We start from the raw sequence: 72089 nt of genomic DNA on the forward strand, positions 1-72089 counted from the left end.
AATGGAGAGAAAATAATTATTTTCTGGTCCCAGTCTTTATATGCCCTGGATTACACATATGTTGTTTGTGGATTTAAATGATAATCTTTCATGCAAAGAAAACTAAACATTTTCGTGAAGAAGTTTGATAATTTTAGGTTTTATGTGAGGCCGCTTTGTGAACTACAGCTCTTCGCTGCTCTCGACGCATATGATATACGTCACCACACCCGCACTTGGAACTCGGCACAGAGATGGCACATAGAGATGGCACATAACTAAAACTCTCCACATGCCCCGACTTATAGTGGTTTTCACCTCTTTCTATGCTTTTATCCTCGCCCCTGAAAAAAAGTGGTGAAGTGGAGCAGAGAGATCGCCATCTCATTCACCCAGGGGAACCTCCGCTCAGCCTGGCAGGGCCTCAAAACCATGGCTGCTGTTAACACCGTTGCTACCAACCACAAAACCATCCAGGTGGCGGGTAGTGACTCTACATCTCTCCCTAACGACCTCAACTCCTTTTTCACCAGGTTTGAGACTGACAACTCCACCCAACTGGCAGATACATTAACAACACTGAAACCTGGTGACTCCACACTCACCTTTAAAACAGAGGAGATGGTCAGAGCCCTCAGGAAGACCAGGGAGAACAGCTCTCCTGGCCCAGACAACATCAGTGGCCGCATCCAGAGGTTCTGTGCTGAGCAGCTGGGGGGAGTGTTCCAAACCCTGTTTCAGAGATCCATGGACACCAGCACAGTCCCCCAGCTGTGGAAACACTCTATAGTCATCCCCATCCCAAAGAAAAGCACCATCAACACTCGACCTCAGGCCTGTGGCCCTCACATCCCTGGTGATGAAGGCCATGGAGAGGGTCGTTAAAAAACACATCCTCACTGTAACCGACACCCTGATGGACTCACTACAGTATGCTTACCGCGCAGGCAGAGGTGTGGACGACGCAAAAGCATTCATCATTGACACTGTACACAAACATCTAGAGCGGCCCAACACATCAGCCAGACACTTGTTTATAGACTTCTCCGCTGCATTCAATACACTACAGCCCCACATCCTGGCGAACAAACTCACCTCCTACTTCCATCTAGACGACCAGCTCATCCGGTGGATACTGGACTTTCTAACCGACAGGTCACAGAGAGTCCGGGTCAACAACACCTTCTCCGACCTCCGACACACCTCGACGGGCTCCCCTCAGGGCTGTGTGCTCTCACCTCTGCTCTTCATCCTCTATAGATGACTGCAGATCCACACAGCCTCAGTGTCACCTGGTGAAGTACGCAGACGACACAGTTCTCCTGTCCCTGCTCTCAGGTCCTTCACAGCATCATGGATCAGCTCTCCAGGAGTTTGTGGAGTGGTGCGACAGCTCATGCCTTGAGATGAAAGTGAGTAAGACCAAAGAGATGGTGGTGACCTTTTCTAAGAGGCAGAGAGAGCTGGCCGCAGCATCCATCATCTCAATCCACGGGAGGCCGGTGGAGCTGGTGGAGGAGTATAAATACCTGGGCACCATCTTCGACAGTTGAAATTCTCCTCCAACACTGAAGAGATCCTTAGGAAGGGTCATCAGCGGAAGTATCTCTTAAGGAAACTAAATTCCTTTGGAGTCAGCAAAAACATACTGCTTACTTTCTATTACTCCTTCATTGAAAGCATCTGTACATTTTCTATAACTTGCTGGTTCCACTCCATCACCCTCCAAAACAGAAACCGCCTGGAGAGTACGGCCAGAGTTTGCTCTAAAATAATTGGACTTTCAACAAGAACTCTCTCCTCCATCCATGACCAGCAAACACTCCGGTTAGCCAACAGAATTATGCAGGACCCCTCACACGCTCTACACCCCGCCTTTGAGTGGCTCCCCTCAGGGCGCCGACTACGCTGCCTCGGCTGCAGGACACAGAGGAGAAAAGCAACCTTTGTTCCCAAGGCTGTTCACCTCCTCAACTCCTCCTAAACCCCCCACCCGGGCTTGTGCCCTCCCCACATGGACTGGTGAAGCCGTGAACTCTGTTTTGCCCTCTCACTCCCATTAACTGTTACAACATAAATACCTCGCCTCAATTCATCACAAATGTATTATAACCGGCATGGTATTTATTAACTGATTGCACTTTATATTTATGTCATATTTGACACATTTTACACTTTTAAGAGTCAGTTCTCCATTTATAAACATGCACTTTGCATATTTTATACATATTTATATAAATGTGTGTATTTGTAGACACCTGTGCTTGTGCGTATTGTCTGCCAGGTAGCAATGCTGTGTTTTCGTTTGTTTTTTGTTTGGACATGGCCCTGTCCTTTGTAATGCTGCTGCTATGTGCCCTCAATTGCCCCCTGGAGACAAATAAAGTTTTTTTGAATTTGAATTTAAAAAAATCTCTGTGCCGAGTTCCAAGTGCGGGTGTGGTGACGTATATCATATGCGTCGAGAGCAGCGAAGAGCTGTAGTTCACAAAGCGGCCTCACATAAAACCTAAAATGATCAAACTTCTTCACGAAAATTTTTAGTTTTCTTTGCATGAAAAATTATCATTTAAATCCACAAACAACATATGTGTAATCCAGGGCATATAAAGACTGGGACCAGAAAATAATTATTTTCTCTCCATTGACACCCATTCATATTTTTCGATCTCATAGGTCCCATGAGCTCTACCGGAAGGGGCGTGACTTCGCCACTCTATTGAGCAGTTTACATGGGAATCGATCTCATAGGTCCATGGGCTCTACCGGAAGGGGCGTGACTTTATAGAAGTGGAAGACGTTGCTGGAACCTCACATCCCTTTACCATGGACATATTATAGAATGGACAGCGGATTCCAAAATGGCGCCCATTCATTCCTATGAAAACTGCTCAATGTCGCGGGGCAATGACCCGCTGCAACTTGGCCTTGTCCTTGGCCGCTGCAGCGGGGAACCAGGTGATGATGGCGGAGGTGACGATGGACTCGATGATGGCCGTATAGAAATTCACCAGCATGGATGTTGGCAGCTTGAATTTCCTGAGCTGCCTCAGGAAAAACAGCCGTTTCTGGGCTTTTTTCGTGAGGGCATCGATGTTTGGCCCCCACTTCAGGTCCCGAGAGAGCGTCACCCCGAGGAATCTGCAAGACTCCACGGTGACGACTGGAGTGCCCCCCAGTATGATTGGTGGGGTGGGGGTCGGGTTTCTCCTGAAGTCCACTATCAACTCCACTGTTTTAAGCGCATTTAGCTCCAAGTTGTTATTGTTGCTCCAAGAAACCACCAAGTCGATCTGGCTCCTGTAGGCAGCTTCATCCCCTCTGGAGATAAGCCCTACCAGTGTGGTGTCGTCCGCGAATTTAAGGAGCTTGACCGACTGGTGGCTGGAGGTGCAACAGTTGGTGTACAGGGAAAACAGAAGGGGAGACAGGACGCAGCCCTGCGGGGAACCGGTGCTGATCGACCTCGGCTCAGAGGTGTACTTCCCGAGCTTCACCCGCTGAGTCCTGTTGGACAAGAAATGTGTAATCCACCTGCAGGTGTAGTCAGGCACCTGCAGCGCAGAGAGCCCACTCTCCAGAATAGGTGGCAAGATGGTGTTGAACGCCGAGCTGAAGTCCAGGAATAGGATTCTGGCGTAGGTCCCTGCAGTGTCCAGATGTTCCAGGACGTAGTGTAGAGCCATGTTGACCGCGTCTTCCACGGACCTGTTGGCCCTATACGCAAACTGCAGGGGGTCTAGGAGAGGGCCTTTGATGGACTTCAGGTGGGCGAGGACGAGGCGTTCAAAGACCTTCATGACCACAGAGGTCAGGGCAACGGGTCTGTAATCATTTAGGCCTGTGATCCTCGGCTTTTTGGGGATGGGAATAATGATGGAGGCCTTGAAGCAGGCTGGTACCTGACAGTGCTCCAGGGAGGAGTTGAAGATGTCACTGAACACCGGGGCCAGCTGGTCAGCACAAAACTTCAGGATGGAGGGTGAGACAGCGTCCGGTCCGGCCGCCTTCCGGGGGTTCTGCCTCTTGAACAGGTGATTCACCTCCCTCACAGAGACAGAGAGGTGTGGGCGGGCAGAAGGGGTAGGGCACGGGGGTGGAGAGGGGGGGGGGGGGGAGGGGGAAAGGATGGGGAAAGGGAAAGGGAGAGGGAGCGAGGGGGGGCAGGAGCAGAGGGAGCAGACTGTTGCTCGAATCGGCAGTAAAACTTATTCAGCTCGTTAGCAAGGAGAATATTATCCGTGGTCCGAGGGGGTTTTGGTTTATAGTTGGTAATTTGTTTTAGACCCTTCCAGACAGAGGCGGCGTTACCATCTGAGAATTGATATTGCAGTTTCTCAGAGTAGTGATGTTTTGCCCTCCTGACAGCTGCCTCAAACTTATACCTGGCGTCTCTAAACCTGCTCTTATCTCCCCTCCGCCAGGCATCCTCCTTCTCCGACCTCAGTCTTCTGAGTTGGGCAGTGAACCAGGGTTTGTCATTATTATAACTAACCCTGGTTCGAGTTGGAACACACGCTTCCTCACAGTAGCTGACGAATGACGTCACAGTATCGGTGTATGCATCCAAGTTGTTACCAGCCTCAGCCCCCGCCCACTCCACATAGCCCATATCGCAGTCAGCTCGCTCTAACCATGCGCTGGTTCTTTCCTTAGCCTCGCTATTCCATATACTGTACGTCTTGACTACAGGTTTTGACATTTTTAGCCTCTGCCTGTAGGATGGGATCAGGTGGACCATGTCGTGGTCAGATTTACCCAACGCAGCACGGGAAACCGCGTGGTATGCGTTCCTGATGGTATAATAGCAGTGGTCAAGCGTCCTCTCCCCCCGAGTGGGGCCAGATGCCCGAACCACCTCAGCTGACTCCTTTCTAAGTAAAGGAGCAGCGGCTCTAATCCGAGTTCCTCACGGATGGCTGAGCTTCTCACCCTATCCCTAAGGGAGACGCCAGCCACCCTTCTGAGAAAACTCATCTCGGCCGCTTGTACCCGCGATCTCGTCCTTTCGGTCATCACCCAACCCTCATGACCATAGTTGAGGACCATAGTTGAGGACCGCCCCCGCTGCTCCGATTCTCCGGCCAATCTCACGCTCCATAGTACCCTCACTCGCGAACAAGACCCCGAGGTACTTGAACTCCTTCACTTGGGCTAAGGACTCATTTCCTACCCGGAGTAAGCAATCTGAGTCATGGCCTCAGATTTAGCGGTGCTGATCCTCATCCCAGCCGCTTCACACTCGGCCGCCAGCCGATCCAGTGAGTGCTGAAGGTCACAGGCCGATGATCCAATGAGGACCACATCATCTGCAAAAAGCAGTGACGAGATCCACAGACCACCGAACTGCAACCCCTCCCCACCACGACTACGCCTCGATATCCTGTCCATGTATATCACAAACAGGATTGGTGACAAGGCGGAGACCAGCACCCACTGAGAACGAAACTGACTGGCTGCCGAGGACGCAAACACAGCTCTCGCTTTGGGAGTACAGAGATTGGATGGCCCTGAGGAGAGACCCCCTTACCCCATACTCCCGCAGCACCTCCCAAAGTTTCTCCCGGGGGACCCGGTCATACGCCTTCTCCAGATCCACAAAACACATGTAGACCGGATGGGCATACTCACAGGCCCCCTCCAGGATCCTTGTGAGAGTGAAGAGCTGGTCCGTAGGGCAAAAAACGCATTGTTCCTCTTCAATCTGAGGTTCGACGATCGGCCGAACCCTCCTTTCCAGCACCTTGGAGTAGACTTTACCAGGGAGGCTGAGAAGTGTGATACCCCGGTAATTGGCACACACTCTCTGGTCCCCCTTTTTGAACAGGGGAACCACCACCCCGGTTTGTCACTCCTTTGGCACTGTACCCGACTCCCACGCGATGTTGAATAGGCGTGTCAACCATGACAGCCCCTCAACACCCAGAGCCTTTAGCATTTCTGGCTGGATCTCATCAATCCCTGGGGCTTTGCCACTGCGGAGATGTTTGACTACCTCAGTGACCTCCACCAGGGAAATTGACGACAAAACACCATCAACCTCGAGCTCTGCCTCCAACATAGAGGCGTGTTATTCGGATTCAGGAGTTCCTCAAAGTGTTCCTTCCAACGTCCGACGACCTCCTCAGTTGAGGTCAACAGAGTCCCATCCTTACTGTACACAGCTTGGATGGTTCCCCGTTTCCCCCTCCTGAGGTGCCGGATAGTCTTCCAGAAACACTTTGGTGCCGACCGAAAGTCCTTCTCCATGGCCTCTCCGAACTTCTCCCACACCCGCTGCTTAGCCTCCGACACGGCAGCCGCTGCAGCCCTTCGAGCCTGTCGGTACCCTGCAACCGAGTCAGGAGTCCTCCAGGATATCATATCCCGGAAGGCCTCCTTCTTCAGTCGGACGGCTTCCCTGACCACCGTAGTCCACCACGGTGTCCGAGGGTTACCGCCCCTTGAGGAGCCTAAGACCCTGAGGCCACAGCTAGCCACCGCAGCTTCAGCAATGGAGGCTTTGAACACCGCCCACTCCGGCTCAATGCCCCCAACCTCCACAGGAATGCCAGAAAAGCTCCGCCGGAGGTGTGAGTTGGCACACGACTTTATATATATTTATTTATATATTATCTTATATTATTATTATTATTATTATATTATATAAATATATATATAAGTTAAGAGTAACTTAAGCTACAGTTGTGCGTCTTCTCCATATTGTCCGCCATCGTACTGCTGCGAGTGCGAAATGCATCCTGGGATTTATAGCGATTGCAAGCACACAGTGGCTGTTTCCCAAAGTGAAGGCTACAGCCTTGCTAGGACGCGACCTTGCTAGTCGCGTCCTATGGAGATGAGACTAGAGTGCTAGCTCGAGTGCTTCTTAGCGTAACGTTCAGACTTTGGAACGACTTGGTAGTGTGGAAGCGCTTCCGCTTCCGCTTTTTAATACTGCGTGTCCGCTTGTAAACACGTGCGCTTATGAATAAAACATGGCAGCAATCAAGCTGATCGATATTTATTTGACTTTTGTCTGTTATGAATGCGGTCATGTCTCCTTCGCATGGAGCCTCTTTGGGGAAGTCACAAAAGCTTTGTTGCCGTTGATAGAATCGTCTTTATTAAAAGGAATATCCATTCAATTTTTATAAAACTAAGTGAAATTGTCTGAGAACTTAATTCATGCATCACATTTACAGTACGTTTGATTACTATTATGCAGGGGGGGAAAGACAAAGAAAGAGATGATAAACATGTATTTATTTGGATATATTATTTAACTGATCTGATTCATTCACTCATATGTGCCTACAATCTACCAGTGGTTTGAACACATAAGTATATCCTATAAAATACAATTATATACGTTCATTAAAAATTACAAACATTGCAAATGATCGGTTGTGCATTAATTTTACAACATTGGATAGTGGCACTATCCCTTCCACCGGTGAACAAATGTTTGCGCGCCACCCGGCGCACAAAAGCCTCCGTTTGCTGGGCTGACCCTAAAAAAACGATTCAACACAAACATAAATAGGTATACATAAATAATGTAATCTTGTGAGCGAGTAAATTGACATTGGTGACAGTGGTGTTTAACACCAGCTACGTCCATGCAAAATATAGCAACGTATCATTAAGTTGCAAAAACGTTTGAAAAGTGGCACAGGTCTTTAGGCTTGATTATTTGCATTAACATGATGAATCTATAAAAAGCAATACGGCACAAAATATTTCTGAAAACTAATATAACTTCACTTCATTTGAACGTGTACTTCGCTGCCATTTTCAAGAACCCGCCCAGTGAACGCAGAGGATTGTGGGTATTTTTGGCTCGTCTAGGATGCAGCGATGCATCCTTGAAAAATCTCGGAATTCTCAAAAGCAAAGGACGCAAAAATGGCGCGGCTTTCGAGTGTCCTCAACATTGGAACAGTGCTTGTCGGCGTTCTATGACGTAGCGTCCTTAAAAGGGCGGCCGTTGAGCACAATAGGGTCCGACTGCGTCCTGCGTCCTCCTGCCAAGACACGCCCCGTGTACAAAGACACGCCCCTCGTGTGAAATACACGCCTATACTACGACTGACCAATCTCAGTGTGATGACGTAATACGTAGGATTGTGACTGACCAATCTCAGCGTGATGACGTAATACGTAGGATTGTGATTTCCTACTGAAATCGGGGAGTAATTTTCCAACGTAGCACAGAGACGGGTAAAAAATAGCGAAATATTTTTCCTTGTACTGTCGAGTACGGTGTCACAATGACAATGGGATTTCCACTGAAGTTTCCCCCGTCCTTCCTTACTCTGATGTTGGAGTTTATTTGTAAGCAACTTTATTGGAGCACCAGCAGTTGTCTTGTTGAGCAACAACATCGTTAACTCTTCTGTTACGAAGCTGTTCCGTTTTTGTCAAAACCTACAAAACGTAGTTATCTTTGCCATACAGCTACACAGCCTGCCACACCATAGGTACACAAAATGGGGTTTCAATATTTCAGTTAACTTCTGTAAGTCCAGATATTGCCTGGTGTTTGTAGGCTATGGGAGGGAGTCAATTTACTGTAACAGTGGAGTTGAAAAGTTAGTGTAATATTTTGCTCATGGGCGGTGTCATTTAAATTCTGGCTCTTAATATTCACAAAAATATTGATTGGAATTTACTCTGAAAATGTCAGGCTGACCAAAGAGTAATGAAGAGAAACCGAATTTGAATTTACTGATAACTGTGATGTCAAATGCATATACTTGGCTTTACAGAGGTACAAAGTAAAGTTACTTAAAGGATACAAGCCTTAGAATTGTACATTTTCGCCCCTATAGAGTGGCGAAGTCACGCCCCTTCCGGTAGGGCTCATGGGACCTATGAGATCGAAAAATATGAATGGGTGTCAATGGAGAGAAAATAATTATTTTCTGGTCCCAGTCTTTATATGCCCTGGATTACACATATGTTGTTTGTGGATTTAAAGGATAATTTTTCATGCAAAGAAAACTAAAAATGTTCGTGAAGAAGTTTGATAATTTTAGGTTTTATGTGAGGCCGCTTTGTGAACTACAGCTCTTCGCTGCTCTCGACGCATATGATATACGTCACCACACCCGCCCTTGGAACTCGGCACAGAGATGGCGATCTCTCTGCCCCACTTCACCGTTTTTTCCAAGGGGAGGATAAAAGCATCGAAAGAGGTGAAAACCATTATAAATCGGGGCACGTGCAGAGTTTCAGTTATGCCGATGGGAAGATTGTCGGTCTTCTCCACGCCAGTCGCAGGGAGCGTGACGTCACATACGAGCCGTGTAGTCTTTCTCGTTGTGTTTTCTCTACAGCCTTTATCTGAACAATTGCACAATAAACGGTCGAACTCTTTGCATGAAAAATTATCCTTTAAATCCACAAACAACATATGTGTAATCCAGGGCATATAAAGACCGGGACCAGAAAATAATTATTTTCTCTCCATTGACACCCATTCATATTTTTCGATCTCATAGGTCCCATGAGCCCTACCGGAAGGGGCGTGACTTCGCCACTCTATTCCACTTGTATTGTTTACAGACAATACTTATGCATACGATAGGGAAGGCTATGTGTGACGCCAGACGCCGTCGTGACCAATCAGGGCCGACTAAATACACGCCCTCCTTACAAGACACGCCTCCTCAAAATACACGCCCCCGTCTTGCAGGACACAGTCGGACCCTACTCGTTGAGCATGCTTCCTTGACATTGGGAAACAGCCCTGAGCCACCTCCGATGCATGCTCGGTGAAACGGCGAGATCGAGCACGCATCAAGAACACTTCCGGGTTTTACGACAGTACTCGCTTGATGCGTGCTTCGAATTGGAACAGTGCTCGGGCAACGACTGATGACGTTTCACGAGTCCACGAGCACACGAGCACGCACAAGTACGCGAATTGAGAAACGGCCAATATAAATATTAGGAACACCCAACAAGGCCGCCGGGTGAGCCCACATTCAGTATTTAGGTAGGAACACCCAACATGGCCGCCGGGTGAACCCACGTCCTGCCGGAGGAATGCGGTGGGCGGGGCGGTCGGCGTGTGTCAGACTTGGGGATGACAGGAGTGCTGCTGCTGCAGGATCGTGAGGAAGGGAAGTGTCGCCCTCTAACCGGCTGGAATTACTTTGAACTATCTTCCCATCCAGTTTTTGGACCGAGCATCTTTCCTTCCCAACCAACGCGGCTCAGAAGACCTTGAGTCATGTCGGAGGACCTGAGCTCCCAGCCCTGGTCCATCAACAAAGACGACTATGAGCTCCAGGAGGTTATCGGTAGGTGAGCCTAGCCGGTAGCTTCACTAGATGTTATCAAATGTGTGTCATAAGCATTGCGGTAGTTGTGTTCTTCAGTGAGCTGTGTGGATTTCCCACAGAAAGGCGGGGTGAGACAGGGTTCATAGTGAGAGGCATACCCCTTCACCTAGGCTGAGTCTGGGGACGGTCCTGGGGAGAGGCAGACCCCCTCACCCGATGTGACTCTGGGGACGGTCCTGGGGAGAGGCAGATTCCTTTACCCGGGCTGAGACAGGGGACAGTCCTGGGGAGAGGCAGACCCCTTCACCCGGGCTGAGACAGGGGACGGTCCTTAGGGAAGGCATAAACCTTCACCCGGGCTGAGATACCAGTTTGGGCTGTGAATTTGAATATTCGTTCAACCCGTGGGTTTAATAATTTTACCCTGAGAGAATGTGCCTTTTCTGCCTGAAATTCTTTTTTTTTTTTAATTTATTGTTGAAAATGTAAAACTTATACAAAGTCATAGAAACCCAGAGCTTTCAATGGGTACTTCATTTACGAATCGAATAGAGCAACTTCATCCAGTGTTCCCCAAGGGGATCCGGTCCTGGGAGCTCTTGGGTCCTGGGTTGTCCCGGGTCCTGGCACTTCCTGGGTCCTGGTTGGTCTCAGATCCTGGGTTGTCCCGGGTCCTAGGTTGTCCTAGGTCTTCCCGGGTACTGGGTGGTCCCGGGTCCTCGGTGGTCCTGGTTCGTTTCGGGTCCTCGTTGTTCCTGGGTGGCTTGGTTGGTCTCGGATTGGTCCCGGGTTGTTATTTTAGCAAATCTCCCTGCTTTTGACATTAGGAGTAGGCCTATTTAAAGTATTTGCCCTGCATCTTTTGGGCTTTGGTCAAGCGCGTTTTTTAATGCATAAGCCTATTATGTAAACCAATACTCGATTCATAGGTGAAACAAAGATGACATGAATCATAGGAAAATATGGTAATTTTCTTTACTGAGAAGTAGCTGCAGAAGCCTATAATGTGCTAACTGTTGTGTTGCCCTCGGGGTTGGTGCTGAGCCTTTATACAAAACACTTTCTGCACACCATTGTGTATATTTGTACAGGAGTTGTATTTAGCTTACCTGTGCTTCACATCTCCCCTCGGTTTTTGTAATCTTTGGGGGAACCTCATTGGATAACGCCCTTCTTTTCAGCATGCACACAACAGATACTGTTCCTCTCCTTTAGCAACTAGTTTGGTAGCATTTTAACTGTTCAACACCTAACTGTTGAGTTCAGATTCCGTTCCTGTGCAGGTACTTTAATGCACACCACCAAAAGTCTCCTTAACTCAAAGTCTGTTCCCTTTTGAATTGTACTATTAACCGCTGGGATACATTTGGAAATGTACAAATGTGTTTCACTCATTGGAAATGCAGACCGAAGCTACAGTCCAGCCACTGTGTTTGTGTAGAGAGACAGACGTTTTCTCTAAGGGTCTCTTCAAACAAGAAATCATCCTCAATGTCTCACTCTTGATTCTCAATGGCAAATGATGTTCAGTTTGTCTCTCTTTGTCCCTCTCTGTCTCCTATATCTCTCTGTCTCCTGTATCTCTCTGTCCCCTGTATCTGACTACACTCTCTGTCGTCGCCACTTTAATTTAGTATGTGTCATCATAACTGGCCAAAACCAGTCATAGGATGTCATAAGCTGTCATAACCATGGACTGTCTTCTGGTCATCTAGACCTTCTTCATGTTTCCCCTTCCTGTCCAACGTCTCCTGTTCCTCAACTCAATAGAGTCTGTTTAAAGAAATTGCGAGGCAACAAGTTCTAAGCTTCAAGGCCAATGGCGAGAGCTTCCTTTGGACATATTTGAACCCAGCCACTGGCTCAATTGTAAACCTTTCTTTGCTCAAGGTACTATTGTCCCTCCCTGAGGGCATTGCTGGGGATTATATGGATACTGGCTGTTGAAATGTATCAATCTCAATTGTATAGAACGTCGCCGGTCATTATCGAAAATAAGCGCCTTTAGGGCGAAGCAAGACGCCTCCCCTGCGCGTCGTTGTCCTTTTCGCCCTGTGTGGGCTTATTTTCCCGATAATGACCGGTGTTCGATACATCATCCCTGACATGATAGATGACATATCTTTTTTTTTTACTGTTCATTTTGATTTCCATTTAGGCTAATGTATGTTTATCAATGTAAGCAGTCGCAGACATCAAGAGGGTGGAATCATATTCATGAGAAGTTAAGTCAAATTAAAAAGAAGACCTTAGAATCTCGGTGTGATACGGTGTGAACTGGAATAATCCCTCTCATTTCTACTGTTTTGACCAGGAAGTCATGGCTGGTATTTGCCATGGCTTATAGCTGGTGGTGGTGAGGGGTGGATGGAGGGGGGATTGTGAGGATGGCCCTGCATTTTTAACAGAATGCTCCCCGCAAACTATTGTTTTAGAAAGTTCCCTGGTGAAGGAGCTTTAGTTGGGACATGGTCCTTCCCACTCTCTCCTCCCTAGTGGTGATTGGCTCATATTTGACAGAAAACCCTGGAAACACTCTAGTTCTGTCTTTCCACTGCAACACCAGCCCAGGGCCCCTGGCCCCTGGCCCCGTGTTCAGCCACGGGAGGAATGGCGCTCACTAAGAAACCCGCCGGCCAAGGGGGGGGATTGTGAGACGTGTGTAACATTTCTGGTCGTGCTTTGGAATAAGGTTTGGAATGTGGGCGCGATATGCAAGGAGGTGTAATAACTAAAGGCTTAGTGGCAGGACGGCATCCAGCGACGGGCCGTTCTGACCACCACAGAGAGGCCGGGGCCCATTGGTCCTATCGCTGTGAGTCAGGACATTGGCCTGCTCCCCGTGGAGGGCCTTGTTGTTGCAGCTCATTCTAAGTCATGTATCTTTGTTTTCTGGAAGAGTCCCTGACTGATTCCCAGCCTCTGATTCCCGGTGCTGTACCAAATAGACCTTGGTCATTGGTGGGCATTCTTGGTCAGTCAATCAGATGAGAGGGTCCTTACTCTGACTCTAACCTGGGTTATTATGGCTTTCCAAAATTTGAGGGAGACATGTTTCCAGCATAGGGTTACAATCTTTTAAAACAATATCATACAATATGGACATTTTATGGTTTGACACATTGCTGTTAAGTTAAAGGTTGGGTATGGGATTTGCGAAACGCCAGCAGATTTTGAAAATACACAACTCAAATGGTCCTACCCCCTCTCCTTCAACGCTGACACTGACTCCACCCATTCCAAGTACCTGGACGCGCAATCATGCGCGGGGGAGGGGGAGTGCAGTACGACCGTTTGATTGACGTACTTACTGTCCAATGCAACTCGGTGGCTCTGGAAATCATTAGCTGGAGTTTTTCGAGCCCTGCCTGTTCCACAGATGATTGACTTGTTTAATTTTAATGTCAGTACTTCTAACAACAACAATATATATCTAGGCTGACAATCAACAAGGCTGGGACCCGAAGTGGACCACCTAGGACCAGGTCCAATCAAATATGTTCATAGAAAGTTTAATTAATTAATCCTAGCTATTTAGAGAAAAAAACAATTCTCACAAGTTAGTAATGGCAGGGGGGAGCCCTGGGAGCTAAGGTAGATAGTGGTAGTGTGGTTTTGAACGTGGGTTTCAGGTTCCCCAGGAGGTTCTCATAACGCTTACAAGACAGCGCAGTAGCAGATGAATGGGGCTCTTCTCTCGTGGAAGAGTGTTTATTCTTCTTTAAATTCCCATAACGGCTCTTGGAGTTATTATGGACTAGAAGTAGGCCTCCTAAGGCAAAGGGAGTGTTATTTAGCGTTGGTTTAAGGGATTTAGAAATGATGCAGCGCAGCCGGGAGAAGAACTCCATCTTATCGTTAGCCAACCTCGTGATGAGAGCTGAGGAGTGGATGGATCTGGGTTCCCAGCTCTTCCATCCTGAACTTAACAGAGAGCAGAGAATGATAGGGGATGGTAGTGGAGTGGTAGCCCTGCCCAGAGGTCCTGGGTTTGAACACTCATGTTCTCAGTCTAGCTGTAGGCAGCCTGCTCATTAAGGACATGTTTGAATAAACTACAAATTGATTGATTTGGATATATACATATTCTAAATTAATCGTTAGTCCACTTTGATCTATTGATTCTATTTTGGAAAATGTTATTTTAAAGGTCCCATGGCATGCTACTTTATGGATGCTTTAATATCTATTAGTGGGCCCCAAACACAGCATTTGAAATAAAAAATTAGGCTTTGGCAGGAGATGCAATGTGGACCTTTTGCTTTGGCATAACACACAGGTTCGATGTCGTTCTGCCATTGCATTCAAAATTCTGTAACTAGCCTGTTATTCAGCTACGTACATGTATTAGCACTAACTCAATCTCGACTCCTTCAGAATTTCTGTTGGTGGTTCGAACCAACCAAGTGAGCAGGTCCATGAATTTGACAACGCTGCGTAGCAGTGTCACCTTATCCAGATTGGCTAATTTTCTCTGGCTTTTTCCTTTCATTGGCTATTGCATACAGCAGAAAAACTGCATAGATTTCAAACTTACCACAGGTCACAAAATTATTCTGACCTATGTTATTTAACAAACAATAGGAAAAATGTGATTTTGGCATGGGATCTTTAACCCCAGTCAGAATATAGGCTCCTTCTCGCCGTCTGAGTTGGAAATTTGGAGATTCAAAAAGTAAAAGTCTATTCTTCTGTGCATTCCATCACAGAAGTGCTCATCTGACCTCCAGAAAAACAAGACTTGATACTGAAATGAGCGGGCTCAATGGAGGCCAGAATCCAAACGGTCAGGTACAAAACATCCTCCCTCTCTCTTCCTTAATTACTTGTATCTGCTTAGTAACAAACCAACTGCAGTTTAGTTGGTCAATATAAATCCAGACTATTCAACTAATCTGATAGTGAACAAAACGGTAGATCTAACCCCTAAATTCCAGGGGTGTCATTCCATGGGTGTCTAACCCCTAAATTCCAGGGGTGTCTAACCCCCTTAGTTCCAGGGGTGTCTAACCCCCTTAGTTCCAGGGGTGTCCAACCCATAAGTTCCAGGGGTGTCTAACCCCCTTAGTTCCAGGGGTGTCTAACCCCCTTAGTTCCAGGGGTCTCTAACCCCCTTAGTTCCAGGGGTGTCCAACCCCTAAGTTCCAGGGGTTGTTAACCTCTAAGTTCAGGGGTGGTTGACCCCTAAGTCCAGGGGTGTCTGACCCCTACTCAGCCCCTTGCCTCTCCTTCTCGGGGTGGGAGAGGCTCCAGGAGGGTGGCTGTTGATCCATGGAGGCCACCCAGAGCCCGAGCTCCCTGACAGGCGTGGCAGAGGGAGAGGGCTGTTTGCCAGGGCTCCCTGGTAGAGGGGTGTTGGGCGGGGCTGCTTGGTATACAGCCATTGTGTGGCGTGTCATGGCCACTGGTTGATTAGATGGAGGTTACTTCAAAGGGAAGGCCCACGGTAACGCTTGCTTTGGGGGCCCTGCTGCTTTGTATTTTACTTTTTTGGTTCAATTTCTGGTCCTCCCTGATGCAGGGCATGCCTGTTGGGGGCATGGAGGCTAGGGAGAGCCTAGTGTCTCTGAGGGACCCATTGGTCGATGTGACAATGCAAGGCTTCATAGTTTGTTGGAGTGTGTTAACATATCAACTAGAATTCCTGGTTGATCTCCTCTTTAGACTTGAAAGTTCTCTGCTTGTAAAAAGTTCTCTGACATAACCAGAGTGTTCGATGCTGTAGTCCCCAGTGTGTTATTATATATATAGATAAATTAATCAACTTAACATATTTCACTTGACACTCGTTGAGGGCCAAAGCTCTAATCAAATATTCCCTGAGAACTCCTAGATCTCATGTCTGTATATTCCATCAAGGTCAGACCAGCGGTATCTTCACCTTCCTCTGAACGTTCTCTGCCTCCACATGGAACTCATTCTGGGGCTCCGTGTTCCCCGATGTATATGACCCTTGACCTAACTACTATTCCGGTACCTTCTGAGCCCCCCCCCTACACACGCAAACACACACACACACACGCACACACTCACACTAACACATTCACACACTAACTCACACACTCTCACACTCACACACACACACACACACACACACACACACACACACACACACACACACACACACACACACACACACACACACACACACACACACACCATGATCTCGCCACTGCTGATTCTGAAGTGTGCGTGATCTCAACATGTTTATGGATCCCGAATAACTACCAGATATATCTTCTGATTTATACAGACCTAAATAACAGACTTGCTCTGCCCTGATGTCTCACCCACATTTTAATGCCATGGGCTGTTGTTCAGTCTGACTGCTAAACCAGTATCACCACATGACATTACTCAATAATATGTCATTAAACGGTAATTAACTAACAGTAATTAAAGGTGTGTGTGTGTGTGTGTGTGTGTGTGTGTGTGTGTGTGTGTGTGTGTGTGTGTGTGTGTGTGTGTGTGTGTGTGTGTGTGTGTGTGTGTGTGTGTGTGTGTGTGTGTGTGTGTGTGTGTGAGCAATTGTTCAGTCCTCCATCCCTGTCCCCATCCCATAGTGTGGTGGTTGGGTAGTGGGGGGGGGGGTAGTGGAGTGTTGGTGGGCTGTGGTCAGAGCATTACAGAATGGATGTCATGCTGCTGTGAGATGTTACTTCAGCTCTGAAACATCTATAGCATATATAGCCCGAGGGCTATAGATGGGCTATGTACTGTATGTGTGGCTTTGTGTCTGCTGTCTTTCCTATTTATGAGGGGATGTTATATTTGTATTATTAGATAGCGTAGTGCTTTTTACTTGTACTAGGTCTTGGGGAAGGTACAGTTTCTAGATACAACCTGACACCGTAGGGCAGAGGATTCAAAACGTCTGAAAGTCACTGTGTCCTTTGGGGACATTGTGGGGTTGGATTTTAATTAAAAACCAAAGCAAGATCTTTCAATGGCCGTTTCTCTGTACAGACCCATGATGCTGTCCTCGACCTCAGTACACCTGGATCCATCCAGACCCTGAACAATGAGGACTTTGTAGATACCTGGGTCAGACCACAGGCCCGGGCGGGGAAAGGCAGAGTGTAGGGGGAGATGGTGGAGGAGCTAGAGGAGGTGGAGGAGGTGGAAGTGTGGGGGTGGTGGTGCGAGTTTTGAGTAAACAATCACACGTTTTTGGTTCCCCTAGCATTAACAGGAAGTCCTTGCATGACCTCAGCGAGCCAACACATCTGCCCCCCCTCTCCCACCTCCTCACCCAGTAGGTCCTCTGGGGGGTTATGCCCCCCCCCCACTCCTCACCCCACCTCCTCACCCAGTAGGTACCCTGAGGGGTCTGCCCCCCCCCCCCCCCCCCCCCCCCCTCCTCCTCTGGGGGGTTCTCTGGAGTCCGGCTGGGTCCCTGCAGGGCACGGAGCTCTGACCCAAAAACCCACGCAGACTGTAGAGGAAACGCGTGAATCTGTTCACTGCCAAACCCGAGCCAATAGTGTTGGACAAGAAAGTCCTATCGTCTTTTAGATTCAGAATAGAATGTAAATACAAAGAAGAAGTCAGCGCTTTACTACACTGCGCATGAAGGTGTGTTTCAAACCACTAAAGTAAATATGTTTTGGCCCCCATGTTGACTCTGGTTGTGTGTTGCAGGCAGCGGGGCCACGGCTGTGGTGCAGGCAGCGTACTGTTTACCTCGCAAGGAGAAGGTGGCCATAAAACGCATTAACCTGGAGAAATGCCAGACCAGTATGGACGAGCTCTTGGTAAGAATGCACACGCACACACACTTCTTAGAGACTTTTGAATTAGAGTACAGAATGCAGAATACTTACAGAGGAGGTCTTGTGTTTCTCAACAACACGCCCCTGTGAAGTATACACCCAATAACAGGTTCAGAGTTCGTGGCCCGCAGAACGGAAGGGCCCTCAGACCAGAGGGGGAGTCAGACCAGAGGGGGAGTCAGACCAGAGGGGGAGTCAGACCAGAGGGGGAGTCAGACCAGAGGGGGAGTCAGACCAGAGGGGGAGTCAGACCAGAGGGGCAGTCAGACCAGAGGGGCAGTCAGACCAGAGGGGCAGTCAGACCAGAGGGGCAGTCAGACCAGAGGGGCAGTCAGACCAGAGGGGGAGTCAGACCAGAGGGGGAGTCAGACCAGAGGGGGAGTCAGACCAGAAGGGCCCTCAGACCAGAGGGGGAGTCAGACCAGAGGGGGAGTCAGACCAGAGGGGGCCCCTTGCTGCTGGGCTGGAGTTCACAAACAGGGTGGGGGCTTAACTGCTCTCCGCATGGCCTTCATCAGCAGCTTAGGGACAGAGCGAGGTCCACCTCTGCTTCTCATTACCGGGCTTATCCCAGACCCCCCCGCCCCTCTTTCCAGTGGGTCAGACCCCAGTGGCCTCTGACCCTACGTGCTGCTCCCAGGAGGCCCGAGGCCCAGTGCCAGGAAACGTTTAGTGAGCCGTCCTTCAAACGTGTTCTCCCCTTCCCCTCCTCTCCCTCTCCTCCACTCACCCCCCCCCCTTTCTCCTCCTCTCCCTCGTCCACCCATCCCCCCTTTCCCCTCCTCTCCTCCTCCACTCATTCCCCCCTCTCCCTCTTCTCCATACCCTCCCTTCCCCTCCTTTCCTCCCCTCCCTTCCCTCCTCTCCTTCCCCTCTTCTCTTCTCCTCCACCCATCCTCCCCTCTCCCACTCCTCTAACCCCTTCCTTACCCTCCTCTCCTACTCTCCCTCCTCTCCCCTCCCCTCCCTCCTCTCCTCTCCTTCCCCTCCTCTCCTCTCCTCCACCCATCCCCCCTCCATGCGGTACACTAGTGGTCCTGATGTTTAAGACCACAAAGCCCGATCCGTCTGACCCTCTCTGGTGTCTGAGAGAGAGTCGCGTCCTGGGATGTGCATCTGTGTCATCAGTGAGGGAGGTCGGGGGTCTCTGGTCTTTGGATCGCCGTGACCCCCCCTGACAGCTGGTCTCAGACTCCCAGTCCTGACTCAGGGGAAACCAGCCGCCTCAATCTGGCCCCTGATTGGTTGATTGATGCCCTCTCAGCGTTCCTCTCTAAGCCACATTCCATTGGGTCTCCTCCATGTTTGTTAGAGTTACTGATGGGAGGGCAGCTGTTCAGTGAGACCTCTGTGTGGGGTTTGAACCAAACCCCCAGGAGATCCGTCACTGATATCCTCCCTCCCCCCACCACAAAATTGAGTTTCAAAACAATTCCACAGCCCCCCCGCCTCTCCTCCCTAACCCCCTCTTTCTGTAGGCTGAATCAGGGGATGTCGATCTGGGATTCTTGGAGTTGTCGGTCACATGGCGCAAGAAGATTACCTTCTTGTGGATCTCTCTCTCTCTCACTCTCACTCTCACTCTCACTCTCACTCTCACTCTCACCCTCAGTCTCAGTCTCTCTCTCTCACTCTCCCCCCCCCCCAACAGTGTAGCCAGTGAGATGTTGAGGAGGCATTAAAGGGAACCAGAGCTTACAACCTTGGAAGAGTTTTCATACCTCCTGCCTTGTTTCTGGTTAGTGGTTAGAGAGTTGTAACCTTCAAGTTTTAGCAGCCTACCCGTGTGGCATCCTGGAGCAAGCTACCTAACCCCTCCTGGCACCTCAATGACCGGTCTCTGAATTCTGTCTGTCTGCTTAACACTACAAAGTGCATTGAAATGTAGTGTGTCAAATACATGTGTTTTATGTGTGTATGTAGGTATGTGTGTTTGTAGGTGTTTACCTGTGTGTACCTGTGTGTACGCTGAAGGCCTGGTCCAGGTGTGAGGGCCGCTGGTTCTTGAAGTCCAGTAGGAGAGAAACGGCAGAGCTGAATGAGAGTAAATGTGTTCTAGAGCAGCCCTCATTCCGCTCCCTGTTGCTTCCTCTATGTGCTGGCATTTCGGCCGATAATTTAGCATTTTGTGAATTATTTTAATTTGACCATTTCTCTAGATTAGTAATTACAATTTATCTTGTTGTAATCACTAATTCCTCTATCCAAGGAATGTTGAACTGATCCTCTAAAGTAAGGGGGAATCTGCTGATTTGACTTGACAAATCGAGTCCCACATGATCTGCCTCCATGTCACCCTGGTCCTGGTCGGAGTCCGGATCCTGGTCCTGGTTCTGGTTTCTTTTCCTGGCCCTGATCCGGGTCGGAGTCCTGGTCCTGGCCCTGGTCCGGGTCGAAGTCCTGGTCCTGGTCCTGGTCCTGGTCCGGGTCAGAGTCCTGGTCCTGGTCCTGGGTCGGAGTCCTGGTCCTGGTCCTGGTCCGGGTTGGAGTCCTGTTCCTGGTCTGGGTCCTGGTCCAGTGCTAGTTGCAGGGCAGACTACTGAATGGTGCAGGGGGGTGAGGAGAGATAAATCCATGATGAATGGCACTGGGCTCAGTAAAGAGAACCCTGGTGGTACGGGGAGTGCATCACTTCACGTCGGTTCCATCCACACTGGAAGGGTGCTAGTTGGGTGGTGGTGACAGCGAGGGGCCCCAGCAGCTGGCCCTCGGGTGCCCAGGGGGGGGGAGGGGCTAACATTCCCAATGCTCCCAGTTGATGTATGGAGCCCCTCCCTCTGGAGGCCCTGGTTGTGTAGGGCAGGGGTCGAAGGTGAGGGCCTGTCCTTGGACCATGGCATGCCAAGTCTTCATTCAGAACAGGTTTGGTGAGCGGTCCGGGTAGCTAGCCATTGTCCCCCATCCTGTAGACCTGGTGATGAGGGCCCTGCAGACTCACACCTGTAGACCTGGTGGTGATGGACCACCAGACTCACCCCTGTAGACCTGGTGGTGATGGACCATCAGACTCACACCTGTAGACCTGGTGGTGATGGACCATCAGACTCACACCTGTAGACCTGGTGGTGATGGACCTCCAGCCTGGACTCACCCCTGTAGACCTGGTGTTGACGGCCCTGCAGACTCAACCCTGTAGACCTGGTGGTAATGGACCTCCAGCCTGGACTCACGCCTGTAGACCTGGCGGTGATGGACCTCCAGACTCACACCTGTAGACCTGGTGGGGATGGACCTCAAGACTCACCCCTGTAGACCTGGTGGTGCTGGACCTCCAGCCTGGACTCATGCCTGTAGACCTGGTGGTGCTGGACCTCCAGCCTGGACTCACGCCTGTAGCGCTTGAGGGTTTCGAGACGCTATGAGGTCATGCACTGTTGAAGTACGTGCTCTTCTTACACAACCCAACAAATGGGACATGTTGCTAACATATTAGCAACATATGCTAAAGTTTTTCTAGGTGGCTTTTTCAGACATAGGGGACTCGAGTCACATGACTTGACTCGAGTAAGACTCGAGTCGCAAATTTGAGGACTTGAGACTTGCTTGACTAACACTGATAAAAGACTCGACTTGACTTTGATTGGTCTTCATGACTTGAGACTTGACTTACACTTGAGACAGATGACTTGAAATGACTTTTTTAAAGTTAGTTTAAAGGTAGGATATGTGATTTGCGATACGCCAGCAGATTTTGAAAGCACACAACTCAAATGGTCCTACCCCCTCTCATTCAACGCTGACTCTGACTCCACCCATTCCAAGTACATGGACGCGCAATCACACACGAGCGCGAACACAGATGCGCGAGAGTGAGCCAGGCTAGCTAGGTTGGAGTTTAGGGTTGTATTCTAGTGCTAGGTCCAAATGTGGATTAGCTAGTAAACTAGCTCCAGTAGCTACCGCAGGATAACAACAAACAGAAGCTTGCTCTGGGTCACGAGCTTTGAGTACGTGCACGTGCACGAAGGGGTCACTCGATGGGGAGCGGGGGAGGGGGAGTGCAGTACGACCGTTTGATTGACGTACTTACTGTCCAATGCCACTCTGTGGTTCTGAAAATCATTGGCTGGAGTTTTTCGAGCCCTGCCTGTTCCACAGATGATTAACTTGTTTAATTTTCATGTCAGTAGGTTACTTCTAACTCTGGCTGTAAGTGGGTTATGATAAGGATTTCAAGTAATTTTCAAGTAAAATTACACCATCAGAGCCAGAGCGTCAGACTGGGCTGTTCTCAGCATACCGCAAAAAAATTAAGAGGGTTCAAGTTCCAGTCCCCAAATTCAGTTGAACCACTACCTGGACATTTGTGATGGACAGAGCTGCCTTCAGTTTTGGGCCATGAACAGGCGCACCCTCCCCTCTTTGTTCAAGGTGGAGGTAAGAGTTATGGCAGTCCCTGCATCAAGTGCACCTGTTGAACGTGTGTTCAGCCATGGTGGGGTGATAATGTGACCCCATCATTCAGAACTCAGTGACAAAGTACTGTCAAATAAACATTTTTGCAAATGCAATGCATTGTAAGTCGATGTATGTTGCGAGGCAGCACAGCAAGATTGCTACCAGCTTTCAGGCTTGTGTATTACTATTTCCCCTTCCTACAGTATGTGTATGTGATATTACTTTTGAAATATTCATTTTTTTCATGTCTGATGCCATGTGTTGCAAATAATAACCTACAACATGTAGGGAGATTGAGTGATTGACTTGAACTGTTCTCGCATACAGCCACCTAGAGGTTCTATTTGATTCTGTTCATAGGTTGGAGGTAATGATCATAAAAACATTTTCAAACTATTCACATTATGGTTCTGGAATGTTTTGAATAGTTTGAGTTATTGTTATTGTTAAGACATTGTTATTGTTAATGTTGAAATAAAACTCAACTTATGAACCACTCTCTTTACCGATTTTTAAATGTGGAAACTGGGTTAGATCATCAGATTTTTGTATGACTTGACTTGTGACTTGCTTGACCTGAGCAATGACTTGACTTGTGACTTGCTTGATTCTCACCACAGTGACTTGGAACTTGCTTGAGACTTGAAGGTTATGACTTGAGACTTGCTTGTGACTTGCACATGAGTGACTTACCCCCACCTCTGAGAAGAATAAATATAAAATTTGCTAAAGAATACAAATAGGCATTTTGTTTTCGCAATAAGGACGGCGAGGCAGCAGAATGACTGACATGTACCATCAGTGAAAACCGTACTCTTCCCTTTTCTGGAATTTTCTTCCATGCTATTGTGCTAAAACAACAACAGTGTGACTGAGGCATAGAGGAAACCACACACACACACACACACACACACACACACACACACACACACACACACACATACAGCCCAGTCGGAGGTAATGCAAGTGTGTTCAGCGATGAGGACATTACAGTGTCTTTGTCACAGGGGTAGGTTTACAGTGACCTAATCCCTGCAACAAAAGGCTCTCTGTGATCCCAGCGCCGTCGCCGCGGCCCAGAAGGGAAGGGGGCTGGCATTGGCGCTGGTGGGTTCATGCGGTGGCGTCTGTGTGGTTATGTGAGGACATGGCCCCGGACCCTCACATCAGGGAAGGTTAGCTCCTTGGCTAGCATCCTGTGCTCCTGCCCGCTGCAGTCCTAAGCGGGCAGGGAGACAGCCCTCCGCTCCAGGAAGTTCCACAGCCTTTAGAGTTGATATGCGGTGGTTCAGATATGGAGAAGGCTGACCTTTGATGGTGTGTGTGAAAAATCTGAATAGGGATACAAATTTTATTAAATGTGGCCCAAAGCACTTATTTATGAAAGCCACAGAGGACTTGAATGTATTCTGAATGTATATTTGCTTAAAGTTTCTTGCGTGCTGTGACCATATAAACCTTTATGGTGACTAGTCATTCTACGTCTGGCTTTCCTCTTTCAAATCCGTTCAATATGTATGCAGGTACACTGTTCATGGCGTGAGGCATTCTCAGGTGGAGTACTCCTTCTGGGTCTCCGTCACCGTTGTGTGGCTTCCAAACTGGTTGTACTCCACCTTTATGGCTTGGTTTTATTGGAACACAATCCGCCTCCACCACCCTTTCTATGATCCAGTGGCCTGTTTCTTTTTCTTATTTTCTTATTATGTTTAAGCGGTGCCAATGATGTCACGATCTCCTCCGGGCCAAGGTGTGGCTGTCTCTTGTTCTCGTAGAAAAAAGGAAAAAGCTAATAAAGAAAGGATGTGTTCCTCTGTACGCAGTACGGACTCTTAGTAATGACTGATAAGGATGTGTTCTTCTGTAGGCAGTACGGGCTCTAGAGTGATGACACTGCAGCGGTGTGGTGCTGTTACGTCATACTGTGATAAGACAAGCCATTATGGCAGATAGCCCCTTAACATTCCTGTGATGTGCCCCTTGATGACCAGCCCACCTTTATCAATGTGGTTCATCCTCTTCACAAAGTTGGTTTGTTTTGTTGGACTACAGAAAGCATAGCTTAGTATTTATCTGGAGCGCAGATCACTAGATGGGCCTCAACTATTCTTACAGAGCCAGCCTTTGCATGAGGAAGACTAGGCCTCAGCCACACTGTAAAAAATAAAAAGTTGAGAAAACTCAAAATTGCAAGGCAACTTACTGCAATACATTTTTGAGTTTTGAGCCCAACAAAATGTCATTTTTCTTCTTTAGACAAACTTGAAAGTTAGAGTTATACCAACTAAGATTTTATATTTTACAAAACTCAAAAAAGTAAGTCAGGGTTGTTAACTTAATATTTCAAATTAAGGTTAATATTATTTAAAAAAAAAACATTTAAAAGAATGCAAAACTAGTTTTAAGTTCAATAAAATTAATAATTGGAAACTTCCATTTTATATTTCTGAATGCCAGACAGCAATAAAATAAGCAACAAGTAGCTAGTTCAGCAGCAGAGAATCGCTGTCTAAATGCAGCAAACCAAAGTGCAGAACAAGTTCGACATTATGGTCAAACTTGTACTGCACGATACGGGAGCCCAGGTTAAACGGTGACGCATTTCTCGTGCCTCATACACCGCACGATCCCGAGAGCTGCCTTTATTTACCACTCACCCAGAAACAGCGCACCGCACACCCAACCAACGGACATGCAAGTCTCGGTAACGGTGGCGGCAACACTACACACAATAAACAACACACAAACAATAAAGACCCCAAACCCGTTAACCCCACTTAACCTAACAGAAACAAATTGACAAAAGGCAATAAACCCCTTTTTCCCAACCGGCATCACGAATACCCAGACTCCCGTCCCCGGGGGGTAGTCGAAAAGTGTCGAAATGCGCATGTGCACCGTAGTTGGCCCAGCCTCAGACAGAGTCTGACTTAAACCCGTGTGTCTTGCTAACAAAGATACTACACTGAGCCCAACTCTTGACCCAAAACTCAACATTGTTGGTTGGACTAAATTGCATTCCACAGTTGACATGAATACTTAATGTTTTATATTCATTTTACTCAGAAAGCATAATGAGACCAACAATTTTAAGTTTTCGTTTTTACAGTGCAATAGAAGAACTGTAATGGGTGTCTTTCAGTGTAATAAGTGTCTTTCACTGTAATAGGGGTCTTTCACTGTAAAGGCTGTCTTTCAATGTATTGGATGTTTAGGTGAATTCCCTGACAGTTTACATTTTTAGGGTGCGATAGAGGATTGCTTTTGAATCCTGTCTTGGATACAAATTGTTCAGGTCAACCTTATCCAAGATTAAGTGAGGTGTTCGAGATTCTAAACAATGGTGCTGAAATCGAAGACCCACAAAGTGCAGTAAAGCTTTGGCTTTATCCAGGGTTCTGTTCAAAGTTTGAAAATAGGCAACCTGCAACTTGAGACGGGCCCCATTAGAACTTTTCCGGGAAGCCAATGTTGGTAAATACTGGAGCTTTGGGCTACTGTGTATGGGCGCTTGTGTGGATGACCTTCCTTGAAGTTTGCAAAACAACAGTTAGCGGCTCATTGGAGTAGGATTGGTCATACCTCTGACGCAGGCTGACTGACTTCAACCTTTGACTCAGGTTACCGGATTATTCTGGTACACACATGCAGAAACACCCTTCCACGATATAGAAATCTAAACACAGAGCGGCCTTAAAGTCTTCAGGAGTCCTCCTGGGCTGAACCCCCAGCCAGGCTCCCGTCGCCCAAGGCACTGGAAGGCAGATATTTGGCAGAAAGTAAAAAAAAGAGAGTGCCTGTATGTGCGTATATTCCTGTTCTCCACCTACGTGTCCTGAAAGACGTGGAGGTGGAGAGATGTTTTTGTTTTCCAGACCCCAGCACAACCTCACTCCCAGCTGTGCAGCGAGGCTGGACAGAGGAGAGGTGTGGCCCAAGGCACTGGCTCCTCTGGGGTCCTCATCCAGGCTCTTCTGGAGGGAGGCCTTCATGGCTTCACTAAAGGGTTCAAATCAGAATGGTTATAATTACGTTATATTGCACTATACATTATACTCCTAACATTGTTTGTTCCATACCTACTTAGTATATATTGGTAGTATCTGATGTAGTGAACATGGAGTACCCTATAATCCCCTAGTAGTGCTGCTCTTTTGATCACTATACACTCACTCTATCAGGCCCCTCCTATGGGCCCAGTCTTCAAACAGCCGTTACAATGATTCCATTACGTTCAGTTCTACTGTAATAAAACCACATCGGTAAAAAGGAATATGCACTGATACAAAACTGCTGATCCATCACCATGAGTAACCAATGGCTGCAGAGTGTGGCCAGATTGGTACAACCCCTTTATTGGGTTGGTGTTAGGGAAGGGGTATTGTTCCAGGAAACAGTGCATGGACTTGGTTTGGCATGTTACATTGATGTAATTGATGTGAAACACCAAACTGGCAGGGCTGCCCTATGTCTACCGTGCCAGGCCCAGTGAGTGCTCCCAGCTTGGGAGGGAATGGGGCCGGGGCCCGAGACGGAAGGATGGAAAATTGTTCACACTTATGTTGGGTGGGGGTTGAAATGGTAATATTGGTTCATTGTCATATGCACATGAATTGAACAAGCAGCTGCAGCTAATGTCAATGTTCACGTTTCTGTCTTACTTAACTGTTTAAACATGATAAGGGAGGTGTGTGCACCATCACCATTTTCTCTGTGTGTGTGTGTGTGTCCCTGACAGAAAGAGATCCAGGCGATGAGCCAGTGCCACCACCCCAACATTGTGTCGTATTACACCTCGTTCGTAGTGAAGGATGAGCTGTGGCTGGTGATGAGGCTGCTAAGCGGGGGTGAGCACACACACACACACACACACACACACACACACACACACACACACACACACACACACACACACACACACACACACACACACACACACACACAAACACCCATATGCATTACGTACGCTCACACACAAACAGAATGGTTTGTGTGTGAACCGTTCTTCAGCCTGTTGCTCTCTTTCTGGTCCCGTACCTGAGCCTCACTTGACCCATTCTCCTGCTGCACTTGAACCCGTTTCCCGGTGAGAACTCGAGCTCCTAGACGGACAAAAGAGTGCAGCGTTTCCTGAAACACTATCCGGCCTCTTCCTGACCAGTATTCCCATAGCAGCCAACCAGAATGAAGAGTCCCTGGCCTTGTTCTTCTTGGTCTGCCGTTTGGATTTCTCGGTTCTGCAGTTCAAAAACATTGATTGAACCGTGAGTTACGTTTCTAGTTTTCTGACTGCGTAGTAGCAAATTGAACAAAGAAACACATAGTTGTTCTTTGATTGGTTGCCAGCTTGTAAGAATGACGTCTTTAGCTGCAGGGTCAGTCAGCTTCCACTCTTCAGTTCATCCTGTCAGCTAGGTGAGCTGGAAGGAGAACAGGGTCTTGTCATGGAGTTTGCATAAAACAAACTCGTCCCTCGAGTGGAGACCAGAGGAAGGCCTATGGAGGGCTGCTGCTGATAGAGTGTGATGCAGGCAAGCTGATTGTGGCCTGAGCGCACGCCACTGCTCACTTACACAGATCTCCTGAGTTCTCCGGCCCCTCCGTCCTGTTTAGGCTAATGGAGGGGTAATAACGTGCCACTCTTGCGGAACAAGGGAGAGTTGAGGATGGAGAGCAGGGGTACAGCCCACCTGGGCTGATGATGATGAAGACGAAACAGCAAGAAGTATATGCTGATGGTGCTAGACCTTAAAGGTGCTATGTGTACGATTTGGCCAAATTAGTCTATCCATCTTGTATTGAAACGAAAAGGTGATCGGTGTATCAACAAACTGCTAACTCTGCAACATACTTTCAGTTACGTTCTACAATTTATAAGGTATCGCTAAACAGCCAACGTTAGCATTAACACCTTTTACCCACTAAAAGAAACGTTGTAAGTTCAGCATTACCTCATTCCTTCACTCCCTTAGAGCTGTCCAGCTGTGGAAAGCAAGGCCAATTTTATTTTCTTTAGACGGTCAAAGAGTTAGACAATATATCTTCTTCATCCTCTCATGTTAGACTGAGGCAGGCTGGAGGCTGCAATGACGGTGCCCTCTTGAGGTACAAAGTGGTATTACCAGAAGGACCGGGGCTAGCTTGGCTAGCTGCTAACTTAATTAAATATCTCTGCAACACAATACAAAGACGTCTTTCACAGAACGTCAAAACTGTTTAAATTGCCTTAAGTTTTTCGAACGTTTCAAACTATTAATGTTAAACTTTGCACCTTTAGAGCAGAAGGCATTATTTGAGGCATGCTGAAGGCAAGGAAGGAGGGAGGGAGAAGGGATGCATAGTTTTCCCCTAGGGCTGTGCGATATGACAATATATAACGAGGGACGAGAGAAAAATGTCTATCAACAGATATTTCGCTCTGACGTTCCTATTATTTAACTTAACGTGTGTGTGGATGTGTGGAGCTGTCTCTGAGAGAGTTGGGCCTCTTTAACGCTACGGCAGGGGTCAGCAACCTTTTCAACATGCAGTGCCAGTTTGACATTTGCTTGTTAATAAATGAGTGTGCCTTAAGCAACAATATATTAAAAATTAAGCTGAATTATGACACATGAAACATTTCCAGAAGACCTGGAATTGTACTATTTCCATATAGTCCACAATTATGCATCAACATTTTAAATGTTTTTTTGGTTGTTATATTTGCAACATGGGTTTACAAATTATAACTACATAATACACCATTTTCAGAAACTCATTCAAAGACATATTTGCACTCAGAAATGTAAAAAACGAGAATATATGAGAATGTTGGAACCATCCACATCAATATCTTTAAGACATGTACAGCTTTGCAAAACCACGTGAAGGCGATGCATGTCGCCGAAGTTTCGTCGCGCCACAAATCATAATCTGTCGCTGTGCAAGTTTTGTCGAATTTGTTGCGCCACAACAAGATAACCACATGTCTTTACCTTTTGTGGAAGAGGGAGAGACGTCGGAGGACCAGACGCAGTCTATTCATAATATTGTAATGACCACGGAAGAGGCAGTGAATGAAGTATTGATTCGACAGAGATTTATTAGATAGGCCTACCTAATAAACCGTTGGAACACACTAGACCATAGCAAACAAACCCCGAGAAACCCAATCCCTTTGAGAGCTCCCCGCGCTACGGCCATTCGGAGGCGCACAGAGCTTTTGGCCATGATATTATATATTATATACTGAATTTGACGGTTGAACGCTGATTGGCTGTTACGTTACACATGTCACTCAGTGGCCACGCTGTTGAACGCTGATTGGCTGTCATCATGCGAAATTCGCTTCAAAGTTGAAATATTTCAACTCCAGCGAATTTGTCACGCCACAATTCCTCGTGAACGCGCTCGCCTGTGCACAGCAAAAGTGTGGCGCGACAAATCAAAACTTGCACCGGTTTTCTCTTGCGAAAAATTCGCCCGATACGCGTCTATACGTTCACTTTGTATGGGATCTTGTCGCCCCGACGCGTTTGGTGTGAACGCACAGTAACGTGTAATGCGTTCAGTGTGGCCGTAACTTTAGTTTAACGCTAGAGTCTGTCTGGACGTGTGGAGGTCCGTCTGACCAGCAGTTCATTCTGATGTGTCTCCATGAGGGTTATGAAGTGTAATTCCGGCGAAAATTTAACCCAGGGTCTTTTTGTACCCATAAGACCCATAAAATAAGCCCTCCATATGCTTTTTTTCGTTGATAATCTAGTATAGAGCTTGCCCGGAGCAACGCTAACAGCCCAAATGGCTTCCATGTTATTGGCTAGGGGCACAGCGAACGCTTCCAAATCTGCATTTTTTAACCACTAATATTGCACTCAAAATACCACCAAACCTATGTAGTAGCATGAATTGAACACCAAAAAAAATTAAATACACCTAAAACGGAGCATCAACAACTTATTCAGCGTACCGCAAGTTTATTAAAAAAGACTGTTTTACAAGTCTGTGCCTTAGCGGTAGGTCCATTTTTCCAGGAAGTCCACACAAGTCGATTACCGGCTACCGTAAATAATATAATAGAGGCGCCAACAGATTTAAACAGGCAAGTATCAAGGGGGGAATTGTTAAGTTCAATTTGTTAGCATTCACATTCGCTGTACCCCTAGCCAATAACATGGAAGCCATTTGGGCTGTTAGCGGTGCTCTGGGCAAGCTCTATACTCGATTATCGAGTTAATATATGCGTACATCAAAAAATATATAATAGTAACAATAGATAAGAAAATTGTTTCATTTTACTGTAAGTGGGTTCTACCAAGGAACTGAGTTGAAAACGTTACACTCTTAATAAACAATGCACAGGTATCTGCCATGTTAAGTCATGTTTATTTCAAAGGTTTTACGATAACAAGTTTGGGGATAATTCATCTATACAAAGTATTTTCAATAAAAAACAAATTGACATATTAACAATAAAACAACATGCATGGCTACACCATCATAAGTCAATTTGTTTTTCTATATTTACATGTGACTGCATACAAATATGTCCACATACATGGTAACTAACATATGACAGTAAGCATTATTGGCCCTTAACACTAATATTCAGAAAAAACACTGCCTCAAAAGACTATTGGCTTAAAGGGGACCTATTATGCTTTTTCGACTTTTATGACCTATAAACGTTGTTATAATGATTGATACTCATGTTTAACCATACTAAAGTGTCAAATAATGACATGCATGCATTTCGACGTATTCCCTGCTGACAGTCTGGAGTGGCTGTGCATAGCGCTAAACACTCGGGACAACGTTTGCGATTCACTTGTTCACATTTCCGGGAAATCATCTACTTAGAGACACTCCTGCCACACCCCCATATGCCTGGTCAAATCTGCCCGCGCGCGCGCTTCAAGGAAGGTAACCAATCACAACAGAGTTGGGTTGGCAGGAGGGGGGCGAGGGGGCGGAGAAGGACGAAACCGAGCGTTGACAGAGAATGCTGAAAGCGCCCAGATGAGAGGAAGAGTTTCCCGAAAATCTACATCGTTTTTTGTTAATGGTTAAACATGACTATAATAATAATAATAATAATAATAATAATACATTTAATTTAGAGGCGCCTTTCAAGACACCCAAGGTCAATCATTATAACAACGTTTATAGGTCATAAAAGTCGAAAAGCATAATAGGTCCCCTTTAAGCAATACAAGTAGAGGCATATGCTTGAACTTTATACCCTGAACTTTTAAACGTTGCAGACGTGCAAAAACATAATTATATATTTATGTGGCATTCAGTCCAATGCTGAAATTATATCTGTGGCATTCAGTAGGCCAATGCTGTGGTAAAGTGTGTAAAGTATGACCAAGTGTTTCTTTCTGTTCAATAGTCTAGATAGAACTTTATCAATCCCCTGTAGGAGAAATTTGTTCATAAAACAATAATGGTAAAAAAAAAAAAGGAATCTCCCACTTCCGGCTTCCATGAAAGAGAACCAAACTAATTCACACAATAGCGTTCATGCAAATTTAGCATTCAAGGTTAATTTAAGGAAGTTCTCTCCAGTCACGCTGAAAGTAGTTCGCTAGTAGTAGCGCTTTAATTTGCAGTGTCAGAGAATTCGGAGAAATCTGAATGCTGACTAAATCCTCAGAATTCTGACACTGCAAATGATTGCGCGCTACGACTAGTGAACTACGGTACTTTAAAAAAAAAACTCGACACCGCGACCAGACGAGAAATGGCTGGTGAGAACCTTCTTAAATGAACCTTTAATGCTGGATTTAATTATCGGAATTCGGATTTTATCCAAGTATTCTGACTTTATTATCAGAATGCTGAATTTTATCTCACAATTTAGAGTTTATTAGCCTATTCGATTTCTGAATTAAAATTCTTGTGATGAATAATCTACATTTGTACAGTCGATGTACAGCACTTTAATTCCCGTCAACTTTGTTTTCTAACACCAGCACTTCCACAACTATGCATGTTCCTGACTGCTATATACAAAACCATTTATAGTGCATCTATTTTTCGACTGGGTATTGATAGTCGCCCTGAATGCAGCTTTAATGTGGGCTCTGATTCTGAATGAATGTGAATAAATAAAGGGAACTGAAATCTAAAGAAGACACGTGGTTTTGATGTACCGGTGAATTCCAACTGGAACATTGCTGCCATCAGGGGAAATGAATGTAGCCTAGACATATTGTAAGTAGCTTTCAATTCCTTGTTTTTTTGTTGAACATATCCATTTGGTATGACAATAGAAACAGAATATTTCTTCATGCGGAGAACCGCTCTAGATTCCCCCACCCCCACACAGATTTTTTCCTGTAGAAACCTATGGTGGAAACCATCACTTCTATGGAAGTAAATCTGTGCCGTCGGATTTTGAAAATAAAAAGCCATTGAACTCTAAGCACTGAATATTTAAGCATTGAAATAACGTACTTGGATTTGAATTGAACTCCTATTGAGCTTTATTTTTCGTCAAAAACTTCAACGTGGGGACGTTAATTACGTTGAAATTCAAATCCAGATACGTTATTTACAATGCATAAATATTCAGTGCTTAGAATTCAATGGCTTTTTATTTTCAAAATCCTATGGCACAGATTTACTTCCATACACTTCTCCTTCGTCATGCTTAACTGATCATACCTCTCCATCGTTGGTTACACAAATCTTACCATGGATACTTCCAGAACCCCTCTCAAATTTCAGCCAGCCAGACAATTCACGTCACAGTCACGTCTGTTAATTTATGAATAGAATTCTGAACGTTTCCCGCCTCCGAAATAGCCTGGCTATAGCCATGCTGCCTTGTGAGCGATTTCATTTCGCGCTGCAAGGCAGCCTCGATTCCATGGATCCGATTTTCGCCTGAGATGGGGAACCAATCACAGAACGGGGAGGGACGGCAAGACGATGACGATGTCTATGGGACACACCCATCGTCTTCTTCCGAATTGCGTGTGTCTCACGCCGAATGCGTGAGACTTGAGAGCTGTTACCGGTCTATTATCCCAGATGTTGACAGACGCAGTTCAGCAAGAGAGGCGTAGAAGAAGAAGGGGGCCGGATGTTGACAGTAATGGTTGTGGAACTGTGCAGCGCCGTATGACGAATGTATTAAATGTGCAAATTTGATCAGACCTGACTAGAAAGTATTACCCGACACAGTGGCGCGTGAAGTGACAGGAATGCTAGGAACTGACAATGCAGTTCCTAGCGCTCTCACTTAGGGTGGTTTGGGGGGGCTGGGGACTAGTGCTCCCCCAGCTCCAGAAAATGACTGCAGAGCGTAGAGAGGGTGAGATGGCAAGTACAACATACAGAGGGGTCGCCAATCTCTTATGCTTGCCATCCGTCTGACACACACACAGACACACACACACTGAAACACGCACACACACACACACACAAACAGACACACACACGATGATCCGCTGTAATGAACAGCCCCCCGGTGGCGTGCGGGTGTCTCCCCACTTCACTGGAGCCGTGGGACGCAGGGCAGCTGGTCCTGGTGGGGGGCGTTATGTGACCACGGCCCTGCCCGCTGTAGTGAAACAGAAGCCTCGGCGTGGGGGGTGTTAGGGTAATGAGGTGATGTCTGCCACGGAGACGGATCATGCAGGTCTGTTTGAAGGACTCAGGAGGAGGGGCACCTCGCCCCCCTCCACCGCTCGGCCCTGGACTGGAGAAGGTCCTATTGATCCTGTCAGCTACTGTGTGTGGGGCGCTCCACGGGGAGGGAGAGAGGGGGAGAGGGAGAGAGGGGGAGTGGGAGAGCGAGAGGGAGAGAGAGAGAGAGCCAGAGAGAGAGATTATAATGTAAAAAAAATAAACCCACTGTAGCAGTTATATGTAGTCATTTAGCAGACGCTTTATCCAAAAGGACTTGCAGTGAGTTGAGATGTCATTAAAGTGTCTCTGAGCCCAAAAACTGCTTTGATGGTATCTCAGTTAGTTTGGGCAGACTCAGACTCTCTCTCCGTCTCCCTCTGCCTCTCCCTGGATCATGTTCTCTATTTCTGTCTCTCTATGCTCTATCTGCTTGCCCAGGTTTACTGTTTACTCTGAGAGAGGGAGAGAGAGCCCTCCCTGCAGCACAAACCCGTTGAACCCAGCTTCATCACCACTTCCACCATTGCGCTCTCTCTCTCCCTCTCACGTTGGCACTCTCTCGCTATGCGTCTCAAACACTTAAGCTCCCTCACACATTTCTGCTTTGTCACTCTCGCCTGCCCTCACACACCCAGCGTTCTCTCTCTCTCTCTCTCTCTCTCTCTCTCTCTCTCTCTCTCTCTCTCTCTCTCTCTCTCTCTCTCTCTCTCTCAGAGTAAACCTGGTCTGGTTCTGGACCCTGGTCGGTCTAGTCTGGTCCGGGACTATCTACTCCAGGGTGCAGTGTGATGGCTTCTGGCTCTGAGTTGGGTGGGGGAGGGGGGAGGGGGGAGGGCGGTCCTAAAGTGATGGAGCTGTTGAATATCATCCTGGTGTCCTGGTCGTCTAGCGCCCAGCCTCTGTCACAACCTGTCTCACATTTGGCCCCTGGCCGACGCTGGCAAAGCATCCAGGCCCCTGTGGTTCCTTTGTGTGTTTGTGTGCGTGACCGTGTGGTGGTGGTGTGTGTTCTGCATACAGGCCATGTTGAGCTTTGTTTTGCGGTGTTGTTTTGTCTCTGCTCAGCGAGCTCCGTGGCGGTTTGTTTTCTGGGACAGGGTGCGAGTGAGGGAGGCTGTGTTCTGAAACATCAGCACTTTCTGGTCCCCATGGAGAGCAGCGGCCCTATTCTGGACACACACACACACACACACACACACACACACACACACACACACACACACACACACACACACACACACACACACACACACACACACACACACACACACACACACACACACACACACACACACAGACAGAGTTAAGCTCCCCGACACCCTTCCCCCTTTTCATTGAGCTGTCGCCCAGGCATACAGCCTATCACATGTCTGTCTGACGCCTAGACCCTGGACCACCTAGACCCTGGACCACCAGACCCTGGACAACCTAGACCCTGGACTAGGACCAAGGGCTGGGAGAGATGATCCAGCAGGTTACCCTGTTCAGCTGGGAGCTGCTGTCAGACCCCTGTAACTTCTGCTTATGAACGTGGGGCTCAATCTCACGGATACGTTACACCCAACTGCCCCCCATCCTCCTTCCTCCTCCTCTTCCTCCTCGTTTTCCTCGTCCTCCTCCTCGTCCTCCCCTTCCTCCTCCTCCTCTTCCTCATCCTTGTCCTTCTCTTCCTCCTCGTCCTCCTCTTCCTCTCCGTCCTCCTTTTTCTCCTACCCTCCTCGTTCTCCTCTTCCTCATCCTCCTAACCGTCCTCCTCATCCTCCTCTTCCTCAGGCCACCTTGTTTCTAGTGACAGGGTGATTACATGAACACCTTGTTTGAGGTCATAAGCTGTTTGTCTTTCAGCAGGAAACAGATCCACTGGTTGAGGGAAACATTGACCTCTAATCTTTTTATTATGTACAGTATGTGGTTGTTGAGGGTTTGTTTTGGTGGATTGGCCTTGCGCCATGCTAAGCTCAAGTCGCTAACGCAGTAGCTCCACGCCATGCTGAGCTCGAGGGGCTAACGCATTAGCTCTACCCCATGCGAGGCTCAAGGGGCTAACGCAGTAGCTCAACCCCATGCTAAGCTCAGGGGGCTAACACAGTAGCTCCAGTGTGAGCTTCAGGTGAGCTTGGTGCTAGGTCCTGGTCCTGGTGCTAGGTCCTGGCCAGCTCTTGGCTTGCTCCCACAGGGGCAGGGAGTGTAGTGTTGGAGTTCTCTTCAGAGTGCCTGCTCACCCATTAGAAGGTGCTGGTCAGTAGGCCGGTTCTGCTCTCCTGTCCCCCTCAGACGTCTCTGTGTTCTCCGGTTCCATCCAGAGAGTGTCAGAGGACACATCAGTCCCCCGCTGGACAATACTGATCTACTGACCAACGGGCCTCTGTATTCTGTGTGTGTGTGTGTGTGTGTGTGTGTGCGTGGGTGTGGGTGTGTGTATCCTGACCCGTGTGCTCTGCTCCTGCAGGGTCCATGCTGGATGTGATCAAGCACATCATCTCTCGCGGGGAGCACAAGACGGGTGTCCTGGACGAGGCCAGCATCGCCACCATGCTGAAGGAGGTGCTGCTGGGGCTGGAGTACGTGCACAAGAACGGACAGATCCACAGGTACCGTGCAGCCGGATACACTGGGGCGGGGCTCAATCTAAGTCCTCCTGGTCCCCCACCACTCTACCACCACTCAGAAGGGCCATGAAAAGGAACAGGCAGGTTATCTCGGGATGAACTCAATGGGCCATAGTTAGTGGTGCTTGGAGGAGGTCACCTCTAGCTCTGAGTCCAGCTGGGTTTAGTTCCCCTCTGGCTCTGAGTCCAGCTGGGTTCAGATCCCCTTTGGCTCTGAGTCCATATGGGTTCAGATCCTCTCTGGCTCTGAGTCAAGCTGGGTTAGGGCAGAGCTTCAGTTTGAAGCAGCTCACACACCAAAGGAGGAGCGCGGGCCGCGCCACGCGACGCAGAGACCACAGGTAGGGAAACTCTGGTTCTCTGGTTGATGGCTCACTATGGATGAGGCTGCGCCACGGGCCAAAGGGCCGACCTTACACACTCACACTCAGCACCAGAGTGGAGCGTCTCAGACAACATGCCACCGTTTCAGAATGAAAACATACTTTATTTTTGCCCTTTCTTTATAGACACGGTGTGAATGAGTTTGTAGATGGTAGGTGTTTTGACCTCAGTCTTACCGTCAGGTAAACCCCACTATTGTCAGAACAGAAACTACCGAGCCTTTGATATAATTGTAATCATAATTAATGTTATTTCAAACACAATGTAGCCTATTACTCTTAATTAATTAATTAATTGTATAATGCATATGACCTAATAATGGATCATGAGTCCTTCCTACAACGCCCAGAACTTGAGCCCTGCTTACACGCCCACGCACACAGAGACAGAGAGAGACAAACTCACATGCACACACACACACACACACACACACACACACACACACACACACACACACACACACACACACACACACACACACACACACACACACACACACACACACACACACATGGATACTGACACACACAGACACACGTGGACAATCGCACACACACACCCATGCACACTGGCATACACACACACACATACTATTTCCACCGCCTACAACCCACTTGAGGTGTGATGATCAAAATGATGAACCTCAGAGCTATGTTTAAAGGTATGCTACCTTTTAATGTAACTTCTGTGTATCCCTGCTGTCACCAGACATGAAACACGACTCTCCCACACCGCTAGTATTGTGCTTCCTAATGAGTCTGTATCAACACTGACCTTGAGGGCCGGGGGCCCACCACAAGACATTCACCACAGCCAGCCAAGTTCAGCACCTTGGCGTTCACAGGGCGTTGAGGGTGACCTCTCTGCGCCGTGGCGCTGGTGGAACCCGCAGCCCGCTGCTAGCGGAGCCCTGCCTGGGAGGGAGGGAAAATAAGTGCTGCTCTGTGTGCACAACATTGGGGAAGCTCAATGAAGCTGTGGGGGTTGATCTAGAAACCATACAGCTCAGATAATTCTGTTGTAATGAACAATAAACCTTGCAAAGGTAAAATCCCTCCCAAAGTCAAATCCCTCCCCAACGAACCTACAAATGTGTCCGAATTTTAGGGCTCCCTCCAGGATGTGGTGCAAGGGGCCGGTGTGGGGCCCCAGAGCCCTAGGAGCAGCCGGTCAACTCGGGGTGCTAGGACGTATATAAAACGTACTCTGGACATGTGGAGTAAATCAGGAGCTAAAGGAGGGGGATGGGCAGTTCATATGGAAGTTTCCTCTGATGTCTCCCAGGGTCAGGCTTCAACCCTTCTTCTACTGATCACTCTCCCCCTCTTGCTCGTTTTTGGATGTTAACGAGTGCATCAGGACGGTCAACAAGCAAGGATTCTGCTGCAGTGAGCAGGCAGGATTAAAAACCTCTTCTTGCTCCTCACTGCCGGTCAGATCAATACTCACAGGGTCAGGTGACCGGGCCTGATGCACATCATCAACACCACAGTTCACACTATGGCCGCGGCCGTCACCCAAAGACAGGGATGAAAGCGTTGTTGGAGGCTGGGGTCAGGGCAGGCTGATGAGAACGCCCCCCCTGTGCATCCACACCACCCCTATAATCTGTAAAAAGATCCCTCTCAGGCCCGTGCACACGGTTGAAAACTATAGCTACGTTTGTAACTATGGTTCTAAGAATTCCGGATGACCGGTGCTTTAGCACTGGATGTTCCATCTCGGGAACACGTGGGTCGAGTAAATATACCAACAAAGTCACCTAGGTGGCCCGAGAATATCTAGATATTCCGGAAGTCACCCGAGGATCTGTTCCAACAGTATCTTCTCGCGAAATCTGAGAAGTCTGAGTGACAGAGAACTCTGGCGGTCATCCGGAATTCATAGAACCGTCATTACATGCGTAACTATCGTTCTATTTCATTCCTACTGACTGCCAGAGATGGTGCTTTAGCACTGGATGACTTATACCAAAAAGGTCACGAAGTGTACTCACCGATTAAGGGCTCGAAGCCGTTCGCATGGCAGCCGTCGCCACAGGATGAGGAGCAGCGACAATAACTCTGTTGAACCGCGCAAACGTACATGATAAGGACCATGTCGCCGCGGAGCAAATGTCCTGAAGTGGAAGCCCCTTCAAGGCACCCCATAATGTAGCCATACTCCTGGTAGAGTGGTACTTAATGGCCAAGGGCACAGGAAGCCCCTGTGCTCTATATGCATTCTAGACCACATCTACAATAAAGTGGAAGAGTCTCTGTTTCGACAGGGCAGCCCCCTTCCTGCAGCCCCCTTAACAGACAAAGTGGTTATCTGTCTTACGCAAGCTGGTTGTCGCTTCAACATATGCCCTAAGCGTCGGGCACAGCGGGTCCTACACTCTTTCTGCACCCCCTGGAGAGCCATGGGGATTGAAAGCAACCAACTCGATCGATTGGTTTACAGGATGGGGAGACAATCGTTTTGGTAAGAGGGATGGATTCGGCCAGAGCACCACTCCTGACCCATCTGATTGCCAGCGCAAACATGCCTGGCTGACTGACAAGACATGGAGTTCGACGACCCACTTTGCAGTCGCAACCGAAAGTAGGAATGCCATCCTCATGGTCAGACGCGTCAGGGCTGCCTGACTTAGCGGCTCAAATGGGGGTAGACATAAGGACCTCAGAGCTACTTGCAAGTCCCATGCTGGTGCCCTCGGGGGCCGTGGCTCCCTTCAGAAACTGCTTGACTAGGTAGTGGGACCCTACCGTCTGATTATCCACCCTTGCATGTGCGGCCGAGATCGTTGCAACTTAATCGCGCAGGGTGTCTCTGCTGTTGTCCAACACTGAAAAGCTAGCCGCCGACTGCAAATTAAAAGCAAAGGTAGAAAGGTGATATTAGCTGCTGCGCTAGCCAACGGCTACGCGTAGCCTACACACTTAGCTGCTATTTTTTTTTTTCACACTTAGCTGCTATAATATTATATAATAAAAATGAATCTTATTGGCCAATTGGAAATTTAATTCTTTGATAATTTTAGCAGTCCCTTTTATCCAAAGGGAATTACAAGTTATATATATTTTTTTTTATGACCAGGCAGGGGCAAAGGTGTTTTACTTTAGGAAGCCTGGACTATGAAACATTAAGGGGTTTACTGTAGGAGGCCTACAGGTCTACACTAGACTATTAAACATTAAGGGGTTTTAAATCTAGGGCCTACAGGTCTACATTAGACTATGAATCATTAAGGGATTTCCCCAGTCTACCCAGACATTGGGTCCACGATGGCGCCGTGAGAAGTGACTTCCTTTTGAAATGTGACACTGCTTCAATCTTTGTTTTTCTTTGCGATTTCCTCGCATTTTGTGTGACCCCTTAGTCATGCTTTATCTATTTGGCGGCAAGTCTGTTGCCATGACGACTATGTCTGGGTGTTGAGGCGCTGGCGGTGTATGCAAGAGCATCGTCTCACCGTCTGCCTTTCAGGAGGCGTGGACACTAATAATATTAATATGAGAGGAAATGAAGTAGCAGCCGTCGGTAGCGGAGCGAACATTGACCAACCCGCTGAGGGAAACGGCCACCTGTGTTTAATCATTGATGCTGCTGCATCAATGCAGCAGCAGACATATTATGGTGTTTATTATGGTGTTTTCCCAACAAGTAAACATAATAAATGAGTTCCAGAAAACATGTTTTTAAAGCCATTTGCTGGAAATAGCTTTTAGGAAAAAAAATCTTGCATACAGCTATTCCCCTCTGTTTCAGTCCCTTCAGAATGTGCTGTTTCTGGTGTCTGTAGCTTTAATGCAAATGTGCTGCTGCCCATTGCATACAAACTAGTTGTGGGGGTGAACCACACATATAATAATATATAGGTATCGATATAATATAATATCTGATATCACGGCCGAAAGCTATGTGCGCCTCTGATGATATTATGAATCATAAAGACTGCGTCTGACGTCTTTGGTACCTCCACAATAAGTAAAGACTCGTAGTGGGGGTTATCTCTGCCATGGGTGAGAATAATTGGGGGTAAGGAACTTTGGCTTTGACTCTCTGAAGTCCAGATTGAACGGCGACATGGAGGAGAAAGCGATCTCCCCCCGCCTGAGCTGCCGGACTGCCGCCGATCTCCCCCCGCCGGAGCTGCCGGACTGCCGCCAAAGCTCCCCTGCAGAGCTGCCGGACTGCCGCCAGAGCTTCAGTGGCAGTCCGGCAGCTCCGGCCTTGGGAGCTTCAGCGGCAGTCTGCCGGACTCCCTGCCAGGCAGTGACATGGCAAACTTGCAAATTATTATTATTTATTTTTGTATGGAATCTCCATGCATATCTCACTCATACTCATACCCCAATCATGTACGGATTTATTTCAAAGTTTGTATGTGTCTGGGAGAACCAGAGATCCAACACAACACCCCAAATCCCAGGAAAAGTGTTGTTTTCATAATATGTCCCCTTTAAAGGTCGAAATTAACGTCACTCAGGCAGAGTCCGCTGCACCTAAATGAGGGTCCTTTTGTTGTGTGTGATCACACCTGTGTGATGTGTGTGAGTGTGAAAGGTCAAGCCTTAAATGTCAGCCTAACATACGGGCAACAAGTACAAGTCATCGGTGCGCAGTGTTGTTGCTGTGCTGGAGTTACTGTAGGGTATACAATGGACCACAGGTTTGATGCCAGGGACGGCCAGCGTCTGTGTGCTAAACAGTGAGACAGTGTCAGCAGAATAAAGACGATGAATGAGAGGAACACATTTTAGAAGCTGTTTGAATGTTGAGATGTGATGGTGCGAGGGACACAAGGTTGTTGTGAGCACGCATCCCTGTTGTTGTCTTTATTAATGGCCAAATGAGTTACCTTTATAAGTAAAGGAATAACCCTTCTCAAACGTTTGCAGTTCACCCGATGCTGATCAAACGCTACAGGTCTTATACAACCAGAGGTAACGTAATGTTTGCCAACGATAAGGTGCACATGCAGTCCAATCCTCCCTTTGATCTTCTTTCTAAAGGGACTTGAAGGCGGGCAACATTCTGCTGGGAGAAGATGGCTCCGTGCAGATCGCAGGTATGTATTCAGGAAGCCATTCAACACCATGCAGTTGACTCTCTGACCGACGGTGAGCTATCTTTATCCAGCGCGCTCTGACCCTAACCCATTATGGTTTGGAAGGATATTTAAACTTTATTCACCTAAATTTAACCATTATTGAGTTACCAGGGGTTTGCAGGCCCACATAAATCCATGGCTCCCCCAGACCCTTGAACTGTGAAGATTACCCTTGAAGAGTGAAGATAACTCACCAAACTCCAGCGGGAACAAGTCCCGACCTTCTGCTGCAGCAGCCTCATGTCCAACCCCCAGCCCCCTAAAGCAGAGTCACTTAACCCTGGTTCAACCCCCAACCCCCTTAAGCAGAGTCACTTAACCCTGGTCCAACCCCCAGCCCCCTTAAGCAGAGTCACCCAACCCTGGTCCAACCCCCAGCCCCCTTAGCAGAGTCACTTAACCCTGGTCCAACCCCCAGCCCCCTTAAGCAGAGTCACTTAACCCTGGTCCGTCCACAATGACGTCTCCTTGTGTTTGTATCCTGATGGCCGTGGCCTCTGTGTCTCTTGTGTTTGTATCCTGATGGGCGTGGCCTCTGTGTCTCTTGTGTTTGTATCCTGATGGGCGTGGCCTCTGTGTCTTTTGTGTTTGTATCCTGATGGGCGTGGCCTCTGCTCCTCCCTAGACTTCGGCGTCAGTGCCTTCCTGGCGACTGGCGGGGACATCACCAGGAATAAGGTGCGCAAGACTTTCGTGGGAACGCCGTGCTGGATGGCCCCTGAGGTCATGGAGCAGGTGAGCGCCGTCACCATGGCAACGGGATATTCATAAACATTATCCATGCAGCCCATTCCAGAAAGTACCAGTTGCAGCTGGGACCCTTTTGGAGTGTGAGGGGCTCCTAAAGGACTGTGTTGGGGGTCCTGAGCTCTGTGGCTCCTGGCTTGTGTGCTTCAGTGGGACTCTTTGTTTGTCTCTGTGATACTAGGTCAGTACTCACAGATGAGCTGGTGGAAGTTGCCACCAGCTCAAATTTCACTATCGCATGTGCAGTATAACAAGGTGGGACAATGAAGTGACCCTGACTCACTACACCTAGTACACGCAGAATACATAAATATAGAATCAAATGAATATATCAACCAATGAATAAAGAAGGAATGTCCATCCAACTAAAACCCCCACCATGAAGAAAAAATATTCAATATTTGTAATTGATAGATAGATAGATAGATAGATAGATAGATAGATAGATAGATAGATAGATAGATAGATAGATAGTTAGATAAAAAAGGTCAAATAAAAAGTAAGAGAGAGTAATATAATGCAGAATGTCCTCTCAAGTGGCCGTGTTACTTGCAGTGAGGTCTGAGAGTGAATCCGGAGTAGTTTCTGGAGCTTCATCTTCTCCTCTGCAGGTCAGGGGTTACGACTTTAAAGCAGACATCTGGAGCTTCGGCATCACAGCCATCGAGCTCGCCACCGGCGCCGCGCCCTATCACAAGTACCCGCCCATGAAGGTGAGGCAGGACTGCACCATCTTACACACCATTACACACTCACACACATTACACACCATTACACACATCATACTCACCATGACACACCGTTACATAATTTCACACCCTCTCACATCCCATCCTACGCACCATTAGACACCATTACGCGGTATAAGATCATCTGTCATATACCTGGATTGTATGTTTAAATGGCCACACTGCCTAGTGCTATGTGCAGTGGCGTAAATACCAGTGCACTGCACCGGTGCCCAGACGGTGCCCGCCCCCCCCCCCACTGGCTATGTGTATCTGACTTGAACAACTGATGGATTTTAATGTTTATTTATGTATTCAATCGTGTGTGTGTGTGTGTGTGTGTGTGTGTGTGTGTGTGTGTGTGTGTGTGTGTGTGTGTGTGTGTGTGTGTGTGTGTGTGTGTGTGTGTGTGTGTGTGTGTGTGTGTGTGTGTGTGTGTGTGCGCGTGCGTGTGTGCAGGTGCTGATGTTGACCCTGCAGAACGACCCCCCCGGTCTTGAGACGGGCATCGCAGACAAGGAGATGGTGAAGAAATACGGAAAATCCTTCAGGAAGATGATCTCCCTATGTCTTCAGAAGGAGCCAGAGAAAAGGTCTAAAACATGGGCCCAGTCACATATCATATGGAGAACCCCTCAGAGAAAATACCCAGTATTCTCTTACTCTAGAAAAAGTCAGACATATGATGCTGCTGACGAGGCCAAATCCACTCCAGCAGTCAGTGGCTGAGGTCCCGTTTTGCAGCCCTTTTATTGGCTGAAGGTGTTTACTGGCCTGGTTCCCCTTCCTTCTCCAGGCCTACATCCGCAGAGCTGCTGAAGAACAAGTTTTTCCAGAAAGCAAAGGTAGGTGCGACTCCCCTCATCCTGAGTCAGTCTCTGCGTGATGAATAATCTGTTCCGGTGTTGAGGCTCCAGCAGCACATCCACTAAACATGAATTTTCTTCACTCAACAAGGTCCGATCAGTGTAATGACATCATTATATATATATATATATATATATATATATATATATATATATATATATATATATAATATATATATATATATATATATATATATATAATTTTATTAAGCTTAATGATGACAAATAATGTCATTTTAACATTACCATTATACCGATATTCTACATTATAATCCGAATAAAATAATAAACAATCACATAATCTTAGATCTACCTTGACCCTAATTTACAAATTTACCATCCAGAGTCTAATTACCATCTTGTGATGGCACAGACCACTCATGATTTATCATCATAGATCTCATCATAACTTTTATATCAGTGAAATAGTTTCTCTTCAACAAACCAGATAAGTGCTCCTCATATTTGTGACATTCCAACCCAATTCTGAGTTGCTTTTCTGCTTGTCGTGTCAGTCAGAATTTTCGATTTAGCTTTATAATCCATCTTGTTTACTTTATCCACTGCTGAAGTTGCCGCTGCAGTCTGTGGCTGATCGGCCAGAGCTTGATCTATTTGTAGCTCGGGGAACAACGATAGTGCTGTCTCAGCTTTATCACATTCACAGCCACGTCCACCCTCTTTGGTTTTAGTAAAAGACCTTACGTGACACGTCCGCAGTACTCACAATGCACATCAGAGGGCAGCATTTGTCAGAATTTCAATGAGATGTTTATCAAGATGATGAGGCTGCTCGCAGCTACCACCACTGAATTCAGTGGCGGACTCAGAGTGTTTGAAGGGAAGGGGCAAACAATAAAAAGGGCACATTCTTGCTCTAGAGTGCACATCGTCATAATTAATTAATGAGAGGGCACTCATTCATTTTTTTCACCTGTAAAGGGCAGCCAATAAGGCACTTTATCTCGTATTCACCACTCTAGAAGGCACTTTTTCAACCATGGAGGCACTGTAAGGGCATTAAGAGGGCACTCATCGAGGCACGTTATCGGATTTTCTTATCTAGAGGGCTCATCATCATAATTTATTGTATGAAGGGGCACCAGGGGGCACCCAATAATTTTTTTCACATGTAAAGGGCAGACAATAAGGCACTTTCTGTCGTATTCGCCACTCTTGAGGGCGACTTTTTCAACCATGGTGCCCCCCCCCCTGAATCCGCCACTGACATTCCAAGTTCCCTCTCCCCAATCCTTTTTTTTGGGGAATTGCATATTTATATATTCCTTGATTTGGAGTTGCAATGGAGATTATTGTTTCCCTATTGATACAGCTGTGCCCCATGTCAAATTAATCCATTCTCCTTTTTTTATGGCAGAACAACGAATACTTGCAGGAGAGGTTACTTCAAAGAGCGCCAACAATAACAGAGAGGTCGAAAAAGGTAAGAGCCAGTCAGTAAGGTTACATTAAAGAAGACCTACATCACAAAGGTAACAGCCAGTCAGTAAGGTTACATTGAAGAAGACCTACATCACAAAGGTAACAGCCAGTCAGTAAGGTTACATTAAAGACGACCTACATCAGAACAAACGTAAAAGCCAGTCAGTAAGGTTACATTAAAGAAGACCTACATCACAAAGTTAACAGCCAGTCAGTAAGGTTACATTGAAGAAGACCTACATCACAAAGGTAACAGCCAGTCAGTAAGGTTACATTGAAGAAGACCTACATCACAAAGGTAACAGCCGGTCAGTAAGGTTACAATAAAGACGACCTACATCAGAACAAACGTAAAAGCCAGTCAGTAAGGTTACATAAAGACGACCTACATCAGAACAAACGTAAGAGCCAGTCAGTAAGGTTACATTAAAGTCGACCTACATCAGAACAAACGTAAGAGCCAGTCAGTAAGGTTACATTAAAGATGACCAACAAAGAAACTAGGATTATCCTCAGGTTTCTGCCTACAAACCGATGTGTGTTTGTGTGTCTTTTCGGACGTACGTGTGCGTGTGTGTGTGGGTGTGTGTGTCTATGTGTGGGTCCAGGTGCGGCGGGTCCCTGGTTCCAGCGGGAGGCTCCACAAGACGGAGGACGGCGAGTGGGAGTGGAGCGACGAGGAGCTGGATGTGGAGAGCGAGGAGGGCAAGGCCGCCGTCGCCGCCTTGAGGGTGAGCCCTGCCACCGAGCTGGTCCTCCGTCTCCTTCACCTCCTTCTCCACCTCTTCTTCCTCTCCACATCTTCTTCCTCTCCTCCTTCTCCACCTCTTCATCCTCTCCTCCTCACACTCTACTTCCTCTCCTCCTCCAACTCTTCTTCCTCTCCTTCTCCACTTCTTCTTCCTCTCCTCCTCCTTCACCTCCTCCAACTCTTCCTCTCCTTCTCCTCCTCCACCTCTTCTTCCTCACCTCCGTTTCTTTCTCATACTCAGCCTCTTGCTTCCACTCTTCTTTCTGCTTATCCTCTTTCCCTTCCCTTTTTTTCCCATTCCTTCTTCTCCTTTTTCTGCTGTTCCCCTCCCATTCGCCTCCTCCCCCACCTCTTCCTCCTTTTCTGCTCCTCCTCCTCTTTCTTCTCCTCTGCTAATCTTTCTCCTCCTTCTCCCCACCCTCTACTTTCTCCCTCTCCTCATCCACCTCTTTGTCCTACTCCACCCCCTCCACCTCCTCTTTCTCCTCTCTTTCTCAACCTGCTCCTCCTGGCGCATTAGCACCCGATAAAGCATGTCCCCACAGTCTATAATCGGATTCACAATCACTTATGACAGATGTCCTCATAATGTCCAAATGTCCTCATATCACCAGTTCGACTTCCATAGTTTCAATGCTCCTCTCTAGTGTCTGTCACATGTCAGTGTGTTCGCCAGTGTGTCTCTTGTTGTGTTATCTCCACTGAGTCTCCCACTATGTGTGTGTGTGCGTGTGTGTGTGTTTATTATCTTGTGTCCGGCGAAGGAGCAGCAGTCGAAGGCTGTTTGCGCGCCCAGGCGACAAGTGCGCTTCTCCTTCCCGCTCGAGCTGCCCACGGCCAGGGTTGTCCTTCTGCCAACACAATACACATGGCTGTTCCTAACAAGGAAGGGACTCTCTCTGTCCCACCAGGACAGGAACACATTCACCCAGACAACCATAAGAGGAGAGCGGGCCAGAGACATGGCGAGGGACAGGCCTGGAGAGAGAGGCTTGTGGAGAGAGGGAGAGCAGAGGCATGGGGAGAGAGGAAGAGTAGAGGCATTTGGAGAGAGGAAGAGTAGAGGCATTGGGAGAGAGGAAGAGTAGAGGCATGGGTAGAGAGGGAGAGTAGAGGCATGGGGAGAGAGGAAGAGTAGAGGCATGGGGAGAGAGGGAGAGCAGAGGCATGGGGAGAGAGGGAGAGCAGAGGCATGGGGAGAGAGGAAGAGCAGAGGCATGGGGAGAGAGGAAGATTAGAGGCATTTGGAGAGAGGAAGAGTAGAGGCATGGGGAGAGAGGAAGAGTAGAGGCATGGGGAGAGAGGGAGAGCAGAGGCATGGGGAGAGAGGAAGAGCAGAGGCATTGGGAAGGAGGAAGAGTAGAGGCATGGGGAGAGAGGAAGAGTAGAGGCATGGGGAGAGAGGAAGAGTAGAGGCATGGGGAGAGAGGAAGAGTAGAGGCATGGGGAGAGAGGGAGAGTGGTAGCGGTTGACAGAGACATGGAGAGAGAGGTAAAGAGACTGTAGGTTCTTGCAATGTGATGTACAGGTGGTTAAAAGCTCTTCAAGGGTTAGCCTCTGATACAGTTGTTTCTAGCTAGCTCCAGTCCAAATAGACAATGGGTTTTGTTCAGTCGTAAAAGGGAAGAATGTAACAAGGGCAATGGAGGACCGGCAGTGAATGATCACGAGTCCCTCGTCGGGGAAAGACAGAATGCTCCCCGGGTCGGAGACATACAGACACTCTGTGCTCGTATTTCCAGGGCTAGCCTAGCGCATTTATGTTGGGGTCAGCATAGATAATTTGGATCATTTGCACACCACGGTAACATTGGATGCAACTTTAAATTGTTCCCGAGCTCTCAGAAAGCCAGTGTGGGTGTGTGTAAACCAGCTGAGATCAGAGCGGGGTCCCATTCCTGGAAGCCATGTGTATTTCTATTCTTCAATCACGTTTGCAGTAACTTCTACTGACCTTAATCAAAAGTCCTAATCGAAACCTACAATGCACTACTGATTAACCTGAGTGGACCAATGACTCTCTAATGAATTAAGATAATCTTTAACCACTGATTTGACATTTGGTTTCTTTGATGAATCACATCTTTCACTGCCTCTGATAGATGCATTTCCTCTCCCAATGTGGAGCTCTGTTTCTATCGTGGCTGGATGAATGATTCATCATGGTGAACCGTTTTTAGGAGTTACTACTGGTATAATTAACTACCAGAAACCTAAGTGCTATTACTATGCCTCACTTCGTGTTGCACTGACACATAGAAACTGATCTCAAACCAAAATGGTATGGAAACTGTGGACAGCGTTCTGCGCAACCTCACACCGTTACGTAGGATATCACACTGCTTTACTACGAAGTGACCCAAGTTTGTCTCCATTTTGAAACTGCATTCAGTTCCTCGACCAGCGATCAGAACCGAGACCGTTCACTACACCCATTCAGTCTCTGCTGGCTTTCCTTTGCAGATGTTTGGAACACGACCGTATAATTGTGTGATCACTCTTTGTCTTACAAATAATTCTGCTTCTTCTATGTTGAGTTTTTTCAAGCCAATCCAACAAAATGCTCTGATTTGTTGCCAGTTGTCATTCGTTTGATCTCAAATTCAAAATACATAGTTGGTACTTTTACACATTTGACAATGTTATTTTGGCATTGAAATGCCACACTTGAATTGACATTTATACACACTTAAAAATAAGATTGAAACCAATTGAATTCACATAATGTAGGTAACAGAATCGTATCCCAACTGTGAAAGATTTTACAGTTACAGAACCCAAAGTCGACTATGCAGGCAGTCAGACGCAGGCTAAACAAATGGCAAAAGTGGACAATATCATTTCTTTATGTTGCGTGTACGTCTGTGTGCACACATACATCTGTGTGTGTGTCTATCTCTTTCTCTCTTCAAGTTATGGTCGGCTTGTTTTCGGGTGTACGAGAAGACTATTTTCTAAACATACCTTCATGTGTTTCTCCTAGTCGCCCAGAGTTAAGGAGGGATCCGAAAGTTCTGAGGTGGGTGATAGCGATAATAATGATGATGTCCCATTCTGTCAACATCTCCCACTGAATCTATTCAGTCTACCTTTAAACCTGCTGGGTTGAATCATGCCTGGTATTAAAAATGTTTTCAAACCAACTACGCTTTTGTCTCATGATTAAGATTTCCGATTTTTGTTTTAGAATAAACAAAAAATAATGCATCTCTATATTTTAAATGGTTATTTTAGGAATGTACTGATATGTAATGTTATACTGTTTAACAGTTAGTCGCTCCTTGAATCCAAACAATTACACCTGTGGCATTATGACTAACCTTTACTTGTTCATGTATGTATTTATATATATATGTATTCATTCATTTTTACATATATACATTTATACACACACTGTTTAAAATAGGACTTTGTGGCTACGGAGGCCTCAAGTAGTCATCTCCAGCCCCCGGCCGCGGGTCAGCCCCAGCTACCTCATGCAGCAGGCCAGGCTCTGCTGCAGCCCACGCAGCCCAACTCCCAACCCACTACCCAGGCTGCAGGCCCCGGCCTTCCCACTGCTGCTTTGTCTGCTCAGGTCAGTCCGCCGGCCCGCACCCCGTGCAGGACAGCCGATAGAGTTAGGCCCAATCCGGATTCATTGCTCTACAAAAATCTCCACCTTAAACCTACCCCTACCCCTTACCCCTACCACTCAACCCTACCCCTACGAAATGGGACGACAACCCTTCAAGACCCAGTTACAGTACGTCATTAGTAGTCATTGACAGGGTTTTGATGTTTAAAAAAAAAAAATAATGTTTAACTTTTGATGCAATATCTGTTTCTGGAATTTTACTATAATAGTTTGAATGTCTTAGGAATGCAACCTTACCCACATGGAAAAGCGTTGTATGATTAGATAAGAATATCAATCAAGCTCACAATCTGTTAGAAACTGCAGAAACTTTATTTTGGATCAAACATATTACAAGATCAACATATAAAACCTGAATATACATAGAACTTGAGGTAGTATGCCATTCGTGTAAAACATAAATATTAGGGGTGTAACGATTCATCGATACGAATCGGTATCCGGTTGGATTAACACAGGTGTGACTACATCGATATGTGGGCCCCTGAATCTATTTAAAATGACCAAGAATCTGTTGATGCACCGATTTAAACGTTGCGAAACGGTTGAGTGAGCTTTAGCCTGATATCAAGACAGAATTGTAAACTCATTTCATTCCGTTTCCATACGAATCCGGAAAATGAAACTGAAGGAAGCGAGCGGATCCGTGTGTGTGTTTGTGTATGTTTGCGCGTGCGTCCTTGGTGCGCCCTGTGACTAGGGAACAACCAGAGTTGTGAGTGCGCGAATAACTCAAATTTAAGTACAGCAAATCTGAAATCAAACGTGTGGAAGTCCTTTGGGTCTTGCCTCTGACAAAAGCTTCACAATATTTTAATTGTGTAGAACAGCGATCAAGTCTATAAATAAACAAATAAATCGACATGTAGTTCTAAATGTATAATTTTTTCCCCTATGCCATACAAAACTAAATATATAAACCTAGGTCTTCCAATGCAGAAGAGGTGCTTGAGGTGGTGGAGGGATGGGCTCTGTGATGGCAGCGGCCTCAATGATCTCCTGAAAGAAAACATAACAAATAAGAAGGAAATGTATGGCAGAACTGGGTTATATGGCCACATGTTATGTACAATATATAATAACTGATATATACATATTTCTTGCAAAATGAATGAAAAAATACACTGGTTTATAAAAAGCAACGACATCACATTGGTCAACCATTCTCCAGGCTAATAAGCATTTTTAAAACAAATTATTGCATTACTTGGCAGGGGATTAAAGCTTATCTTCAACCTGGGGTCCCTAGAACATGGAGCATATGGATATCATACGACATGAGCCCGGCAGTGTCTTCTATTAACATAGAAAACATTTACATTTGTGGTTTTCAATCCTGTCGCACCTTTTTTCGCCCGCCATCTTGCCTAGGATTTTTCTTTCCATTTTCTCGCAAGGTATTGTGGGAGCAAGTCAAAACTGGAGCGTTCTCAGTTTCAATGTGCCCATCGAAAAATCGAAATTTTCGAAGGGGGGATGTAAGCCCTCCCCCTTACCCCTTACCCTACCTTTAAATGGGTTTCGGACGCGGCTACACAGCGCGTGAACGCGCAACAGCGAGGGTTAGGGCTGAGATTTTGCTTTGAGCAATGAAATTCAGCCTTAGTCTATTGATTTAGAGACAATATGAAGACGTTTTTGTGACATTAAGCTAAAGTGCTAAAGAGTGACATAGTGCAGCTTTTTAGAGCATAACTTGAACTCGCTGTTCAGAGTTTGGGCTGAACGTCAGTTCAACACATAATAATGAAGCTGATAACGTTGTTATATAATGAAGTTATACATTGAAGTTGATAACTTTGTATTTCAAATGAGGTCTTACTGATGCATAGTTCCATTGATGTTGTGTTTGTGTGTTGGCAGATCCTAACATCAACAAGTGATCCTAAGGCCCCCATCAGCCTGGTGTTACGGTTAAGGTGGGGAAACCAACGGTTTATGTCCCTTAATAAAGAAGCACTAGGAAAGATTTGGAGGGCATTCTTCTGACAAACATGAGTTTGAAAATATATCCCCCAGCAGCAAGTGGGCAGAGAAAGGCACCCAGGAACTCGTTCTTTGGCCTGCTACACAGCCAACTACACATTCTTAGTTTTGAAATCAAGTGGTTTTGTAGCAGAAGATTCTATTTACAGATAGCTGCCAGAATATTATTCTTAATTTGATCATTTTGACACAAATATTGCTTACTGTTCCTTTAAAATATTGTTTGTTCAGACTAAGAGCCGAGGAATTATGTCTTGCATTAGGTTTATCAGGGCTCCAGACTGTGACCAAATGGTCGCATTTTGCGACCAAATATTGAGATTGTGCGACTGAATTTTACATCTGGTCACTCATGTGCCACCAGTAATTTTTACACGTTAATCGTGGAAGCTGCGCGTCAATGAATCCTGAATCTGTAGCAGACCAATCTGTGAGAAGGATACGGAATGGCCGCTGTTAGTGGCTAATGTGTGGAGGGGGTGGGTCCTAGATGTGCGTGCCTCAACGACTGTGAGAAGGAGAAAGATTTCACAACCTGCTACGTGCGTTTGAACAATGACCTAGCGAACTATTGATTCGTTCTACCGACATGCGGGGCTAGTGTGCCAGTGCCAGTCAGAGTCCTGCACGGGTATTATTTTGCAAACCCGAACCCGCCCTTACCCGCAATACTTAAATCCGCATCCGACCAGTGTTCCGACAGTAGCGCAAATTACATTCCTCAACCGACCAAACCCGCTATAAATTGATATCGACGCCCAACCCGCACCCGTAGGAAAATTAGTCACATGAGATGGAACGCAGGGCTATTACACTATCTGGTGTTTGGCGTGGTGCTTTAGATTGCTTCGCAAAAATAGCACATCATCCACTGTTCACACTACATGCGTCCGTCGGCGGATGGCCGAGGGTGTGTCTGACGTATAGGGGACTAGTAGACGCATACTGAAGCCATCGAATTGCTTCCCGCTATAGATAGATAGATAAATACTTTAATAATCCCAGGGGGAAATAATTTTTGTCACGAACTCCAGATATACATACACAAATATTAAGAATAAAATAAATATAAAATATATTATATATATATATATATACATACACACACACACACACACACACACACACACACATATAATATAAATACATATACACACATAAAAGATAAAAGATGCAACCTAAGAAATACAAATATACAAATAACATACATTTAAGGACATTAGAAATATATATACAACACCATATATACATACATACATATATATATATAGATATATATATGTACACACATACACATATACATATATATATACATACATACATACATACATACATATACACATACATACATAAGACAGCACAGTACAAAAAGTAAAAAGGTGCAAGAATTATAGTCCTTGTTTGAGGTCAGAGATTACAGAGAGGGGGGGGGGGAGGGTGTCTGACATTCTAAGGGAGGCGTTGTAAAGTTATTGGCCACAGGCAGGAATGATTTCCTGTGGCGCTCTGTGGTGCATCTGGGTGAGAGGAATCTTCTGCTGAAGGTGCTCCTCTGCTGGGCCAGTGTGTCGTAGAGAGGGTGTGGGACATAAATATATAATACTTAACTATAATGGCGATATGTGGATATAAATACAAAAGATGACACAAACAGATGGCTAAAAATAATCCTATTATTCCACATTTCTTTAAAAATATATAAGGCTGGATTTTTACTGCTTCTTCCTGCTTGTTATTGCAAAATGGATCCAAGAAGCGAGTGGAGTGCATTTGCATAACAGCGATCTAATTAGCTGACGGATCTGGCGCTGCATGAAAAGTTGAAAATTTCTCAACTTTTTGACGCAGGCCACGGAGCCAAATGGACTGACACGGGGCGATGCATTTCGCGATCGCCCCGTGCAAAGTCAATGAGATCCGTCGACGGACGGAGGTAGTGTGAACAAGCCCTGAAACTGTCGCTTCCGTGCTCGTCGAACGCATGCGCGCACACGTGGAAACCATTGGGATAGATGAGAATCACAATAAAATGAACTGAATTTGAAACCGCACATTGTAATTTCTGCATCTATAATCAAAATATGTATTAAGTAATACAGGGAAAATTAGTAGAAATTTGAATATTTGGTTGGCATGTTGATTCACGCTGTGTGCCCCTAAAATTTCTGGTTGCGCCCCTACAATTTTCAGTTAGGGGCCACAGTACTCTGTGATGATGAGAGAGAGTTGTGTTTGTCTTCCATTTACAGTATTTTGTGAGGTGTTTCATATTTCTACATTTTTGCTGCAAATAGAAAAACTAGAGTGAGCGATCAGATCACTCTATATCAAGGGTCTTATTTTTCCATTTCCTTCATTGCAGAAATGTAAAGAAGGAACTAAATGACATCCGCTTTGAATTCATGCCAGGACGAGGTCAGTAAGATGAAGTGATTCCTAAAAGCCAAACCCTGATTCAGACTCGTGGCAGCAGTATATGGGCCCCTCTCCATTGAGTTCTCTCCCTCTCTGCCTCTCCTCAGACACGGCTGACGGCGTCTCTCAGGAGTTGGTCTCCGCAGGCCTTGTTGACGGCAGGGATTTAGTTATAGGTCAGTAGCCCTGCTCTACGGACCGAGGACATGCTTGTTGACCCCTGCTGTGTCTGACAACCTAATATGGGGAATTAGACCCTTTTGTTGAAGACCTTACCAGAGATCTGCACTGGCTTCATTTCTATAGTGAGCTGAGAAGGACAAGTCAGTCAATATGTGTTCTTTGTCTTTTCAGTTGCTGCTAATTTGCAAAAAATAGTGGATGAGCCTCAGTCGAACCGAAATGTGACCTTCAAATTGGTAAGTGACTGTGGTCCCTTGCTCCAGGGCATCACCCCATAACAAAGTAGTGGTCAACAGTGTTGGGAATGGTGTCGTTACAAGGTTACTGGAACCAGTTTGTGTGTGTGTGTGTGTGTGTGTGTGTGTGTGTGTGTGTGTGTGTGTGTGTGTGTGTGTGTGTGTGTGTGTGTGTGTGTGTGTGTGTGTGTGTGTGTGTGTGTGTGTGTGTGTGTGTGTGTGTGTGAGATTTGTATTTTACGAAACAAGAATAAATGTTGTTATGGTAACGCTTGGTAAAAAAAATTAGTTAAGGGAGGATCAGTTTAAAGGAGGATGAGTCTCTTCCGTCCTCCAGGATGGTCCGGACCACACTAAGCAGTCCAAGGCTGCGTGTGTCCTTGGTTAATGCCTGTGTTCTGTCTCTCCTCTCCACCTTCCAGGCCTCTCGGTGGAGGCCACTGTGTCCTTGGTTAATGCCTGTGTTCTGTCTCTCCTCTCCACCTTCCAGGCCTCTGGGGTGGAGGCCAGTGAAATACCAGACGACGTCAAGCTGATGGGCTTCGCTCAGCTCAGTATTAGTTAAACAAATGGGACTTGCCTAAAAGAATGTAAAAAAAATAAATCATATGCATTTTTGTTTAATTCTCTGGCCGTAAAGAAACCACTACTGCCAACGAAGAGAGGCAGCATGCCTGCCAGCGGGGGCCAGGACACCGCAGCGGACTATAACAGTAACAGGGTTTACAGTATATATGTAGGATGAAGTATCTGACGTCTTTAACGTCCATGCTCTCTGCTCTCCCGCTCTTACTCTGTGTCATGTTCTGCATCTTCCCCATCTGAAGCACTTAAACCTGCTCCCTGTAACAAGGCCTTATCTATATCACATCTGAAGCCCTTAAACCTGCTCCCTGTAACAAGGCCTTATCTTCATCACATCTGAAGCCCTTAAACCTGCTCCCTGTAACAAGGCCTTATCTTCATCTCAGCTGCTGAACGGGTCCCTCGCCTCCCCACAAAACCACATGAAAGTGGTTTATATTGCTGATGTTTTAGTTTATTTGTTCTTTTTTTCTATTTTCTTTTGGTTGGAGGGGGACTCAATCAGAAGCCAGCCTGATGTGGAACCGTTACAGGCATTGAGCTTCTAAAAGCAACGCGGGTCGCCCACATCGTCACGTCGCGCAACAGTCAACTGATAAATAATGACTCACTAAAACCTTCACATAAGCCAAAATAACTTCAATACAGCATTGCTTTACCCCTTAAGGCCGTGTTCACATCTAGCGATTTTTGTAATAGGGAAAGGTTGATCCGACCGTATTTTCAAAAAAAGAAGAAGCTGGCAGCGTTTTTTTGTCCTAAAAGCACTGGGAGCGTTTTTTTATCGCTTAAGAACCAATTCTAGACCCGACATTACCCGCCTACTACGTATCCCGGCTAGAGCCCATTAGACATGTCATAGATCTCGACATGTTCTGTAATTAAAACTATTAATCGCTCCACCGGCACTATCCCTGAGGGATTTGTCCGCCATTGTTTCTTGTTTTGACAGTGAGAGTTTCCTCTCACTGTGTCAATGTTCCGCTTTTGATTGGTCAGTTGCCAAAAAGACCCCTGACGTCGGCCGCTTTCTTCCTGAAAGTTGAACTTTTTCCAACGCTCCGTATGGAAGAAAAAAACGCTGGGAGAGGCGTTTAAAAAAACGGCTGTGACTTTTTTCAGAAACGCTCTGCTCCATAGGAATATAATGTAAAACAAGCGCTGGCAGATTAAAAAAAACGCTAGATGTGAACACGGCCTAACCCGTCATGGCTGTATTGGCATGTCACCTGCTGCCAGAGCTGCTGAAGTGGAGCCAAGGAGCGCTAGTCCGGCTGGATCCAGTCAATGTGGGTTTAAACGTTGTAGTTTTATCCGCGCCAAGTGGACGATTGATTGTTCAGTTCCAAAAGTGAAACCGTCAGGGATGATGTAAGAATATGTAAGAATAATATTTACTTTTATTTTGGTTTTCTTTTCCGATTGGTGGTGTCCTAGTAGTGCATATAAAACCAATAACTAATTGATCTAATGTCATCTCTGAAGGCCTACATCAAACCTATTTTTCCTTCCTTTGTGTTTTGTTTTAATGGAGGGTAGCATTCCGGCCTTGTGTACCAAATCACTGTTAGGACTTTCCATAAAAGTGAATATATTAAAGTTTGTAAATTAATGTTTTTCACCAACATCACTGGAAGCCACAAGTGTTGTATGAGCAAATATGTGTACTGTTTGTCTGTCGGTGTATTATGCGATTTCTCTGTTTGGAATCTGATTCTCAAAGACTTTAAAGTGCATATTTGCTTATTTGGAAGAACAATTCGTACTTAACTTAACTTCTAGTACGTAAATAAGACCATATGGCTTTGATTTGTTTTTATATCTTGATATTTAATTTTTTCTTCTCTTTTCTGTCCTATGAGAAGATTTGGGATTGTAGCGGGGGAAAGGAAAACAACAGGAAAGGAAATGTAATGTTTAATTCTTCTGTTTTTGCAATCCACACCGTTGGTATGTTTCAAATGTGGCTTATTCACGCAGGTTCGAAGTCCTATGCTTGAACACATTACGCTGGGATTCAGCCGTTGTCAGGCAACAATACAAGGCCTGTCCAGGTCACTTTCTTTAATCCTGAGCTAAGTCAATAAAGAGTTCTCACACTCATTTAAGATTTCAAAATGGCTGCTTATTATAACACATCCCGTGTCACGAGTTTGTGGGTCACTTCATCTTAAAGATGTCTTTTAATACACAGAACCATGTCACCAAGATGTGCGTTAATACAACCCACTGGCATTGACCTCCATAGGAAATATGTATTACCTATTGGTAATATTATAGGTAAAAGTATGACCTATGGATCTGTGTGTCTTAAGACCAACTCAAATTTGTGAGGACTGAAAGAAGATGCTGAGTATCTCAGACCCCAGCCTTCTGCCATGTTTCATTTCTTGGTGTTGAGGTTTCAGTTGAGACCTCCCTCTCCTGGTGATTTTTGTCTCTTTAAGAGTTGTGGTCAAATGGCAGGTTTTCCCCTAACGTACAGCAAGGAGCAGAGCATCTAGCTAATATTAAAGGTTCAAACACGCAGCATTGATGCCATTGCCTGTAGAACGGGCATGGATTTGGATTTGTCAAACCAGTGTTGGCCAGACTGTACCCCTGAGGAATCCTTGACACTTCACCCCTCTCTCAAACATAACCTGCTGGGTCTTTATCTCATGCTGATCAAACTGAGGACACTCAGACACAGGTTTCTTCTTTTTTTGTGTTCAACTCAGTAGTATCACCACACTGATGTATTTACACTATCCACTCATTTTCAGTTTTCCATGCTTGGTTCTTATAGATTATTTGAGAGTTGACTGCATGTTTGATTCATTGTTTCAATCAATAAAGAATGAACATATCCAAACAGATTTGACTGGTTGCCATTGACTCAAACACTCAATATTTGTTAAGGTTACAATGTTGTTGGGTGTGTCAAAATGCATGCTTGTTAAAAGGATTTCAGTAAAATATGTTTTTCACTAATTGTAATAAATTATTTACCCAACATTTATTCTATTAAAGCCACAATGTGTACGATTAAAGTAAACTACACATGTCGCTGCATGTGAATTTTCTGCGTGGGGTTGCCCTAACTCGTTGTGTGGGTAATGTTCTTTGAGCATGCTAACAAGCTAATGCCCCCCCGCTGCCGAAGAGGTCCTTTCCTTTTCGAAGATCTGCTTATGCGTGGTTTCTATATATGTAAACCAACTTTGACGCCCTGAGTTGTTCGTCTTTGGAATGGTTGAAGTCAGTGTTTTCTCGCCATTGACTTCCATTATAAAAAATAGGTTTGTTAGCAACTTCATCATTTTTCATTTCAAATTGACACTGATGTAATTTTGTTGGATATCAAAACAAAACTTTACATAATATCTAAGGTCCTTCATGGGAACACAAAAGTAACAATGGCGCCTCATTTGGATAATCGTACTTTCTCATAAATCCACCATAACTCAGCCATTCTTAACATAATTACAACCAAAATTAAAGCTGCAAGCAGCACTTTACGGGGGCCAAGCCTAATGCAGACCATTAAGACCCTGAAGACACAGAACTTTAAGACCTTTTTTGTCTGCATATGGTTGACAACGCTGGAATAGCCTCAACTTGGATCTGGCGATGGGAGAACAAACTTCCATGACTGTACGTCAAAAGGCTGAGGAGTTATGAGTCTTTAAAGTTTACAATTGATCGCTTTAGCGCCCCATATGGTCCTATTTGGATAAACTTTAGCTTGGTTAACCTTGACCTATGCTTCTTTAAGTTTCATGTTTTGAATTTAGTTTGTATTCATTAGGGATGGGCATGATTAATCGACGATCGACTAATTGATCGTTAAGAATTTCGTTGATTACGTACATTTTTCATCGATTAAACTAATGCAGTGTGCAATTAAACATTTTGCCACACGGGGGCAATATTTAAATTTGCGGCTCCTCCCCCGCAATAAACATCCCGCTTTGAACGGTGAACTCTTTACGCCTAGCAGCTATAAAAACTACAAAATGACTATTAATGAAGGCTATGTGGAAAATGCGCCGACTTTGGCTCAGCCTGGCTCCGCCCTATTCCGCTACGTAGCTAAGATGGCTGCTGTTGAGTACGAAAAGTGACATCGTCACACACTTCGCGATTTGACCGTATTCAGTACACTTATTTTCGCCCGATCTGAATCGGAACGCCCTACGTATTCAAACTTAAGACTAGTAAGTACGGATAGTATGGATATTGGAACACGGCGATGTAATCATGAAGCGGACGATGCCTCGGCGAAGTCTGGTGTGGGACCATTATGATTTTAAAAATTATTTCTTGGGGAGCAATATAGGCCTACCACTCAAGGCGAGGTTAGCATCGAAGCAGAAATAAAGAACTTTCTGAGCCCCTGGATTGTGGAAAGTGGTTCCCCCGCCTTGCCAAGTTAGCACGGAGGTATTTGTGCATCACGGCAACGTCGGTCCCCTCAGAGCGGGTGTTTTCGGCGGCTGGACTGACGGTCACCAGGCTGCGGTCGCGTCTGACGCCAGAGCATGTCAACATGCTCATCTTTCTGAACAAAAATCTGTAGACTGGTTGGTTAAGTTATAACACAATTGCTTTTTTGATATTATTGTTATTATTTTGGGAAGAAACTAGGGTTGTGTTTATTTTTAGTTATGTTTATGAGCACCGGCTTTGAGCTGCATGCTCCGTTGCTTAGAGCTTTTAATGTAAAATATTATTATTATTATTATATTATCGACTAATTGATCGTTAATTCTCCCGACGATCGACTAAGACAACTTAATCGAATGCCCATCCCTTGTATTCATACTACAAAAAGTTAGGGCCAGATACCAAGTTTCAGATTTTATTTTTTTCATGTGCCACGGTTCATGGCTGTATAGGTCTGACCACGATATAGCGTTCCCTGTGGCCCCTACATATGCTAATTCAATTTGACAACTCACAGGTGTTCAGGTTTGGACTGGTTTATTTTAGCGATTTCGGCCCATTCACTCTCCATATTAAATATTATAAATTCATTTAAAGAAAGTATGCAATGGTTGGTCTAAAAAATTATCAGCGCAGTGCACTGATATATGCCGACTTTTCCGGCTGGCTTGGTGCCGTCATGAGCTAGTCTAGATCGGTTGGCTTAGGACTTTATTATGCGGAACCCAAAGAAGATAATAATAATAATAATAATAATACATTTAATTTAGAGGCGCCTTTCAAGACACCCAAGGTCACCTTACAGAGCATATAGTCATCATACATTTTTTAAAAAACAAGACATTGTGGAAAAAAAATAAAATAAAAAAATAAATAAACATAAGCAATAAGAAATAAATAAAACAAAAACAAGACAAAACAAAACAAAAAAACAATCAAAACAGTGATCAGTTAGACGTTGTGTGCGAGTTTGAACAGGTGAGTTTTGAGTTGTGACTTGAAGGTTGTAATGGTGTCTGACTGTTTTATGTGTGGGGGGAGGGAGTTCCAGAGCCTGGGTGCTGAACAGCTGAATGACCGGGCACCCATTGTAGTGAGTCGTGATGTGGGGATACATAGTAGTCCAGCAGAGGTTGAGCGGAGGGAGCGGGAGGGAGTGTATTCTTGGAGGAGGTCGCAGAGATAACTGGGGGCTAGGTTGTGGAGAGCTTTGTAGGTGAGGAGTAGGGTTTTGTATTGGATACGGTAGTGTACTGGGAGCCAGTGAAGTTGAATGAGGACAGGGGTGATGTGGTCAGATGATTTGGTGCGGGTGATGATCCGGGCGGCTGAGTTCTGAATGATCTGCAGTCTGTTGATGAGTTTGGTGGGGAGTCCGGTGAGGAGGGCGTTGCAGTAGTCTATGCGTGATGTGACAAATGAGTGAACTAGGATTTCAGTGCTGGATTGGGTCAGTGATGGGCGGAGTCTGGCGATGTTGCGGAGGTGGAAGAATGCAGTCCGGGTGATGTTGTGAATATGGGGTGCGAATGAGAGGGTGTTGTCCAGGATGACGCCGAGGCTCTTGACTTTGGAGGAGAAGGGTACTGGGAATCCATCGATAATTATGAGTGGAGCTGGGGTGTGTTGTGATTTAGTGAGGGTGGATTTGGATCCGATGAGCAGGGCCTCGGTCTTGTTTCCATTGAGTTTCAGGAAGTTCCTGCTCAACCAGCTCCGGATCTCTTCCAGGCACGTGATGAGGGAGGTGGGGGGGATGGCAGCGGTGGGTTTGGTGGAGATGTAGACCTGTGTGTCGTCAGCGTAGCAGTGAAAATGGACCCCATGGTGACGGAGGAGTGTGCCCAGCGGGAGGAGGTAAGTGGTGAAGAGGAGTGGACCCAAGACTGACCCCTGGGGGACACCCAGTGAGACACCTGAACACCCAGACTTGTGGTTGCTTAGTTGAACAAATTGTTGACGGCCGGTGAGGTAGGATGTAAACCAGGAGAGTGCAGCACCAGTGATCCCAATACCAGCTAGGCGGTCAAGGGGCAGAGGGTGGGAGATGGTGTCGAATGCTGCGCTGAGATCGAGGAGGATGAGAATGGTGAGTAATCCAGAGTCGGCTGCAAGGAGGAGGTCGTTGGTGATTTTGACTAGGGCTGTTTCAGTGCTGTGTTTTGGACAGAAGCCAGATTGGAACGGTTCATGGAGATTGTTAATGTCGAGGTGGGACTGTAGTTGTGCGGCAACCACCCTTTCAAGTGTTTTGGAGATGAAAGGGAGATTGGAGATGGGCCGGTAATGGTTAAGGTCAGTTGGGTCAGCACCAGGTTTTTTCAGGATGGGAGTGATGGCAGCCAGCTTGAGAGTGGGGGGTACAGTACCAGTAGTGAGGGAGGAGTTAATTATGTTGGTGATCATGGGGGAGATGGACGGAAGACATGCTTTGACAAGGGAGGTGGGAAGAGGATCGAGCTGACAGGTGGTGGTTTTGGCTTTGCGGATGAGTTCTGAAACGGTCTGTTCTGTTACTAGGGTGAAGTCAGAGAGGCTGATGAGAGGTTGGCCAGAGGTGATCATCCAGGGTGGGTCATCAGAGGGGGTGCGAGATGAGGCCAGTTGTTGGTGAATGGTGTTGATTTTAGAGCTGAAGAAGTCAAGGAACGCAGTGCATTGGGTGGTGGAAATATCTGGAGGGAGAGATTTAGGAGGCTGAAGTAAGTGGTTGACTGTTGAGAAGAGGACTGCTGTTGCCTGTACCAGTGTTGATGAGGTTGGAGTAGTATGAGGTTTTGGCAGTGGTGAGGGCGTTCTTGTAGTGATGGAGGTGGTCCGAATACATTTGGCGTGTACAGTGAGTTGAGTCTTATTGTAGAGTCGCTCCAGTCGACGACCAGTGGCTTTGAGCTGGCGCAGATGAGGAGTGAACCAGGGAGCAGTGTGGGTGAATGAGACTGAGCGGGTTTTCAGGGGGGCCAGGGTGGTGAGGGAGGAGGAGAGGCAGTTATTGTAGTGAGTCACCAGGTCAGTCAGGGAGGAAGCTGGGGGAGGGTTGGGGTAGGAGCTGATCATGGTGGAGAGGTCTGTGGTGTTGATAAGTTTGATGTTTCTGAAGGAGATGGTCCGTTGTTCCTTGGTTTTGTGTAGTTGGGTATGAATGTCAAAAAGTACAGCTTTGTGGTCGGAGATGGGGAAATCAATGACATCAAGGTTAGTGGGAGTGATGTCAGTGCAGCAGATTAAATCCAGAATGTGACCTTTGTTACGGGTTGGGAGGTTGACATGTTGCGTAATGCCAAGACAGTCCAGAAGTGATGTGAAGTCATTAGCAAAAGTACAGGATGGGTTGTCAATGTGGATGTTGAAATCACCAAGGAGGATAACAGTGGGGGACATTGCACATACAGATGTAAGTAGTGATGAGAATTCATTGAGGAAAACGGCGGAGGGTTTTGGTGGTCTGTAAATGGTGACAATGATAGTGGGTTTGGGGCCTGAGAGTTTTACAGTTAGACATTCAAAGGAGGAGTGAAGGGGGACTGTGACAGTGGTGACTTTGATGTTATCACGATGGAGGAGAGCGAGGCCACCCCCCCTCCCATTAACCCGGGGTTTACTAATAAAAGAAAAACCTGGTGGGACAGCTTCATTTAGATGGGAGAAGTCATTTGGTTGTTGCCAGGTCTCAGTGAGGCAGAGAATGTCTAGGCTCTGGTCAACAATAAAGTCATTTATCAAAAGGGCCTTATTACTGAGGGATCTGGTGTTCAGCAGACAGAGTTTCAGACAGGTGAGTGGAGTGTAGCAGGTTGCTTTGAGCAGAGGGGACAGTACACTGTGATTGACGGGACTGACCGTACGGGCTGTGCGAGGAGGGGGGCGGGGCCCAGTGGACCAGATGATGATTCACATTTCGTTTACCACCATCCACATATATTTGGTTGTGCCTCGTAAAATATTATTCACACCGATATTACACAATCCACAAATACATAATGTCCGCCTGTGTCTTGTGAAATTCAATCCACACTCACTTTTTTCAAATTTTTGGATTGCATGGCCCTTGTGAATTGCCCGATTCAAGGCCAAGCCTGTGTTGGAGAGAGGCCGCAGTTCAGAAAGGCAACTTCAAACAAATGCATCCAATTTTTATTTTCAGATATAGACTTGAAATTTGGAATGGGTATACTATGGAATCTCCTCTTGTTGACAGCTGAGCCGACATGGTCCTGATACGTTACACATCAGAGATATGCATATTTTTCACTTTAAAATGTATATCTCTGCCGCCTTTGGCCTTATGCTATGAGTTGAACACAATATAGTCCCACAGTCACCTCGTACATGTGTGTAAAGCTTGCAGCTTTACCACCTTCGGCACAAAAGCAGATTATGTGTGGCTCTTCGAGTTGTATCGATTGCATTAAGTCTAAATTGTCTGGCCGAATGGGTTGCACCTTGAAAGTTGTTCATCATAATGAATGGTGCATGCATACAAAGTGTCATGCATATGGCACTTTCCTAGTGGAAATGGCAAGTATTTTGTACTACAAAGGCTTGACCTCAATTTAACGGTACAAAAAAGATGTGGAGACACTGTGACCGTTTTCCCTTCATCGCGCAACAATAAAACACAGAGCTTTCCCCATGATCCTTCGTGCAACACGTTGACCTGTCTAACAGAGTCAATTGTGGCTTGTGATGGCTCAATGCATACACGGAATGCGGTGAGGTCGGGCATTCAAATTAGGAATGTCACAGCCTGGTTGTCAGTGTGGGCCTATGCAAATAATGTTTGCAAATGTCCAACGTTGTTTGAATATCCCTATTAAATAGGTGCAGCTGCTAGTAATGTCTCCATTCTATCTGCATACTTTATCTTGTAATTTGGTTCTACTTCCTATCCTAGAGCTAAAAGCAGTTTATGTGTGGCTCTTTGGTCGCGTTGTATCCATTGCATTAAATCGAAATGGTATGGCTAATGGGTTGCACCTTGAAAGTTGTTCATCATAACGAATGGTGCATGTATACAAAGTGTCGTGCATATTGCACTTTCCTAGTGGAAATGGCAGCCTGTTGAGTATGTTGCACTTCAAAGGCTTGATATAGCGCCACCTATAGTTAATTCTGGCCCATCCTTTTAATTCATTCATTAATTTTACGAGTACTACAAGCCTGCCAATTTATACAACTTTTCAAGGTAGTTTTTGAGATAGGGCAGATGGAAAAAAACAATAATACTAACAAATGCAATAGGGTTCCTATGCTTTTCGTAGGACCCTTAATGAATAGACATTTGCGTTTTTTTTTTAATGTTTAATTAACAGGTATAATATGTAAAATGTACATTAAAACAAAAAACCACGAGGCGTCAGACATAACAAGGGTTACGCTCTGTCCATGTCACCTCAATTTAAAAAGGTACAAAAAATATGTGGAGACACTGTGACCGTTTTCTCTTCATTGCAAAACACACAAGAGAGCTTTCCCCATGATCCTTCCTGCAACACGTTGACCTGTCTCACACAGAGTCAATTGTGGCTTTTGATGGCTCACTGCATACGCGGAGTGCGATTGGGTCGGGCATTCAAACTAGCAATGTCACGGCCCGGTGGTCAGTCTGGGCCTATACAAATAATGTTTGCAAATTTCCAACGTCATTTGAATGTCCCTGTTAAATAGGTGCAGCTGCTAGTAATGTTTTCATTCCATCGTCATACTTTATCTTGTAATTTGGTTGTACTTCCTATCCTAGAAAAAGAGTCAATGTGTGGGTTACAGGGGTAATTGTTCAATGGAAAGTGTAGTATACTATGCATGCGAATCAATTATTCAATAGCTTTAACTGTTGTTCAGGGCTCAAAATGCATTGAAATTTTAAAATGCATGCCATCTACTATTGGTCTGTTGAAAATTTTGAGCTGAAAATTTTGTTCATTTACAGAAGCACCTTAGTGAAATAAACGAGGTGTTACAACAGCTCACGCACTCGTTGAACGCATCACCTCCTCGACCTCATGCTCGAATTCCTGTGTTTTAACAAGCCTGTCTCTGATTGGCTAAGAGTGCAGCAGTACATAAATCGTATTGGCTTATGTTACTTCGCTTAAACACATTGAAAATGCCTTAAAAGCCACCAAAAAAACAAAGGAGTAACGGTCATGCAGTTTATTTCTCTTTATTCACAAATTAAATAAAACACACAAATTATTCATTAAACGGTATTTATCCGCATATGAAATAAATAAATTAATCCGTGTATGGTTCCTTCTTTGAATATTCCGATTTAAAACAAAATCAGAAAAACCAAATAACAGAGTCGTTCTTTGGATTTTCTGATTTGGTTTTGAAACGGAAAAAGGGCAAAAGGAATAAACAAATAAACGGCATTTCATTTAATCCGTGTATGGTTCGTTCTTTGAATATTCCGATTTAAAACCAAATCACAAAAACCAAATAACAGTCGTTCTTTGGTTTTTCTGATTTGGTTTTGAAACGGAAAAAGGGCAAAAGGAATAAACAAATAAACGGCATTTCATTTGTGTTTGTGTTTTGTTTGTTGGTTTTTTAAACCCGAAACAGAAAAACAAAAAAAGCAATCTGGGTGCACCGAAGTGCTCCGTTATGACGGTGAGGAGGTGTGGAGCACAACCTTCGAAGAAGAAATCTAGTTCCTTTCTTCTTCTATGTAGCCTATTGTACAATATGTAGGCTACTTGTCATTTAGATGTATTTTGATGTTTTATGACCAGCTAGGTTTCTTAGTAAACAGCCACCTGGAATATCATGGCGATCTTCTCCACGGTCATATCTTCCACTCGCAGACTAAGTCGCCGGCTCCCACGGAAAACAATAAATCAGAATCAGAATCAGAAAGGATTTAATTGCCAAGAAGGGTTTTACACCAACCAGGAATTTGGCTTGGTGATTAAGGTGCATACATTAAGACAATAACAATGAACAATGAAGAAGAGATATATATATATATAACACCATATAAACAAGCAGGAACATAAGCGATCAATTAAAAAAGGATAAAATAGAATAAATAAATTAAAAACTAAAGTAAAAGATACAAGAATTTAAGAATTTAAGATACAAGAATATAAGAATTTACAAATTGGTGATGGGTATGAGTGCCAGAGTCAGTGTCAGTCAGTGGGGGTGGTGGTCCTGGGACTTGTTAAGGAACCCAACTGAAGAGGGGAAGAAACTGTTCAAGTGGCGGGAGGTTTTGGTCCTGATGGACCGCAGCCTCCTGCCAGAGGGGAGAGTTCCAAATAAACTGTGACCAGGATGGGAGGGGTCGGCCATAATCTTGCCTGCCCGCCTCAGAGCCCTGGAGCTGTGCAGGTCCTGGAGGGATGGAAGGTTGCAGCCAATCACCTTCTCCGCAGAGCGTATGATACGCTGCAGTCTGCTCTTGTCCTTAGCCGTAGCAGCAGTGTACCAGACAGTGATGGATGAGGTGAGGATGGACTCAATGATTGCAGTGTAGAAGTGCACCATCACAGTCTTTGGCAGGTTGAATTTCTTCAGCTGGCGCAGGAAGAACATCCTCTGCTGGCCTTTTTTGGTGAGGGACCTGATGTTGAGCTCCCATTTTAGGTCCTGGGTGATGATGGTGCCCAGGAAACGGCAGGACTCCACAGAGTCGACTGGGGAGCCACACAGGATGATGGGGGTGGATGGGGCTGGGTTCTTCCTGTAATCCACAATAATCTCCACTGTTTTTAAAGGGTTAAGCTCCAGGTTGTTCTGGCTGCACCAGGTCACCAGATGGTCAATCTCCCACCGGTAGGCGGACTCATCACCGCCAGAGATGAGCCCAATGAGCGTGGTGTCGTCCGCGAACTTCAGGAGCTTGACAGACTGGTGACTGGAGGTGCAGCTGTTTGTGTACAGGGAGAAGAGCAGAGGGGAAAGAACACAGCCTTGGGGGGATCCGGTGCTGATGGTCTGGGATTCAGATAAATGTAAAAAATAAAAACATTTATTTTGACATTATAATGTCGTTCAAAGAACGAACCATACACAGATTTAATCTAGTCTTCATCTAACTGTCTTTTTGTAGGTCCCTACAAGTAAATAGATAAAAGGCATGTTTGTTTGCACATTTAGATGGTTCAATGGAGCAAAGTCAGTGAATCCAGACGAGGTAAGTCTACATTTTAACAATCTAAATCATCTGCAATCTGGGTGAGTACACATTATTCTGTATAATGTATGGAAAAGTTTATTCATGCCTTGCAAAATTGAAAAACAACTGCTTCTGTTGATGTACACCTTGGAGAATATATAGAAGGTGAGTTAACTTGATTCTTTCCCAATGGAGGGAACAGCATGGGATGTCAATATTCAGGGTATACAGTGTGTAATATAATTGATACATTGCATTACATTAATTGAGCGTGTCCATTTTTTTCAATCAGTGTAACCAATGTATTTGTCCCACACTGAATTCAGTCTAATCAGGTTGCTTTCTTGAAACAAAGGTAAGGTAATGATTATGATGGCTTTTAAAGACACTTTAAGTCGTGCTGAGGTCAATATTATTTGTTGTTATAAATTTGTTAAATGATTGTTAAGCAATTTCTTGTGCTTAAAGCCTTAAGTCTGTGTTTTGTATCAGGTTGAAAATGCTGTGTCCAGTGGCCTCACAGGAACTGCCTGCACTGATGAGCAGCGCCTTTGGAACAGTGGGACCCAGAGGAACCTCGCTCCAAAGCTGTTGGCTGACATCAGTTTTGCCCATCACAAACCTATGGATGCTTTCCAGAAACCCGATGTGAGAGCGAGCCATCTACCTTTACCTCCCATCCCTGTGGATGACATGAGAAAAGGCCTACATCACGTGAATCTGCCTGTGTCAAGCCTCCTCCATAAGTGCTTAAATGCTACCCCACAGCACCATAGTGCTATAGCACCGCAGTCACAGCAGTGTGCTGCCCATGTCAACCATGTCAACCATGACAGCACCAACATTTGCCTAAAATGTGGAAAATAAGAATTACGGCCAGCTCTGCAAAGAAGGTCCCAATTGGATCCAACCCTGACATTTTTTTTAAGAAGCACCCCATTTCCATCGGAGTACAGCAACAAAGCATGGTGAGGCTTTAGCTGTGCAGCGGCTAGAGGGCTGTGGGAATCCAGTCACCTGCAGAGGCACCGTTCTGTGTGTGGCTGAGCCCTGGCTCTCGGTGAGCCCTGACAGGGTTTTGAGCACAGGTGAGCCCCTCGAAATAAAGTGCCCTTTGCCGAGAAACAGCTCTATGGAGGACCTGATAGGAAGCCAGAGGTTTGTTGTTAAAATGGTGGAAGGGAAGCCACAGCTACAGCAAAATGGGCCACGTGGCTACTACACACACGTGCAGCTGTGTGCAGGGCTGACGGCATGCAAGCTGCTTCTCTGGTCGTCGTCACAGCAGGTGATGTTGGTTGTGCTGTTCGACGAGGAGTTCTGTGCCAGGACAGTGGCCAGACTGAAGATGTTTTATTTTAAGTTCATGCTACCTCATTTGTGTGAAGAGTTTGATGGGGGTCGCCTTGCTCTTTCCAAGCGCTACATTGAGCTATGTTAAGTCAAGTGCTTGAGAAGGAAGTGTGAGTTTATAGAGATATGATTATCTTAAGAGTTATGTTATAATTGTTGTTATTGTTTAAAACATGTTTTGGTATTTATAAAACATACTGAATAATTTAAACATATCATACATGGATCAATTGTGTGTATTCTGTTTGATTACAAGTTATCAACCTTGTAATTAAACAGAATTCACACAATTGATCCATGTATGTTCATTTATATTTCAACTATTATTTCTAATGTGTTTTTAAAAAACAAACCTGAACAAAACATAGCTGATGAAAATAATTGTATCATTTGTTTTATTTATATTAATCACAAGATATTTTCATTGTGATCGAAAAAGCATGAATACAATTACATATGTGAAAACTATAAAACAAAATAAACAAATATTGTAATATAACATACCCTGTGGTGACTGATTGCCATGCATATACCAAAAAACAGCTTTTAAACAGCTGAGCACTGAAGAGACCACTGCATTGAAGGCTTAACGATCTTCTGGGTCATTAATTATGTCACCACGTAGATTACATAGGGCTGCACAAACTCTCAGGATCTTATAAAATTTAGGGGCCAGATCAATCGGGACTGTTTGAAAAATAATTCTATAGTTTTTCAGTCTACATATCACACGTTCAATGTGGACACGTACGTTTGCGATGGGTCTTGTGGTGGTGGTGGTGGTGTCCTCTTCTGACAGTTGGTTGCCTTTCCTGGTGAACGCTGGCAGGGTGAGCTTCACTTTACTTTCATACAGGAGGTCTTGGATGACAAACCCCCCTGTCTGCCATGAATTCATCACCTGGGCGTAGGCAATCCAGAAAATCTGAATCTGGTGTAATGAATTGATCACTCACTGCATCTTCCTCCGTATGCGGGCGAAATGAACATGATGAAGCCACATGGTGCAATTGCCACCAAGTATTTGATGTTCTCTCTGTAATAGTGACTGTATGACTCACCCCTTGAACCCATATCATGTGCCTTCTGAACAGGGGTCTTGATGCAAGTCAATGATGCATGTCACTTTGGGGTAATGTTCCTGAAAGGAATGTTGCATTGTTGCCTGAATTGTCTCCCTGGGTAGCCATGGTACATAATATCTCATGTTTTCTTCCATGAAGTTCAACCAACAGGATGTGACTTTACTGACTATAGACCGGGATGTGCCAAACCTTTCTGCTTGGTCACCCTGGAGTAAATTAAGCCGAAGCTTCATCAGAGTCATGAAGAGCTGATCTCTGGGGGATAGCTGACAATTAGGGCATTTAGCAGACGCTTTTATCCAAAGCGACTTACATCGTTTAATACAAGACACACCGACGGCAGAGTCAACCATGCAAGGCGACAGCCAGCTCGTCAGGAGCAGTTAGGGTTAAGTGTCTTGCTCAGGGACACATCAGCACTCAACTAGGAGGAGCTGGGGATTGAACAAGCAACCTTTCGGTTACAAGACAACTGCTCTACCTCCTGAGCAAAGCTGACCATTACATATTAACATATTCCTTTGTCAGCTTTTCAGCTAATGCATTAAAAGCTTCTATGTTCAATCCTGTATATAGCAGGCAGAGGTGATCATTTCTGAGCAACTGAAGATTCACCTCAGATGAAGCACACTGTGTTGCCTGATCAGAGTTTCACGATTTTCACATTTGCAAATAATAGCTGGGCTACCTAATGTTGGTGAGGCAGACACCGTATTACTGTGCTCGAAAAAGAAAATATACAGTAGGCCTAGTATAAATTAAATACAAATATTACCGCAAGCGGTGATTAACGGGGTCCGAGCAAAATTAAAAGTCAAGAACACACTAATGGAAGATATATAAATATAAAATATTGTCATATTTAAGGAAAGATGTTCCAGTTATAAACCTGAACTGCAGCCTCATTCACATGGTCAAAATGTCTATTGATAAGCACACAAAATCCAGGAAACTCCAAGCACACATTTCTCAAGTGAATTAAGGGATTTCTTCAAAGCATATACCTGAAAAATCTTTGAAATTCTTGGGAAATTAAACATTTGTAGTCAAGGACACTAACGGAAGAAATATAAATATGACATAGTTAATTATGACGGAAAAATGGTTAACGAAGAAGTTCCCCTTAATGCCATACTGTGTCTTGGCAGTCAGATTCTTGGAAACTAATTAGTCAGAATGTTGATTGCCTGATGAATTTCAGGTGCTGTTCAATGTTGTGTTTCTTAAATGAGTGGCAATGACAGAATGTCATGTTCAGCTTGTTCATAATGCTCTAATCAGGATACAAACTCTCAACCTAAGGTTCACCAGTACATGGCATTATCCTGTTGAGCCACTGACATTCCTGAACTGCATGAAGCCTCATTCACATACTGAAAATGTCGATTGA

General features: G+C 45.9%; 1 protein-coding gene across 3 annotated transcripts; it reads left to right on the forward strand.

Annotated features, from left to right (window-relative positions):
• The first annotated feature begins 10020 nt into the window (after positions 1–10020).
• On the forward strand, positions 10021–58566 carry oxsr1b (oxidative stress responsive kinase 1b). 3 transcript variants are annotated; one of them, XM_060045445.1, is made up of 18 exons: positions 10023–10268; positions 17892–18004; positions 27159–27267; positions 36489–36630; positions 42033–42088; positions 42756–42865; positions 43489–43590; positions 44065–44198; positions 44402–44450; positions 45850–45915; positions 46523–46645; positions 49650–49685; positions 50073–50243; positions 52167–52222; positions 54652–54704; positions 54812–54880; positions 55059–55123; positions 55614–58566. In XM_060045445.1, the coding sequence occupies exons 1-18, from the start codon at positions 10199–10201 to the stop codon at positions 55686–55688; spliced, it is 1599 nt and encodes a 532-aa protein (XP_059901428.1). In that variant the 5' UTR covers positions 10023–10198; the 3' UTR covers positions 55689–58566. The 3 variants fall into 3 exon arrangements, with proteins under 3 accessions (XP_059901429.1, XP_059901428.1, XP_059901430.1); XM_060045447.1 differs by lacking the exons at positions 10023–10268; positions 17892–18004; positions 27159–27267 and adding an exon at positions 27279–27684; XM_060045446.1 differs by lacking the exons at positions 49650–49685; positions 50073–50243; positions 52167–52222; ... (2 more) ...; positions 55059–55123; positions 55614–58566 and adding an exon at positions 47430–47834 and having other exon boundaries at positions 10021–10268.
• The last annotated feature ends 13523 nt before the right edge of the window (positions 58567–72089 follow it).

This window comes from Gadus macrocephalus, chromosome 23 (assembly GCF_031168955.1).
Source record: "Gadus macrocephalus chromosome 23, ASM3116895v1".
Lineage (NCBI taxonomy): Eukaryota > Metazoa > Chordata > Actinopteri > Gadiformes > Gadidae > Gadus > Gadus macrocephalus.

Excerpts from the sequence above, each read along its gene's own strand:
- oxsr1b (XM_060045445.1), top strand. The coding sequence starts at position 10,199 with ATGTCGGAGGACCTGAGCTCCCAGCCCTGGTCCATCAACAAAGACGAC. Across the intron at positions 10,269-17,891 it reads TGAGCTCCAGGAGGTTATCG|GCAGCGGGGCCACGGCTGTG; the intron begins GTAGGTGAGCCT and ends TGTGTGTTGCAG. Across the intron at positions 54,881-55,058 it reads CGGCAGGGATTTAGTTATAG|TTGCTGCTAATTTGCAAAAA; the intron begins GTCAGTAGCCCT and ends TTGTCTTTTCAG.